The following is a 72,089-nucleotide window of genomic DNA, read 5'->3' on the forward strand; positions in this document are numbered from 1 at the left end:
GGAAGACTTTTTACTTTAAAGTGCAACCCGCGACGTAAAAAAGCTGGTGACCCCTGACTTAATGTAACCATCTCAGATAAAACTAAAAATCCATGATTTTAAAACCTGTGTTTTAAATAAACTATTAGGTATAAGAATAAATTAACACTTCATTTCTAAGCTTGTCTACCGAAATATCTCGCAGCTATATTTGTTTAGAAATAAAATTAATTTTAGTTTAATGCACAATAAAGAAAACTATGCTTAGAAAAATTTTGAAAGTTACTTTAATCAAACTTATCAACAGTATATAGTTAGTTGAAGTAGTTATAAGAGTATATATATTGAGTAAATTAAATATTATTTAACATAAAAACATTTTCGCACATATAAAGTTGTACGTAATTTTTTCTTAGCTTTTTACAGAAAAATATTAGAGCCTGGTTACTTTTTTTTTAATAAAGTCTTTTATAAACTAAAAACAATAAAGTATTACAAAATATAAATTTGAGGTTATCAAGTTTTCATGATAAAGACATAGATATTACGGAGTTTTATTACAAATATGCACTATATGGAATAATATTTAAGTAAAATCTACTGATAATTACTGAATAACGTTTTTCTAGAGTATTTACAGTTTTTCACCTTTCAAAGCTTAGCTCCATACACAGTTGAAATTGTAATCAAAACTTAACAAACTGAAATCTTGGATTATATTAATTTTTAACTTCAAAACAACACTTTGGTGAAGTTCTGAAATTTTCCTTTATGTCTAAAGACTTTAGTATAATTTAAAAGTTCTGTGTTTATCTGTTGTTTCTATCATAACAAAATGCTAATAGACTTTGATAAGATTCAAAAAAGCTATAAAACTTTGAGAGGCTTAAATGGTTATATATTAATTTTAATATTTTAGGAAAAATTAACACATATTCGAAAGTATGGTTTATGAATTTTTTTAATGGTATCTAAAGGGTAAGAATGAAAACTAAAAAAGCATAGTTACTGTAATGAATCTACTTGAAACTGTCATTGATGTTTTTTTTACAGTCTCTATAACATTTTTTTCATTTTAATTGTTTTACTATAAAACCTAGCAGGTTTATATTGGTTTAATAAGTAATAATTGGGCATCAACTATTGAATTAAAACATAAGCTTTTCGAGGTCTAATTTATTGTAATTAAAAAATTCAAACATAGACTTAAACTAACACAAATTTTAAACAATAAATTCAATAAATATAAGCTAAGTTTTTTTTGTGTGTTAAGAATATATAACTGTTTAGGTCTAAACGTTGAGACTAAAAAAGATACTTTTATATGATCTGTACGATGTTTTGAATTTTTTTTTATTATTTAAAGTATTTTTTATATATTGGTTTTCATACTTAAAAAATTTAATAAAATTAAGTAACAAAGAAGGACTGCGAACAAGTTTATACATTATGATGAATATAACTTTTACTACAAATACTGCATTTTATAAATTGTTAGAATTTGAGTTTAATCGACAGGTTTTAAAAAAGATATGTTTGTCATTTTTTAATTATTTTAACATACTGAACAATTTTCAAAGAATTTTCTAACAATTATAATAAAAAATACACAGCAAATAAAATTGTCCTTAGTCCTTTTCATTATAATAGCTAAAATCTTCCTAAAATCTATCTTGACTATCAATTATTTTTATGAATACTAACATAATACTACACAATTCAATACAATGAAGTTTCTAATTACGAAATATATCTATTAGTTGTATTCATAATGACGTCATAGTAAACAAGATATCCATTATCCCATGCGTAAAGACGTTTTTCGGTCGGATTGTAGGAAAGCATTGTGTTCCAACCGTACTTGTTATTAAATGGAATCTGTTTTTGTAGGAAAATACTAAATAATATTATTATTGTAGAACTTAGTTAAACAGATTAATAAAATAACACAAGCTAACTGAGTCTTTATTAAAATAACGTTATAATGTTGTAATTAATCTTTTATAAGTTTTGACTTTATATCTCTTTTATAGATTAATGTTCTTAATGTGTTATTAATCAATTAATTGTACAAAAATAATTGTTAAAAAACTTAGGTAAACTTCTGTCTGTTAGAATTTTAAAGTTTAATATTGTTTTTTTTTTATTCAACACATTAACTGTTTGTATTTTTTACATTGAAAAACACAATAACTTGGAAATCTATTCATGGTTGTAGAAGGTTTTAGGTCTACTTAAACTAACTTTTTTATGCTTGTATCTCTTCGTATGAGTGTCGTACGTAAATCCTAAAGCAGTATTTTTAACGTCATATTTTTTTAACGTGTACAAAATACCGCAAGCCATAAATGCATTTGAACACCATTGCTTCCTCCAGTTAGTTATCCACGTTTGTTTTATCTAGAGTAAAAAATTTAATAAAAGAAATACAAATATTCTTGTAAAATATAATTTTACCATAAATTTTACTACTTATATCAGTACAAAGAATTTTTTTTTACTTCAAGCGTATCAACATCAATTTTGCTTAATACAATATCTTGAGCGTTCTCATGTGTGGCATATATTGCCCACAACCCTTCTTCATCATACGACAAGTCTATATCTGTGTTGCCTAACCACTGAAAAAAATACAACAAAATAATATACTTTTCACTAGAATATTTAATCTAAAACAAAAAAACTTTTTACAAGAAAAATTATTTCTTAGGTTTTAATAAATACTTGTCTCTTGACTTTTCACTTATAATTTCATAACGATACTGTGCTTAAAAGTAAACACATTTAATTTAGAGAAGGGGTGCTCAAAATCTGTGCACACTAAGCTGCAAAATTAAGGTTCTGTGTACCTCAAGCTGTAACTTAGTGCGCTGCAAGTTGTAGGATAACGTGACCTTTATTTAATCTTTATCACAAACTCAAAAATATCTCGTGTATGTTTTAAACCTCCGAGCCTATAGAATTTTATTACTTATCATTTAAAATCCTGGAATATATAAGTTAATAAGTTTTAACAATTTCTAATTTATCTGGAAAGATTTACATGCTCGAGGACACAGTTTGCCGACCCCTGAGTTAAGTTTGTGTAAGTTATAAGAGAAACAACGAAGTTGTCAATTGTTACCAAAATGGTCAAAAAAAAATTAAAAAATAAAAAACAATGTTAAATTTAGCATTAACCTTTAACTATACCGCTTGAAAAAAAAAACTTTAACATGTCTTTCTGTGTACCCTAAACAAGCTTTTTTACACTAAACATTTCGAGCACGCTAGTATGCACGGGTGTTCACCGTGAACACCACTGGTTTGTAGGAGTTAGTTTTGTTTCTAACTAATTTTTTGAAACACTGAAATAGAATTATGAATACTAAACTGTTTAACTTTTTCAAATTAGAAAAATCATTTGTAAGTAATAGTTACTATAAAAGTATATAACATAGAAGAGTATTACAACATACCTATTAAAAGCAAAAAAAAAGTTATAAAAAAAAAGTTAAAAAAAAACTTTTTCAAAAATTTTAAGTTTATTTGTTTTGTACAGTTACCTACTGTGCTACTTTGCATGTTGAGCACAAGTTAGAAGTACAAAAGTATACGGAGAACGTAAAAAAAAAACGTAGAGGATTTAAACTTGGATTATACTTTGGCTTAAATGCTATTTAACAGACATATTTTTAATTTTTTGTATAAATTGTACAGTACATATATTGTTAAAAAAGTTAATTGTTATGTGGTAGTTGCTAAAATTTACAAAAAGAAAAAAAAAATTTACAACAATAAAAATATCATAACATAAATTAGTCGTAGATATTTTTTAACTTCTGAGAGAAAAAATTTGCATGACATCAAGTAATATGACTTTGACTTTAAAAACAATAAATATTCTTTTTAATTTACTTATATATTCTAACGTTTAAAGTAATCAATTAAATTTAATACCATATAGTTTATTTATAAGATGAACCTTATACGGCCTTATACAAAGTTACGCAGAAGCTGTCTAATACTCATTACAAACCTGATACGGAGCTTGATTACCATACAAAGCTGCTGTTATTGACTTTTCAACTAAAGTTTTCTTCTCTATCATATTATACTTAATGATTTTGTTTGAATTTTTTATATTGTAAAAGAGCGAGTTGTTTAAAACTACGTGTCCAGTACCTTTAACAATAGAATGTATGCTTAGAAATAATTATTTCAATTTTTTAACTTATTTTTAAACAGGGTATTTATTAAAAAACAACTTGTATTTTTAGAATTTTTTTTCGTTATCAACTTTTTTGAATTTTTTTTAGTATAAATTATTTTAACACTATCTTTGAATTTATAGAATTTATTAAAACACGTTAAAATATGTTTATTTTTAACTTTATGTTATATTTATATTTTTACATGTTTTTAAGATAAAAACATATTTGTTTAACTTAATTTTAAATTTGTTATAATACCAAACCTGCCCACTCATAAGGAAGCTGGTAGATTTTTTCTGATTTCTTTCTGATTAAATTTCTCATATTTGAATATTCTTTCAGTTGCAAGTTATTCTCAAAGTTTCCCATAACCCAGAACGGGCCCCAAGTTTCTCTTTTGCCTTTTGTTGTGAAGTCGCGCATCCAGGCCCCGTAGATATCGTTCCACCTTGTAACACTTTGAGGCTGACCAATTTCAATTATTATCCCGCACTCTATACATATATTTTGCATTCTGTAAGACTGCATGACAAGTATTATTGGTTTTACTTTATATTTATATGTTTTAAACACTTGATTTTCTGATCGTTAAACATGAAAATTGATAGTAACTGCATAAAAACATACAAAAATGTTTGTATTTTTAATGAACATTTTAAATCTAAATTAAAAACAATTTTAAATCATTTAAATAGAAAAATTAATGTTGGAAACCAAGAAAGCAAATAGAAATACACATGCAGACATTTTTAAGAATAACTTATTTAAAAAGTACTAGAAAAAAAGTCTTTCTCATTATAAAGTACGTCTTTTGATTTTAAAGAGGTACCATTTTAAATTTTACTCAATAACTTGATACCTGTAAATAATAACACTAATCACTTTTCTTTTCAGTTATTTTTTCATTTGTAAAAACTAGTGTGCTTTCATTAATTAGATTTTGGTATGGTAGCATATAACTTGAAAGATCTGTTTGTATACTAAATTCAAATTTTCCGTTTGATTTAGAGGCTTCTTCTACTAGTTTTTTAGCTATCTAAAAATTTATTAGAACAAAATGCACAAAAACATGACTATTGAAAAAAAACTCTAACCATTAAGAAATTTTAATTGCGACTAAACAAATATCTTAAAAACATTAAGTGTTTTTCAAAAAATTTATCAACTAAAATTTACTATTAAATTATCAATAATTACTAAGTACTTGTTTATAAGTATCTGTACTGGTGAAAAAGTATAGTTAACATTATTTTAATTTGTTGTAAATTAAAAGCTCATTAAAGAATTTATTATAATTTTGTTTCAGAAATTGAAACAAAAATATGCTTTATAAACTGAGTTCTTAAGTTTTGTATGTTTTTTTAAACAATGTTGTCGAATGAGTTATATTTATTTGATTTTACCTATACAAGTTTTGTTTTTGTCGGTTTTTTACACCTCGATAAGCATCTTTAAGTTTTTCAAATACTTTTGTTCATGTAAAGTTGTTTAACGCTTTAAATTCAAGTTTTTTAAATTTTGGAGTTATATTTTTTATAAACCATTTTAAAAAGATACACATTACAAATTCATAATTTACTTTTTGTTGACGCCCTTTCGACTTTTCCTCTATCATTATTAAAAACAAAACTGTCCAAAATAATTTAAAATTAGTGTTAAAAAACTAAATATATAACACAGATTAAGTAATAAGATATATACTTATATAAACAGTTATATATTAAATTATATAAACTACAGTAAAATTACAAGGCTATTCATAAAATTCATACACATTTTTAGTTATTTTGCACAGTTTTTTTTTTTTGATAATGACTAGGGAAAAGTCGAAACGGCGTCATTATGAAAAAAAAACTATGAATTTGTAATGTGCATCTCTTTGAAATGGTTTTTAAAAGCTCAAGTATCCCTTCCTGCAACATGTTTTTATATTTAAAACGTATACTAAAACATAATATTACTCTATTTTGAAAAATTCTGTCTTACGTTTTTATCAGACAACTGTACAACCAAGGTTTTGTGTCCTGATTTTGTCGGAGCGTTCATTCTGTAAACTTTTTCTATGTGCCTTTTGTTGAGTTCTACATCTAAAAGTTCAGAAACTTGCAAAACCTGAAAAAATGTATTAAGTCAATATCCTCCAGCGTAGTTAGTTTGTATAATTTTTACTAAAACTTTTTAAAAATATCTTAATATTATTACAAGCATATACAAGCACTTAAAAAGTATTTTTACACTCGAACTACTTTTGCCAACATAAAATTGAAAAATATTTTTTCAAGAATAATCTAATATAACTACTTTTATATATTATAGTTTATACAAAATAGGATTACCTCAAACTAAGGATGCAAAACTTCTCACAAGAAATTGTAAAAAATTAATTTAAAACAGTATTAGGTTTTATCATTTCAAATATTCTTTAAAGTTGTTGTTTTTGCTATAAAATAAACTGACCTACCCATTTCTTTTTATTTCATTGCACATATGCTCTTATTTATATATAGTTTTTTTTTATAGTAATGTTTTTAAAACATATTAAGGCCCAAAAAAGTTTATTTTTTATTTTCATACGGTCCTTTAAGAACTTTTTCAGTAAATCTGACCCTTTATTTATAAAAGTCTGCCGCATACTGTATTTGACTAACAAAATAATTTGAAAAAGTGCGATAAGGTATAGAACCTTTTTTATTTGCTTATTTTTGCAATTATTAAATCTGTTATGGCATTTGTGATCCATAAAAGCGGTTGTTTTACTTGATTTTGTACTTAAAAAACCTTAATTATAAAAATATTACGCTTTGAAAATCTTTAAATATTTAACTAAAACTATGTTGAGCTATAATTAAACGACTTAAACAGTGACTACTTGTATTTTGATATCAAAAATTTTATAAACCACTATCTTTTGTTTTTAGCTTTTTGTACTTAAAAACTATATCTTATTATTGTTAAGGTACTAAAATATCAACAACTCTAACCTTTTCATATACGTTTTCGTCTTTCTTTTCAGGGAGGTTTTTTATTCTAATAATACTTTTTCTAGTCTCTTCGACGAGCACTTTCATTTGCATGTATTTAAGCCTTATATCTTTGTTTAGCTCATCACACTCTTCAGTTAAGTTTTTGATAACAATGTTTAACTTTTGTCTTTTGTTTAGTAAACTAAAGGTTTTTTGATTAATACTTTTACTTGCCTTTAAAAAGCAGTTTAAACTTACTTCAATGATCGCAATTTTAGATCTGCTTTTCTTTTTTCCAGACTGTTTAGCTTGTCGAATAGGTAGAAACACAACAAAGCTAATAGTATAACAAGTATTACGTTTGCCCATCTTTCAACATTTTTCATATCGTATACTTTTTAACATACTTAGTTATGTTTCTTTTATAAACAAGTTTATTTGAAAAAACTTCTTTCTTCTTTTTTATTTTCTTGAAGTTTACTTACCTTATAAAAAAGTATAACTATTCAAACATTAAAAAAAAACATAATCAATAAAATTATCAGTAGTTAAAAAATTAAACGTTTTAGTTTGGTAATTTAAAAAAAGCTTTTTCCGACTTATAAACATATATACATCGAGTAAACTAATTTCACTGTATAAACGCCTTTCAGGTTTTACTACATCTGCTATAATAAACCTGTTCAATTATATACAAAAACTTGAATGCCCTAAGGCTTTTAAGTAATATACTGAAGCATTTGTGATTTATTTATATGAGAAAGTAAATATGATAAAGTAACAGTAATTTCATCGATTATCAAAATTTAAGAATAATATATATTTCATCGTCAGGATTCTAGAATAACTAGATTTACTAAATACAAAAAGTATGACCCAACTTAAGTTCAAGCCTTTTTGAACACTTTTACACTGTTTAAACGGGAACGGGTTACTTTTGCACGAGTGGACAATTTTGCACGGAGGGTCACTTGTGCACGAGAGTAAATAATATATAAAATAAAATGAAAATATTATTGTATAAAAAAAAGGTTACCGACCAAGGGTAAGGGTTAGTGGTAACAGTTATAATAAAATTAAGAAATAAAATAGAAAAATTACAAAATAAATAAAACTAGACAAAAAAAAATAAAAAATAAAAAATAAAAAAACTACTGACCGATGGTAAGGGTTAGGGATAACAGTGATATAAAAGAATATATTTACTTAATAAAAGTTATTAATTATAAAAAAAATTATGAAATATATTTTAAAAATTTAAAAAGTTACCGACTGAAGGTAAGGGTTAGGGTTAGTGGTGAGAGAATTTTTTGTTTAATTTGTGCAAAAGTGACCCTCCGTGCAAAAGTTTCCCCTTGTGCAAAATTGACGCTCGTGCAAAAGTGACACCCACCCGTTTAAACACGTACTAAGATAACAGATGCTATTTTTGTCATAAAACTCTGAATAAGTCATTTGTTATTTAAAATTGAAATACTACATTAATAAAGTATAATAATTTGAATGACAAATATGTTAGTTCTTTTGTTAGACCTTTTATGTTTTGACTATCCTCATAATTGTTATATAACATATGTCAATAAAAAAAATATGTTTATATCAAATACTTCAATTGTTGTTTTATATTCTTCTACTGTTACATTTCTAAACATATGTAAATAATATCTTTTTCGAAAAATATAAAACTCAAATAAACAATTCAGCTGTACTCATAACCAAAATCAGCTACATAAGTTGTTCTATAAAACTTTTTGTTAACATTTTCTAAAAGAAAATTCTGACGCTAGTTCTTTTGTTTATTCATTCTCCAAAATATTTATAACATCTGCCGAAACTAGTGATATTTCGAATCAACAAGACTAGGATCCTAGATCCGGTAAATAACTAGAAAGAGTATTTCAATGTCACATAAACCATATTATAAACTCTCTAAAAACTTTAAACGAAAAAAAAAAACGAGCTAATCAAAATTGTTAGTACTAAAGTTATAATTAAAAAAACATTTTCCTTTAAATTTCAAGTTATATTTCGTTAGTCCTGGACAAGACGCTAAAAGGTATCCATGGTGCCGAAAGGTCCTACGACCAAACTTTTTGAGCTTTTGTTGTCGTTCAATAAACTATATAGTTTGCTTACTAAAAGACGAACAAACAAATAAAGAAACAGAAAAAAAACTGTAGTAAAGTAAAATTGTGTAAAAATAAGCATTTTTTTTAGTGCTCACCATGGCAGCTGTGACTTTTTAAGCAGAGTTGTTGGAAGTTAACTCTTTCTAAGTTAAGAACTTAAGCGATTCCAATTTTTGTATTTTTACGAAGTTTTTTTAAATGGTAGACACATATGTTCTAACTACTTATAGAAAAGTTTACAACTGTTTACACTAGAGGGTAACAACGTACAGCTCGAAGGCCAGAACTTGCCAGCGAAGAAAATTAGGCTTTTTATAATAAGTAGTTTTATAATTATCTGCAACTATTTTCATAATTAGTAAATAGTCGTGCCTTTTTTATAGTTAATTTACTTCAGCTTAGTTTATGATACATTTTTTAAAAACTTTTGTAGTTAAATTTTTCAACAATACACGGCCTACTGATATTATTCCAACAACCTTAGTTTACACCAAAATAAATTTTCGTTTATAGGAAGTAGGCTGCAAACATTTTTTTTGATTTTTACTGCAATCAAAAAATAACATTTAAACTTTTTTTTTTATAATGAACTTTTTGGGTATTTAGTGAGTTAAAAAAGTTTTTTAAATAAAAACAAAAGTTTTCATTAGTTTAAAAAATATAAAATAAAGTGTAGTATAATCTAAAAATGGCTTTGATTGCATATTTTATTGATTGTACGAGTTCATCCTTATAGTTAGTATAAGAGCATTAAAATAGTGTATAACCTTAGAAGTTTCAAAGGAAAAACCAAGTTTATTATTTCAATAGTTTTTTTTTAAAGTATGTAGTGGAGGTTTTTTACTTAACATTTACAAACTACTAAATTTTATGATTTAATTTAAAACAAAAAAAAAATTTATCAGTTGCTTCTTAAACTAAATCTTTACTTTCCATATCTTAAAATGTTTAAAACAGTTCTAATTAAAATTATAAAAAATAAAGTTACTGAAAAACCAAAAAAAAAAGGGTCTAAGAATGTAAATCAATAAATCAAGGCACTAAAAAAAACGGGAACGGGTCAAAATTGCACGAAGACTAAATTGCACGATGGGTCAATTTTGCACGAGTAATAGTTTTGCACGGAGGGTCATTTTGGCATGAGAGTAAAAAAAAAGTTATAAGAAAAAATATAGGAAAATAAAAACTAAAAGATAAATGAGAAAAAAGCTAATGACTGAGGGTAAAGGTTAGGGGTAGGGTAATAGTGATAGTAAAAATAAAGTAAATAACAATTCATTACTAATAAAAATTACTAATAAAAAAAAATAAATAAAAGTTACTGACCGAGGGTAAAGGATAGTGGTAACAGTGATAGTAAAAAGAGGAAAAGTTAAACTCATAAAAAAATAACATTAAAATTAAAAAAAAAAAAAATTCAACCCGTAAATAAATGTCTTCGTGCAAAAATGACCCTTCGTGCAATATTGTCTGCTCGTGCAAAATTATCTTCGTGCAATTTAGTCCCTCGTGCAATTTTGTCCGCTCGTGCAAAATTGACACCTACCCCTAAAAAACACTTATAGATGCAACATATTTATATATAAAGATTTAAATAAGCAGTTTACTTTATATTAAAATGTCGTTTAAAAACATTTTGTAGCAATCATATAAGTATAATAAAATAAGAAAGTGTATTAAAATGTGCTGCTCATTTTATTTTTAGTACATATACTAATTAACTAAACCATTGCTTATTAACAACTTTACTTTTATTTTAAGAAGATATTTTCAAGAATAGAAAGCCTGCTAATTTATTTTTGTAAATGAGTCTCTCATTAGAAAAATTGCTTAACCCTGATTTAGACTTTAGTTTAGTATAGTTTACTTAATTTATCTCAACTATTATTTTGTAATGATTTCACAACAGAAAGTTCAAATTGAATGTTTCAAGAAAACCATACATTAAAATTAAAGAATATGTACATACTAAGTTTTTGCTGAAAACTAAGTTCTTTGTTTTTGGTTTACATTGCAGACCTTAAACTAAAATCAATAGAATTTTTTAGTGACTTGACTACTGTCTAATAACAGTAGATAAAACGATTATTACAATTACTCGTATTATGAAGATTTAAATAGGTATCAAAACTATTAATTAATTTTAGTAGATGTGTTAATTTTTTTCTTAAATGTATAATTTTTTTTGCAGTTAAGTGATAATGAACAAAATCCTTAAAAATTGTGCCAAGCGAATAAAAAAGATCTTTTTAAGTGTTTGTTTTAACATGCAATGTCAGGTGATACAATTTTTTTTCTCCTAAAGTAAAAATTAATGCTCAAAATAGAACTAGCACTACTCAGTTTTTACTGTTTGTTTTAATAAAAGTTTTTTAATGACAATGTTTTACGTAAAGTAGTGAGATCTTGTTTATACTTAAACTAAATTTCTTTAACCTAATTTTATAAGAAAAAATGTAAAAAGTATTGCTTTGTATTATTATTATAACCTCAAACTAATTATTTACAAAAGTTTTTCATTTAAAGATATCAAAATGTAGGTATTTTAATACTGCTTTGTAATTTTGTAGTATAAAAATAAAATACTTTCTTAAGATATAAACAAAACACCAATATTAACTCTTCTCTCAGCAACAATAAAAACTTTAAAACAACATGCAAGTAACTTACAACATATTTTATTTTTGCTTTCCCATTTAATAGTTAGCACATTATTGTCCTTAAAATTAGAAACAAAGTATTTATTTTCAGATGAAAAACTCAGGCAAGTCAATTGAAAAAAAGTTGGGAAACTGAAATATAAACAACTAAACAAAATACTGGAAAATTTTTAAGATTAGATATCCAATATCAATGCTGTAACTAAAATAAATCACCAGAAATCTAATTATAAAATATTTGCCACAAATTTTAACTACTAAGATTTAAAATAAGTTGTTTCACTAGCATAGTTGCCACTTAGTCAGAAAAATTGTTTCTTTTTCTTCAAGATAATCAGGACTTTTTTGTGCTTATTTAAAGGGTCACTGTCAGTAATATTTGGTTTTAAAGTAAAAAAATGCTTTTTAGTAAAAGTTCCTGTTTGATATAATTTTAAAAAGCTTTATAGTGTAAATTAATGTTAGTAATTAAAAGTTTGATGATTATCTGTCTACTGTTAGCTTCTTTTACAAGTAATTGTTTGACTAGTAATCATCAAATTTTATTTAATAAAATATTATTAGTTTTATTTTATTATTATGCTGTTAAAGCAAATAACTGTTTACTTTTTTACTTTGTTTTATTAAGTAGTCTTTTTAATGGTAAAAAATATCAGTCACTCAACCCTTTCTGGGCAAAAGCAAGAGTGTCCAACTGATGAAAAAGTGTTGCTAAAAAACTTGGAAACCTGGAGTTAGACAATTAAGGCTAAAAAAACTGGAAAAACCTGGAATTTTAAACAAAAACCACTAAAAAACCTGTAATTTAAAAAAAAAATATGTTAAGTAGAAATAATTTTTAATAATAAAACTTTTATAACAAAAAACAAAAAAAAAACTTTTTTTTGTTAATTTTTTATATAAAACTTTTATTTTTTAATTTTTTTAAAATCTGTTCTGACTGAATTTTCTAAATATATCAAGGAACATTTCCTAAAAATTTGAGGTAGTTATCTCAAAAAACGTAGGAGAAGATAAATTTTTAGTGAAATTCTCTATTTTTGCAGTTTTAGTTTGCGCCTCCCATAAGGAGCCTATTGTTGCCTCTGACTTTGACCGGCTATATCTCAAAAATTATTTTGAATTTTTAAAACCTTTAAAAAGCATCTTGTAGCTTGGTAAAAACTATATAAAATAAGATAAAAAACCAAAAAAGGGTGTTTACCCCCCCCTATACCCTTAATAGTTCTCTGCTTATATATACATATCAGGAAATAAGTAATTAAAATCCTACTCAACAGATTATCAAAACAAAAAAGTTTTTCACTCTAGGTTCTTTTGATATTTTCAGTTATTACCGTTTAAAAATTTTGTTATAAGAATTTGACTTGGTATACTTAAAAAATCATTTGCATGAAGTTGTTACATTTTTGACAAAAAACATTTATATTTTCAAGAATAAACAAAAGCATGGTATTTTTAATTTGTATTTTTGGTAATTCAATATTTATTATTGTTTTTTTTCAACTTGTTACTACAAATTTTTCTGAACCTTGCAAAAAACATTTCCTAAAAATTTGAGGTATATATCTCAAAAAAGGCAGATTTTTAGTAATTACTATTTGTTCAAAGTTTTAGCTCTCTCCTCCCATAAGGAACCATTTGTATTCTACGACTTTACCGGCTGTAACTCATAAATTAGTTTCAGTATTAAAGTTCTGTAGAAACCAACTTGTAGCATTATAAGTATTCACAAAATAAGATCAAGTTGTAAAAAATGGGGTTTAATCCTTCTCTTTTTCCTTATGCTCTTAATAACTAAGAAAAACTGATCAACTACAACAAAACAAGACATGTTTTGTATATATATTTTTGTTCTTTCAAAGGTTCTCTTGTGCACACTATAATAGATTATATGCATAAAAAACATCAGATTATATATAATATCACCAAAAGTGCAAAAATTTTTAAGGCTTTCATATGAACTGAGGTTAGTTTTATGTCTCAACAAGAGGCAACCTATTATTAGTGTGATATTTACTTTTAGATTTTTCAAAATATATAAAACTTGCTAGTTATTTATCTTTTTTTTTAAATTGATTAACTATTTTAAAAAGTCAAATTATTAGACATTATTTTGTATTAGAAAAACTGTAAAGTACTCAAAGATAACGTTAATTTTTAAACAGCTGCTAATTGTTATTTTTAAAATGCTTTTAATTGTTATTTTTATAGCAAAAGTATATAATGGAAACATACAGAATCAAGCCTTATTTGTTTTTTTTTTAAATTGTAAAAATCTTATAAATTATAGAGCTTGTTTTTTCTGGTATAATTGTTTTTAATATACTTTTTATTTAAAGACTAGCAATACTGTATGTAATATAAAAGTTATTGAAAGACTATTTCATTGTTCTATATTTGACTTAATTAAAATATGTTTTATTTTAGTTTTAACAATAAATTAATATTATATATATACTGTGTTTGTTAATTGTTGGTCATGTCTATCAATAGAAGTATTGGACCCCAAATTAGTTTTTGGGAAGGTGAAATGTTAGTTTATTCATGTATATTTTTTATTTTAACTTTTAAATCATAGTAGTTATTGGATTTATTCTGACATAGATCAATTAATATACTTAAGTTTTTTATAAAAAAAAGTAAATATTTTATTATAATTTTCTAAGTTAAGTTTTACTATTGTTACGATTAAAACATCTAGTGTTATAAATAGTTACCTTGGAAATTTGTAAAAAAATGTTGTTTACTTATAAACTTTTTAACATTTAGTTTACTACAGGGCCATTCAGGAGCACACAAATATTCAGATGGTACTGAAGAAAAATTCACATTCAAACGAGCACTTGAAAGGAACCAAGGCGGGAAAAATTTACTTGACAAACTATAGGGTAAGAGCTAATTATTTATGTAATTTGAAGATAATATATTTGTGAAGAGTTTATAACTGCTTTTACTTAATTAGTATACACTTATTAATACAACAGAAACAATTATTGCATTATTACAAATTTAAATACCTGACAAGTTTTTTTTTTCTATCAAATTTGTCTGGACAGAGAAATACTTCAGTAGATAAAACTTTAGCATCCTGAAACAGTTAGATAAATTTTCTAACTTCCTTTGCTTTTCTTTAACTTTTCTAGAATAATGACTTGATTATTAAAAATTGATATTATAATCAACTTTAAACCTAGAATTTTTGGCAACCCTACAAAGTTTATCAGTTTTAAACTTTTTTAATTAAAAGTATAATTAGTTTGTGATTCATACTTTTAAAAGTAATTTGACATACTATAAAAGCGTAATATGTTTTTAAAGCTATAGGATTACAAATATGTGTTTTTTGCATTATTATTATTAGTTTGTGCTTATTACCTTAAATATTTATTTTTAATTATCAGACCTTTAAGCTTTTTTTTTATTAATTCTGGTTTTGTGTTACTCTAATAATATTAAATTATTTAAACCCTGTTTATTGTTCAATATATTTAATAAATTTAAGACCAAAAGTTTATAATTTAGTCTTGAATAGTTTTTGTCTTTTTCTAAAAAACTTCAATTAACAATTTTATTGTCAATTTTCTTTGGAGTTAAAAAAATCACTAAAATGTTGTCTAGTTTTATTATATTAATCTAAAGATTTCAAATTTTTAGGAAATATTCCTTTTAACAAATTTCAAATTTTTATGTGTTGATTTTTTTAATATGCTTTGTCAAAGTTCATAAACTTCTTTCTCACTATTAATAAGTTTTAAACTCATATTAGGCAAAATTGGTTCATAAATAATGTCCAACATTTTTTTGACATATTAATATTAGACGTTATATGAAAACTATAATTATATAATATAAGATACTTTTCACAGATTAAAAAATATTGATAAACTTTTAAGATATCGTCAGTTGTGTAAAAGTTTCTAATACAAACGTATAAAGCAGGGTTTCTTTTTTTTTTTTTTCAAAAGGCCCTTTTTAAAGAAATTAAAAGAAGCTATGGCCCCCTCGAACAAGATTTTTCAAAATCTACCGTTAAAACTGCCTAAGACCTTTTTTTTCTGCCCTTTATCTACAACTCCAGAATATCCAGTGTAAGTTTTAGATTATGGCCTTGTGGCTCCCCCTTTTACAGCTAGTGGCCCCCTAAATTTCCAAAAATATTTCCGTAATATCTAGTATAAGTTTCAAAACTATCATTTTAAACGCCTAGCACCTTTTTTTAATCTTTATCATTAACTCCAGAATATCTAGTGTAAATTTCAATTTATGACTTCATGACCCCCTCCCCCATTTGCTGTTTATGGCCCCCTAAATTTTTGTAATGGTACCTAAGGGGGCTACTTGGTCCAGTTTGGGAAATTCTGGTATAGAGAAAAAAAAAATTGTCTATTCTGAGTGAGTTTTAAAAAATTCACTTAAAATCTATCTTTTTCTTTTTTTGGTCAATCAATCTCATTTTTTTTTGTAAATGTACCTTACACTAATAGAATAAATCCTTTTAAAAGAATTATATTAAAAAGACATTTAAATTTCAGAATTTTCTGATTAAGATATAAAAATTATTATTTTTTAAATATTTTTTCACTTTAAAAATCTTAAAATAGATATGTTTATTATTTAATAATGATTAAACTGAAATGAATTACAAAGATTGATTAAAAACTGTAAGAGACAATAGATTTTAATAAAGTTTTTTTTTTGTTGTTTTACTTTCATTCCTTACATAAGGAACCAATTTATCTCTCCAACTTTTCCACCCATAACTCAAATAATAATTTGAATTGTGGAAAGCGGTAACAATCAACTGCTAGCTAATTAAAGACCCTTAAATTAAGATCAACATGTAAAAAAAGTGGTTTACCCCCTATAGCTGTAACTTTATTTTTTTAGTTTATTTTCCCTAAATGTAACATTGTATATTTTAAACTTGCATACTTTTTTATACGTAGAATTTAGTTGTTTTTTGTTTGTGTAGTTTAAACTAAATGATAGTTTTTTAACTTAAATTACAAACATTTAAACAGTTAATTTTCCGAACAAAAAACACAAATGACATGATGCAAGAATTGAGCATGCCTTTCAAGCAGATTAAGGATTTTGAAATAAAGCAACCAGTTTTTGGAGCAAACTTTCTCACTGCTAAACTACTTGCAGAACCTAATGGTTTGTATTATTTTTGTAATTAAAAAAAAAAAGTTTCAACACAAACCTTTAAATTGTTATATTTAGATAGTGCAATGAAACTTTTTATTTGTGAATATAGTTTTATTTTATTAGCATTTCCTATTGTTATACATAGTACATTTAAGAACTGAAAGTATAAATAATTAAAAGTCAAATTTGAACAAAAAGGTTATAAATGATAAATACTAGAAAAAATAGTCAGTGCTTTTTGTACCAAGTTCTCCTCAAGTTATAAATGATAAATAGTTTTACATTTTATAACATTTTCTAAAAGTAAAACGAACTCTTATCTGATGGTGATTATAAGTTTTTTAACAAAAATATTATAAAATTTACTACTCTGATGTAATATATGATGTATATTGATTTTTTTAAGCCTTAGTTTTTACATTAATTTTGGATAAAAAATTGTTGTTCAATCTATTTTAAATTAAAAAAATAGTAAATGTATGGAAAAATAAAGCTATTATAACTTTTATTTAACCATGTTTTTTCATGTGTTACAATAAACAAATAACAGGTGGTTGGGAAGGATCAGTTGTGTTTGAAATAACATTTAAAGATGGAGGCGCAATAGAACTCGGTCAAAAACTTATTGATATTGCCAGCAAGCGTTAGTTTTGTTTAAAGCTTGCTGTTAATCACATATGAACTTTAAAAAACTAAAAATTCAGAGAGGTTTCGGTATGAAAATATTTCTTGGATAATTTTATAGAAGTTTTTGTTAATTGAGTTCAAAGTAAAACTTAACTTTATAAAACTGTTTTTTTAACAATTGCTATTTTTAAATAGTATTTTTTAATAATTTTTCAAAATAATTAATCTATTTTCAGCTTGGAAATAAATAAATATAAAGTTTAATACTGCTTTAGTTAACCAATTTGTGTGAATATCAATAAAGCTTTTGATTAAAACGTTTAAAATGAAGCAATAAATTCTATAAGCTACAGTTTATTATCTAACTTTAAGATAGTATTAAAAAATAGGATTTTCTTTTCTGATCTTAAGATGATTGAGTTATGGTCTACCTTTACATTAAAGTTATGTTTATAGAAGTATTTAAATGTTTTATTTTTAAATAAACGTTAACCATCAAGTTTTTAAACTCTTATTATTTTAAACTGCTATTTCTTCGGTAAAATTAAGTTGATTAACACTAATATTTTTTACATCAAAGTAAATTAATAAGGTTTAAAAATAAAATATTTTTGAGTAGTATAGTTAAATCTTTAATTTTTTTAGAGTTTATTAAAACTAAAATTTTTTATCTTAAATTTAGCTTTAGGTTACGTTTTTTAAGATAACTACCTCAAATTTTCAGGATATGTTCCTTGCAGTATTTAGAAAATTCTGTCGGAACAGAATTTGAAAAAATAAAAAAATAAAAAAATTATAACAAAAAAACAAAAAAAAACTGTTTTTTTTGTTTATTTTTTATATAAAATTTTTATTTTTTATTTTTAAAAAAATTCCTTCCGACAGAATTTTCTAAATATATCAAGGAACATTTCCTGAAAGTTTGAGGTAGTTATCTCAAAAAACGTAGGAGAAGATAGATTTTTAGTGAAATAGTCTATTTTTGCTGTTTTAGTTTGCGCCTCCCATAAGGATCCTATTGTTGGCTTTGACTTTGACCGGCTATATCTCAAAAACTATTTTGATTTTTTTAAATCTGTAAAAAGCATCTTGTAGCTTAGTAAAAACTATATAAAATAAGATCAAAAACCAAAAAAGGGTGTTTACCCCCCCCTATGCCCTTAATACTTATATAATCTAAGTGTACTATTGTATTTAAAGTGTTTAGAAACTTTACAACGAATCTTAATATATTTTCATTTAAGTTTTTATCAAATAAATATTTTTTACGAACAAAAACTTTTTTTTTTACAAAACTGTCTGTGCACGGTAAAATATTTTATGCATATTGTGAACACCATTGGTTTATTATATTTAAATATAATTTATTGGATTTTGAAATAAAATTTTAGTGAAGCATTTCTTTGGTTGTTTCAAATACTAGAAAAATATTCATATAAATAATTAAACAAATCTTCAAAAACCATGTTGCTAAATATGTTTTCATTGGACAATTACTGATATGTTTCAACCAATCACAGCGTTGCGTCCCATGTACATGCAATCCACCATCCACTTCGCGCAAACTTACCCGCCCCAACATCCGGGTGGCTACGTCGACCAGCATTACCACCATCAACCGCCACCAGGGCAACCACCCATGTACGCGGGTCACCATCCCCCTCCGCCCCCTGCTTACAACGGAGCTCCTCCCCCAAGTTTGTTTGAAAAATGTTATATTTGATTTTTTGAAAAGTTTAATTTTTTAATTAAAGTAAATAATATCAGAATAGAGTTGCATGTTTAGCATTAATTGGCTGAACGAGAATGGTATAATTTTAAAGACAATTAAATTTAGTTTTCTCTTTTTAGTTTTGTTTTTGAACTTATTGTTGTGTTTTTACTTAAATAAGGATTTAACGTTTAAAAAATATGAACCAAGTTAAATTCTTAAAATTTATCTGCTGATAATTGGTTGTATCACTATATTCAAAATAATTACTATACAAACCCGACTTTAAACAATTTTAATACATATAGTTAGAATAAGTTTTTTTTACTGAAAGCTGTAACTATTACTTTAATACTGCACTAGATAAATCATTTAGTAATTTACAACATTTAATTTATAACAATACCAATGAGACAATTTTTATTATTTACCACTGTGTTTCATGCATTATGTAATGGTCACAAATTAATAAACTCAGGGTTGCCAAAAAACCTAGAAACCTGGAATTTGCCAATTTAGGCTATAAAACCTGGAAAAACCAGGAATTTTTAACAATTTTTACATGTTCAGTAGTAAAATTTCGATTTGACACAAAAGTTCTATCATATAGATTTATCATTATCAATTTTTTTTTTATATTAAAAAACACATTTACAGTAGCTTTCGAGTATCTTTTCAATGTTTTTATACTATTCAACACAGTTTCCTACCTTAAACTTAACTTTAAATTTAAAGTAGACCCAAAACGTGTACTCTTAAAAACCTTGAGGAAATTTTGAAAAAACTGTAGAAAGTTTGCCAACCCTGTAAACTCTACAAAGCAAGATTGACAAGGCTATATATACTATTACTTAAGTAGTGATAAGTTTATTAATGAATACTAATTAGATTCTTATTATAACTGTATAATACATGCAAAACAAAACTAAAATATGACGAAAAGATTAAATCAAATAAATATGCCAAGTTAGTATTTCTTATTGAAGAATTATTATAGAACTATTATTTAAATTATAATAATAGTTAGAAAAAAAAAAAGAATAGGTAATAAAAGTAATAAAAATATTTAATAAGGCATACAATAAAAATATAAATCCGATAAAAATACAAGTACAAATACATCAAACTTATAAAAAGATAAAAATTGCAAAGAATAGACATGACAGTAAATGTTATGATTGTTATGAAAATAAATTTAGCAAAATGTCTGCATTTATCAATAAGTTCAGTTCTGTAGTTGAGGGATTATTTTTGTCAGCGAAGGCAATTTCTAATCTTTCTACATTACACAGAGTGCATATCCTACCTGGTTTAGGTTGATTAATTTTATTTATTTTCTCAAATTTTACATGGTTCTTGATCATATTTTCGTTGAACTTAACTGTCTGAATAAAAGAGCTTAAATTTTTAGATTCTTTCAAGTTTTTGTTTCTGAAGCTATGCATGTGTTCGTTACATCTTGTTTTAAAGTTTCTTGCGGTGTATTCAATATAGTACAGTTCTTTATCATTATAAGTGACAGTAGCTTTGTATAAGCCACTTTTGGTAAGGCACTTACCTTCCACTTGGCATAAAGTCTTTATTTACCATTGCAAGTTTTTTCATTTTTCTTCTGGTTTCTACTTTCTTCTAGGGTTTTAAGATTCGGTTGGGTGATTTCGGATTCGATGTTAGGCATTCATGAATAACTTATTTTAATTGTGTTCTTGTTGAGAATTTTATTGAAAGGTCCGTTTTTAGGGAAATGCTTGTCTGCTATTTAATTTTTTTTAACCTATGTTGGTCTTTAATGCGGAGCTAAAAGTGTGGTGATTATAGATTACTCGTTTGTTTTCTTTTTTTCTACCAGCTGTATTATCATTTTGTTTTGTGTATTCTAAGACATTATTAAAGCCACTGTTTTATAATGCTTTCTCTTATGGTTCCTTGTATTTATTAAACATGGTTTTGCTTATTGATAAAGCAGATAGTCTGTTTTGTATCATGATAACATATCATAAATATTAAACTCGAATTTAAAATTGTCTCATTGATATTGATTTGCTCCTTTTAATTGAGCTCTTTCCCGTTGAATTATAACTTATCGTAAAGTTGTTACTATGATAACAATATTCTTATTAAAATTTTAAGAACGCTATACACAAGTTACAAATAATTTTTGCTGTACAAACATCAGGGTTGCCACAAGGTCAGCAAAGTCAGGAGAAACTAAAAAATGACAAAAGTCAGGAAAAAATTAGGGTTTTTGAAAAAAAGTCAGAACATTTGACAAAATTTGAAAAACGTCAGTTTTTGTCAGTTCAAATTTACAAAATTCCTTATTTTCCAAAGCCTTCAAAAAAAATTAATTAAAAATCCTTTATACAACTCCAAAATTTTTCTATTAGCATATTGAACAACTACCCTACTTGAACCAACAGTTTTTGTATGCATTTTAGTATTGAGGATCTGTGGCAAGGAAACTTCCATGTGTTTATAAGTTATAAAATACAAGTATTTTGCTGATAGAGCTTTTTATTGCAAATACATCAATCATATACAGATGGTTCAAGTGATCTAATGGAAGTTAGATGATTGAATTCAGAAAAAAAACTGTTGTTTTAATCTGTATAAAAAAAGTGAAAGCTTAATATAGTTTCAAGTTTTGACTATGTATTTTAGAATAAGTTTTAAAAATATTTTGATTTCAAAAAGTCAGGTAAATTTAAATAAAAATGTCAAGAGAGTCAGGAAATTTTTCTCAGCTTGATATGTGGCAACCCTGAGACATGGTCAAATGCGTTTATTTATTTCATATTTGTTTAGACGAAAGCTACAAACTGTTGTGTTATTTTAATACATTGTACGTTTACAACAACAATTAAAAAATACTATTTTTAACAAAAATATTATACAATCATGTTTTATGTTTTGTAGGTCTTTTACAATGGTTTAAATAGTGTAAATAATAAAACCTTGTTTACTTATTTTATTTTACTATACTACCGTTCAATAAAAAACCTTATCTTTTTTTGATTAAAGTTTCTTTTATTTTTGATGAAAATATTAATTATTTGATGTTCTTAGTTTTATTCTAAGTTTTTTTATAAAACTAATTTACTGTCAATTAGTTGACTGACTGAATATATGGAAAATTACTATTGTGTTTGTATTTAGTCTTAAGTTTTCAAGTCACATCAGCATATTAAACGTAACTATAAAAGCTTAATACTACTTGTTTATGAATTATTTCTAAATTATTTCTGTAACGTCTATATAACTCTCAATAAGGTTTGAAGTAGATAGGTTAGTTTTTTTTTATTGGCTAGTGTACTTAAAAGTCAGTCTGTTTGCATATTTGCTAAGTCAGCAAAAAATTTGTATGCTTTTGTAAGTTTAATCATTAAAAAGTTTATTCTTAATATATTTAGGTAAAGTGGGTTAAGCATAAAAGAAAGGGTATAAATAAAAATAAAGCTTTAAAAAAATTTGCTGATTCAGCAAATATGCAAATCAGACTAACGTTATAGTATAAATGTAATTTCCGTTTTTATTTTGGTTAAATTAGTTTTATAAAGTTTTAGAATTCAAAAAAAAGTATATTTAATTGGGCACTTTCGACCTAATATTTGAAATGAAGAACTAGAAGTTTTGAAAAGTAACTTGATGATTCAAACTTCAAAAAAAAAACATGATTAAGCGACTAGAGCGGTAAAATGTTTATGAAGTTAAAAGGAACAAGTTTTAATTTACAATAAAAGAATGGGTCCAATAAATTTAAATACAAAACTTATAAACAAGTTTAAGAAGATATACGTAATAAGTCTTTAATTTTCATCTTGAAGCTTGAAATTTTTAACATTTTCAAAAAGTTAGTCAAACAGGAAATAACTGATAAAAGTAAATTTTATAATCAGAGGCATAAGTTTTGTAGATCATTTGATATATTTGAACACCAATATTCAACATACTGCTGGTTTTTCGTTTACCAACAAGTTAAGCTCATAGTTGTAAATTTGAATAATTTCAGACATGCAGCAAGGAAGTACATTGCCACCTCAGTACGATCCGACACAACAGCCACCCGCTTACAAATAAATGCATGTCGTTATTTTTTATTAAGAACTACAACTGATCTTTCCGTAATTCAAGCTGCAATCAATTTTTTTTTGTATTTTTTTGGCCGTTTTTACTCAAAACTTCTTTCTGTGATAAATAAAATCTATGTGATTGACAATAGCTTTCTTTGCATGATTAAACGTTTTAATAGTTGATTGTTATATTAGATACGTCATATAGTTTAGTTGTTTTTATAAGCTGCGGAAATTTTCTTTTAGTTATAAAATAAAAAGCAAAACCGAATACAAAATCAACTACTTAGCAATTATACAATTTACACGTATCTTTTCGTTAATGGTTCAAACTTTATTCAAAGTATTTTTCTTTTATTTTAAATATGTTTTAAGTTTGACTTAAATTAAATGTTATGAAAGAGATATTATAATCATTTAAGAATAGCAGCTGTTTTGTAACAGCTCAAAAAATTTTTTTTTACAAACTGGATTTAACACTTTAAACTTGTTTACAAAATCTAACAACAAAAATAGTTATTGCCTGTTATACACTCTTGCAGTTTTAAAACTTATCAAGTTTACTAAAATTAAAAAAAAAATGTTTTAACCAACTTTTATAACTGTACATTAGTTCTAGTCGACAAACTGTTGGTGTAATGAAGAGTAAAATTTTGCTTTAAAAACAAAAAGAAAAGTTTTTGTGCTACAGACTTACAATTAAGCTCATAAATCTATAATTATTAGAACTTTTTTGGTCTTATTTATATTAATTACTATGTTTAATTTAAAAATATGCTGCTCGCAAGAAACTTTTTTTGGGAAATTGATCCGCGACTTTAAAAATGCTTTTTACCCCTGATCCTAACCATAAATAATGGCAAAGTTTTAAAATTCTCCAGAGTTGAATATCTATCTACATAATGTCATACTGCTTATAATTATCTTTAAGCTTTTTTACTTAACTTTATCCCGTAACTAACGTTTTTCACTATTGAAAAAATGTTGGTATTGCTTTAAAAGTTTTCATAAACAAGTCTAAAACTTATCATGCTTTTTTCAGGACAGCTGTTTTAAAAAAGTAATTCATTTACAAAAAGTTAGTTTTAATTTATACTTATCCTTAATCAGAATTTTATTATATTAAATGTTTTTTACTCCTAATAAAAAATTAAAATGTTCCAAGTTTATTCAGGACAACCTATAGTAAAAAACATGCAATTTTATTAGGCTTATTGATAAGTATTTCAACATCTAAACCTTATAATCTACTTTACCATAAAAAATGCAGTTTTAGTCAAAAACCTTAAGTAGCTTAAATAACTATTTACGCATAATTTCTTAATATTTTAAGTTAAAACTTAAAAACTGAGAGTTGAGTTTGTAATTTGAACTTTATCTTACAAAAATTTTTGTAATGGGTAATATAGTTTTTGTATCAAGTAGTCTGAAATAAGTTTTAGCTGATAAAAAGAACAAATTTTTTTAGAAAACTTGAGGATCTCACTACTTTTAATTTTGGTTGATATAACACTTATAAAGTTATATGTGACCTGCACTTTATTTATTTAACGATAAAAGAAAAGCGCTAAAAATATTAGTCTAAGGACCTGGTGTAAGTAATAACCTTTTGGTTATTGAGTCTCACATGCTTTTACAAGCTAATAAAATATAATTTCTAAAGTTTGAAGTTTAAAACCTCAACAAACAAGACAAACGATAAAAAGAAAACTGAAGTTGAAATGCTGTAAAACTTGAAACAATCATTAAAAAAAGTTACTTTCTTTCAAATTAGGTATAGTTTAAGAAAATTCATTTAAGTTAATGTTATCCAGGTAACGTATGACATTAAGTTATTGCGTGATGTTTAAACTTTATTTGGCGTAGTTATCTGTCATGTTAAAAGCAATTTAAAAGAAACATTTTCGTTTGAAAATTAGTGCTGCTCTTTTTTCAAGTAACTATGGTAGTAAATGCATAACAAAGTCGTAGTTTTATTCTTATAAAAATTACTAAACTTAAAATGCATGTTTGACGCTTTTTAAGAAGTAAGAAAAACTTGTTTTTGTAAGACAAGGCGTAGATTATCGGTGCTTATATAATCAGGTTTTAAGTGAATTGTTAAAACTTATAAGTATAAACCAGGGTTCCCAAACCCATTTTAATAATATCCACCTTGGCAAAAAATTGAAAACAATCACCCCCTTTTACTAAATAACTTCACTCTGATTTTTAGTTACCAATTTACTTATTAGATACCTCACTTATTATTGCCCCCAGATAGCTAAAATCACCCCTTAAGTGTTAACCTTTTTACTTTTTTAAATTGAAAACTGTCAGTAATTTTTTTTTAGTGAGTTAAGATTAGCAACAATTTTTTTAATGATTAAAGACATTAAAACAAAACTGTTAGCTATTAAATTTTATTTTAATCCTTATATTACTACTATTTCTAATATACATCGTCATTGTTTTACAACCGGCCATATCTAAACATTTATTCCCACATTGTCAATGTCGACACTAAAACTGTTTACTTTTCTTAACTTTAGTCATTCTCATTATCATCCAATTCTTAACTTTTTTTACATTTGAAGAAATTCTTTTTTTTACTGTTTTCTTCTGTCTCGCACCATAACACTCTAAAAATTTGGAGCTTTTAGAGCCTGATGGCCGGCAATTTTCAGAGTCTGAAAAATTGTAATTTGTGTGAAGATCTGTATGATAGTTGATGTTTATAGGTAAAGTTACAAGCAGCAGTTTTGATTTAAAGTTTCAAATGATTCACTTAAACACTATTAAAGTTTTTTTTAAGTGTAAAGGTGTTAAATTATGAATTTTTTTAAAACTATTGTTTATTACTTATTTTAAGTTGTTAAGTCTTACTTTAAAATAATGTCTACTTTTAATTGTAAATGTGAGGATTTTTTAAACAAAAGTAGCAGCTTGTTCAATAAGCTCTTTTTTTTTAATTAGTTTTTGTTATTATTATTAATTAGTAATTAAAAAAAAATGTTTCTAAATACTTGTTGGTTTTTTAATTCTTTTGCTTTAAAACTATATTTTCTATATACATATATTTTTTTAAATTTCCTGAAATACATATTAGTCCATAAATTCATTGGCATTTTCAATAAATAATTTCATAAAGTTTTCTTTTTAAGACTGCACTAATTAAAAATAAATATCGATGTTCCAAAAAGATTTTGAAAATATTTTTTTTTAGAAATATACATTACTAAAATTATTTATTAATTTTTAAATAAATGTGCCGTTTAAGCAATAATATCTTTAGTTATTTAGTATAAAAACTGTTAGGTATAACTTAAATGTTACCTGATTTTTCCTTAATATTAGTAGTGCTTTCAAGCTTTTCTCCATTTGAACAAACATCTAAAATTTCATTTTTCTCTGTTACATTTTCATAGTAAACATTTTCTTCGTAGCTACCTTCTACGTTTTGATCAATATTCTCTTTTTCTTTTTTCTCACAGCTCTCTACCTCACTCCCAGCAATGCTCTCTTCTTTATCATCACAACTCTCTACCTCATTCTCACTAACATCCTTCTCATCACAAATCTCTACCTCAATCTCACCGATGTTCTCTTCTTCTTCATAACAGCTCTCTACTTCACTCTCACCGATGCTCTTTTCTTCATAACAACTCTCTTCTTTAATCTCAACGATGTTCTCTTCCTCTTCATCACAGCTATCTTCCTCAATCTCACCGATTTTCTCTTCATCACAGCTCTCTACCTGATTTTCACCGATGTTGTCTTCTTCTTCATCACAGCTCTCTTCCTCAATCTCACCGATGTTCTCTTCCTCTTCATCACAACTCTCTTTCTCAATCTCACCGATGTTTTCTTCCTCTTCTTCACAGCTCTCTACCTCAATCTCACCGATGTTTTCTTCCTCTTCATCACAGCTCTCTTCCTCACTCTCACCGATGTTCTCTTCTTCTTCATCACAACTCTCTTCCTCAATCTCACCGATGTTCTCTTCCTCTTCATCACAACTCTCTTTCTCAATCTCACCGATGTTTTCTTCCTCTTCATCACAGCTCTCTACCTCAATCTCACCGATGTTTTCTTCCTCTTCATCACAGCTCTCTACCTCAATCTCACCGATGTTCTCTTCTTCTTTATCACAACTCTCTTCCTCAGTCTCACCGATGTTTTCTTCCTCTTCATCACAGCTATCTACCTGATTTTCACCGATGTTGTCTTCTTCTTCATCACAGCTCTCTTCCTCAATCTCACCGATGTTCTCTTTCTCTTCATCACAACTCTCTTCCTCACTCTCACCGATGTTCTCTTCTTCTTCATCACAACTCTCTTCCTCAATCTCACCGATGTTCTCTTCCTCTTCATCACAACTCTCTTTCTCAATCTCACCGATGTTTTCTTCCTCTTCATCACAGCTCTCTACCTCAATCTCACCGATGTTCTCTTCTTCTTCATCACAACTCTCTTCCTCAATCTCACCGATGTTCTCTTCCTCTTCATCACAAATCTCTTCCTCAATCTCACCGATGTTCTCTTTTTCTTCATAACAACTTTCACTAATATTATTTTGTTCTTCATCACAACTTTCACTATTATTATCTTTTTCTTCAACACAACTCTCTACCTCAATCTCACCGATGTTCTCTTCTTCTTCATCACAACTCTCTTCCTCAATCTCACCGATGTTCTCTTCCTCTTCATCACAAATCTCTTCCTCAATCTCACCGATGTTCTCTTTTTCTTCATAACAACTTTCACTAATATTATTTTGTTCTTCATCACAACTTTCACTATTATTATCTTTTTCTTCAACACAACTCTCTACCTCATTCTCACCGATGATCTCTTCTTCTTCGTCACAACTCTCTACCTCATTCTCACCGAAGTTAATTTCATCACAACTCTCTACCTTACTTCCACTAATATTCTCTTCTTCTTCAACACAAATCTCTACCTCATTCTCACCGATGTTCTCTTCCTCTTCATTATAACTCTCTACCTCACTCTCATCGATGTTCTCTTCATCACAGCTCTCTACCTGACTTTCACCGATGTTGTCTTCATCTTCATCACAGCTTTCTTCTTCACTCTCACCGATGTTCTCTTCTTCTTCATCACAACTCTCTTCCTCAATCTCACCGATGTTTTCTTCCTCTTCATCACAGTTCTCTACCTGATTTTCACCGATGTTGTCTTCTTCATCACAACTCTCTACCTCATTCTGACCGATTTTCTCTTCATTACAACTCTCTACCTCATTCTCACCGATTTTCTCTTTCTCTTCATTACAGCTCTCTACCTCACTCTCACGGATTTTATCTTCCTCTTCATCACAACTTTTTAGTTCACTCTCACCAATATTCACTCGTTTACTTTCTTCACTATTACGAAATCTCTCTTCTTTTGTGTCCTCTTTATCTTCAATGTTCTTTAATTCCTTTATGCATACACACACAATAATAATACTCCAACGTAATATTTTTCGTATTACTATAATTAATACAGTAAACCTGCAAAATTTTAAGATTAATAAAAGGTTGAAGTCTAAAGTTTAGTTAATGAAATAAAGATCATTAAAGCACTTTAGATTTTTATACGCCCAGTGTTTGACAAACTATTAGTTAATATTTTTTCATAACATCGCTATTATACTAAAAAATAATGATTACCGGATCCTAAAATACTTATTCGTATCCCGCCGGTTCCTAATTTAAAAATGTGATCTGGATCTACCCGAATCCTAGTTTTAAAATAAGATTCGAATCCGGTAGATCACTTGAAGCTTTTTGGATTATACTCAATTATTTACCATAACTTTGATGAAATTTAAAGCTGTTCAGAAAATATTAAATTAAAAGTGGTTAGGACGTGAAATATACAAGGTAATATTAAGAGCAAACAGTTTAAAGTTAGAAACGAATGTAAGTTAGTATAATGCCAAAAAAGCTATAGATTAAAAGTAATAGTCTGAAGCTAAAAATATCTCAATACAAAATTTAATTGGACAATTCATTACCAAAACAATGTTTCACTCGCTTAAACTTAATCAAACGAGATCATCAGTTGAATAAAATCTGTAAAAACTTCTAAAATAACATGCAAGAAGACATTAGGCTATACTTTTAAAAAAACTAAATAAAAATATAAATAAAACCTATAGTGTAAAGTTATTATTATAGGAAAACCATAATGTTATTTGGTTATTTTACCTTAAATAAAAATATCTAGAAATATCTAATGAGTTATCACATGCTTATTTTTTGCCACTCGAAAGTTATTTGTGGGAAAACTCGAGGACAAATGTATCATTCAATTCTTCAACAGCGCATTCGTTGAATAAAACTTTGGGAGTACAAACATCGTGTTTTGCATTGCCGGGAATTGGAGGGTGATGCTAAATTGAAACTCTGTGCTAAAGTGTCACACCGTGCTATAGTGTCACTCAATGCTAAAGTGTCACCCCGTGCTAAAGTGACGCTGTGCTTTTCTGACACCTACCCTGATTACACTGGCCAGTATATTTCTAATTACTTTCAGGATATGCTAAGTAATTGGAAGTTTATCTTGGATCGTGTTCACGTTTTTTTGCAAGACAATGCATTCAGCATAAGGCTGGTAGTATCATTGTTAAAATTCTCATCAGTATCTTGTTTTATCCATACGCTTCAACTAGTCATTAAAGATTCATTTTTAGTAGACGATCGTATAAATTTGCTACTAGCTATTAGCAAATTCACGAAAACTAGTTTGTTACTTAAGCTATTCTTCTAAAGCGTGTGAAATTCTAAAAAAAACAGATAAATTAAAAGCTGCACTAATAAAACAAAAAGCTTTACTTCTTGTTCAAGATGTGGATACAATGTCGAACAAACTTAGCTTATGCTGAAGAGGCTAGAAAAGTTAAATTTAAGTGTTCAGCATTATGTGGCTAACTATAAATTCGGGTTAGACTATTAAAGCTCAAGAATGGCAACTGGTTAATCTCATTATTTTGCTCCTTGAACTTTTTTTCATTATAACAAAGAAGATGCAGGGTCACTGACGAAGTTTGTTATCAAATGTTTAAACTTTTATAAAAATTCAGAAGATATATCAAATTTTTGTAGAACTTTAGTCAAAAAGTAGAAGAGGCTTGCAAAAGAAGGTTCTATAACAATAACAACAACTTAGACCGGAATGACAACAAATAAGTGTTAGTCATAACAGCTGTTGATCCACGACATCAACTATACGCTTTCCCTTCTTATTGTAAATTAAAGTTAAAAAGCTGCTAAAATTAAATTCTAAGAAGCATAACTGTTGTGAGGCTGATCAAAGTGGTGATTCTCCTATTTGCCATCAGAAAAACCAGAGCAATCAGGAAATTTTGATCCGAAGAAGTTTTCAACTTATTATTTTAATTGTTTTACTAAAGTACACAAATACAAAGGATAGTACTAACTTAACTTGGAACTTTACTAAGTTTCAGATAGGCTTATTTTTAACAAACTTCAAATAAGTCATCAAATAATAACAAAATTTTATACTTAAAATATACTTTAAAGTACACTTAGATAATCAAATTTACTTATAAAAATCAACTCACGTGTGTTTTAAAACTACGTTTGTTATTGCGTATTGAATTGCTAAAATAAAGATCCAGTAGTCATTTCTTAGCTTGGTAATCTTTTGATTATAAATTGTCAAAACCTGCCCAGAAATAGTTTTTTCTTCGAGTACGACTTTTTTAGAGCTGACCAATAAAGTTAGATAATTCAAGATCCCATCTTTTGAGCTTGCTTCTTCATTCTCAATAAAATTATCGAGAAATCTTATAACTTTTTTATTAAAAGCTGCTGCATTTTTGTTTCTGCCGTTTAAATTATCTTCTTTCGCTTCAGTTTGTTTAATATTTCCTTCATCGAAGAAACATTTTTTGCCTACCAAGCACAAAATTAGCGTAGTTCCTACCAAGCACGTAATTAGTATTCTCATATCTAATCCGATTACTTAAGTTAAACTTAAAGTTTTAATATTATCAAACGATAAAAAAATTAATTAGACCAAGGCTTAAAACACGTCATAATTAATTAAGTTTAATGATTTTTTTTTTTGTTAAATAATTAAATATAGTATAAAAAAATAATTAAATATAATAAAATTTTATAAATTTTAAGTCTAATATTTTTTTTCTAGTTTATTGATTCAAAAATTCATTTATAAAAAAATCTTTTATTAAGTTAATAAGATTAATGAGATCCTCAGTTATTATAAAAATCTGAAAATCAAAATAAACATTTATGGAGACATTAGATCTTAGCTTAATTTCACGATCTATATTTATACACATACAAAAACTTCATTTCATATTAATAAATTTGTATTTTTGTTCTTGGTAACAAATAGATAACTTTGATTGTAACTCTTGAAATTAATCAAAAGTATACATTTAGTATTTAAAAGATAATAATAACAACAATTTGTACGGAACTTGCTTTATTTAACTGACGCACGTTTCTTTGTGTTAGAAAATTAACACAGCTCCACGGAATTAAAAAAAAATTACTGCAAAAAAAGATTGAGGATAAAGAAGATTTTTTTTCTTTCTCAGTCTTTATTTTTACAGAACTCCTTAAGTTGCTTAACTCGTTTAACATGTGGCTGTTCAATAAAGAAAAGTACTGCACGAATTGTTTTCATTATATACTCCAGCGAACTTGTTTCGCTAGGATCTTTATTAACAAACGATTAGCCTGGAACTTTGAGTATTATTTATTGATTTATTTTATTCATTTTAATATTCTTTTTATACTCAAAAACCTTTTGTTCTATTTTTTGAAAAATTTTTACAAGTAAAGTCTGAGCTAGTGAACTAAGCACTAAGCAGCTCTTATTCTTAAATTTATGATCTGCAAGTCATAAAAAAAAAAGTCAACATCCTACAAAATATAATTTACTGGACGATAAAAAAAGAAGCTCAAAATATTTGGTCCTAGGATCTGGTGCACGAAGAATCTTTCAGTTATCGGGTAGCACACCACGGATACCTTTTAAGGTCTTGTCCAGGATAGAATAATGAAACTTTATGAGCTAAATTTTTTTTTTCAATCAGCTAAACATCACAAACAACTTTTTTTACATACATCATGAATTTTTAACGATAAAATATTATCAATTTCTTTTGTAGTAAACAATATTTAAATAAACATAAAACTAAAAGTTATCATACTTATAACTGATTCAATATTAACAATGTCTTTATGTTAAAGTTGTTCAGTTTTTTTTACTTTTGAACATTTTGAGTTTTGGTTGGTTATGCATAAAAAGCTACTTTTAAACAAAAAAAAACATTATTAATGAAATCATAAATCTTAAAGAACTGTGAGTTGCTTAAAGTTTACTGCAGTCTACCAGAAATTTATTTTTTATTAAACTGGTCAAGGTATAAAATGGCAATACTAAGTTTTTATAGGAATATAATTCTTCATTTTTATAACTTTAATAAATGAAAACAACTATTGATTTATGAAACTACTACTTCTGAGAAAAAAGGTCTTAAAATAGGTGTGGACAACTCACTGGCCGGGTTAACATTAAATATTAAGAATTTAGAGTTGTGACAAACTGAATTAATTAAAAAAAACGCTTTAAATTACCAACAGTAGAAGTCATACACACAAATGACTTTAAATTTGTAAGATGTCTTTATTAAGACCCGAGACATTTTTTATTCAAAAAATGCATTTTTGTATTAAAGTTAATATTATTATCGTAGATATTGAATATATAACAAGACATAACATATATATATATATATATTGAAAAAGCAAGATTTCAATAAATTATTTAAAAGCCCTTCAAGTGGGCTCAGTAGAAGGTGTTAAAGTTTAAATAATATCTTTATATATATATAAACTTGTTTTGAAGCTGATGAGTGCATAGGCACGGAACTCAAGTCCTTTGAGTTTTACATCTTTAAATAAACCTTTTTATTAATAAAACCCTCAATGTGGGCTCAGTGTGAAAAAATTTGATTTGTTTAGTTAAATAACTTAACTATATATATATATATAGTTATATATGTATATATATACATAAGATGTAACGTTATAAGGCGTTAAATCCTGGAGATCCTGATAAGCTAAGCTTATCGGAATGTATATCACAGATGTTCTTGTGCTAAAACTTTATTTCAACTAACGGCGTTTCACTGCTCTCAAATAAATTTAAGAACAGATCTACGGAGTCTATAAAATGTTAACACACATTAGAAAAAAAGCAGAAAAAAGCATGTATAATTATGTATAGTATTTATCTAGGTGTAGACAATTTTATAATTTTATGCTTTTATCTCAAACTTTGTTTTTAAACCATAAAGTCCATTTATAGTTACTACCTAGATAAATACTATACATAATTATACATGCTTTTTTCTGCTTTTTTTCTAATGTGTGTTAACATTTTATAGACTCCGTAGATCTGTTCTTAAATTTATTTGAGAGCAGTGAAACGCCGTTAGTTGAAATAAAGTTTTAGCACAAGAACATCTGTGATATATATATACATATATATACAGTTTTTCTGTTAACTTTGTTATTGTGACACGCTTAAAGCGTAGAAACTATTGATAACAAATCGAAAACTTGTTGTTTTTTTTTGTATTGTTAACAAGACATAATATATGTTTATATAAGATATAACGGTAAAAGGCCAAACATGGAGTGGAGTATTGTTTCAAAGATCAAACATGCATCCAACGGAGTAAGTAGAACTTGCCCAACTTGCAATATAGAAAGAGCAGTAATTGCAGCAGAAGATAAAGACCTACTTCTGAATAAGCGGCAAGATTTATTGAATATTTGTCCCCACAACCGATGATTCTACTTTAAATAACTCTGTCTACTTATGTACTAATTTATTTCACAACACTCACATTACAATAACATACACTTGCAAGTTTAATACTTCATGTTTTTAAGCTGTATAAACTATTGACCAATTTGTTAAATTTATTATGACGTAACATTTCTGCACAACTCAATTTAATTTTCATTTTAAAAACTTGCCTATTCTTAGAGCTTTTTGAGGTTAGTGCCTACTTTTATTAAATTTGTATTTTTTGTAGACAATTTTATAATTTTATGTTTTTATCCCAAACTTTGTTTTTAAACCATAAAGTTCATTTATAGTTATTACCTACATAAACACTATACATAACTATACATGCTTTTTCTGCTTTTTTTCTAATGTGTATAAATATTTTATAGACTCCGTAGATCTGTTCTTAAATTTATTTGAGAGCAGTGAAACGCCGTTAGTTGAAGTAAAGTTGTAGCACAAGAACATCTGTGGTATATGTTTATATATATATATATATAATTTATTGAAATGGCGATTTTAAAAATTCTGGAACATATGTTTCATAAAGCTTTAATTTTTCATAAAGCTTTAATCATCAGCCAGTTAAATTCAAAATAAAAAGCACTGTAATAAACAAAGATACAATGATAAACAAAGATATCGAAAGCTCAGTTGAAAGTGTTTAAGTTTAAACATTAACCTTATTTTATATATATATATATAGCGACAGTCATAACTGATAACCAGACCAAGTTTTATGTAGGCTCGACTGGACTATCGTTCAAGAATCGCTACACAAAGCACAAGTAGAGCTTCAAACACGAAAAACATAAAAATACGACAACTTTATCGCAGTACATTTAGAAACTAAAAAATAACGAAGTTAATTTTAAAATTCAGTGGGAAATATTAACAAGAACGAAAAATAAATACAGTTTAAAAAACGGATGTAAATTGTGCAATGCGGAAAAAATCGAAATTTTAAAAGTTAAGAAATCTGAATCTCTAAACAAAAGAAACGAATTACAAACTGGCTGCATACATTATAGAAAGCAACTTATCTAAAAACTCTGTCAAAAATTTTGTCTAAAATCAACTATCTATTATTACGTAATAACTAATTTTGTATAATTTTATTGCTGTACTTACAAATTTGCTTTTCATTAAATAAAACTTGGCTGAGGACGCGTATTAAACGCAGAAACAGCTGTACCAAGCAAAAGTTTATTTTGTGTATGTTATTTCTATATATATATATATGATATTTATAATACAAAAAAACAACTAATTTTCGTATCGTTTACTAAGTCTCAACGTTTAACACGTGTCTTCGAAATAAAGTACATAGCACAATTTTTAACGAATCACACAAAAAAACACATTATGACGTTTCAAATAAAACTTAATAATTTCAGTTAGCTTATCTTAAAAACAACTTATGTACAAGTCAATTTATTTTTTGCTTTGTTTGATTTTAGTTTTATTTTATTGCTATTTTTTGTTATTAATTAATGGATTTTCTTCTTTTAAAATGCATGTTTTGATTGTGGAGACAGGGTTGATCTCTGTTTTCGCATTAAGAACTTTGACATTTGTCAATTAAAAAACAATTTCAAATATATATATGATGTATTAAAGACATGAAACTTTATGCTTTGGGTATTACTTTCTTTTTTTAGTATACAAACTTTCTAGCCCAAAAACTTTAAGTTTTTTTAACAATGGTGAGACTTTCTTTTCATTTTTTGAGCAATTAATTTATTGTTTTGGGTTATAAAACGTATTTTTTTAGTTAAGGTGTTTTAATCAATAACAAGTCTTAAAAATAGTCCTGAAAATGTCAAGTCATTTGACTGAGTAACTTCGTATCCAGCACTATTTTACTTATATTTGAACTTCAATAAGATTAGGTTAAGCTTTAGCTAAAGTTTTTTTTTAATTTTTACTTGAACTTAATTTAATTGCAATCATATATATTTTTTTAAGTTAGTTTTATTTTGGTTAGATAAAACTCAACCGTGCAAAAGTTACGACAAGCGTAAAAGTAGCACCCGGCCAAACTTGACTCCGTGCATACTTGACCCATCCTAACAAAAATACGGTGTTTCACGAAGTTCTATTTCTAGTTATCGATGCAAATCGATTTTTCCACATCTATTTCACCGACTAGAAAAGTTGCCTACCTCTTTAATAAACCATAATAGACAAACAGTCTTTTGAAGCCTTTGTTTATTTAATGATATGTGTATGAATCGCATGTTCAAAAGTTTAATGAATTCAACTAATGTGCTTTCACTTATACTTTAAATATAAAACAAAAGTAATCTGTTTAAAACAATAATAACCAAAAATTGGTCATAATATTCTTATTAGAAAAGTTTTGCTTACTTTGTTTTTCATGAAACTTTTTTAAGTTTATTAGAAACTAAAACAAATCTGAAATAATAAATAGAAATTAATAAACTTTTTTACAACCTTAAACATAAAAAAACGCTAAAAATGCAGTTTAGCAATTACGTTTCATTTATAGCATTAGTTTTTGAAGTGTTTTACACTTGTAGCCTTTTCAAAATCATTTTTTATTAACGCAGATATACTTTATTTATCATCGTTGATGTAAAGAAAAAACATTACTATTCTTTAGAATTAAAATACCTTTTTAACAGACAAATCTCTGCTAGTCCTATTGCTTCAAATTTCATAAATTGATAAGCTAGTAATTTTTTAAGTAGTTTTGCAGAAACTCTAAAAATAGTATAGCTTCTTAATAGCCTTTTGTAACACTTTAATTATAGTAATTCGTAATACACTGTTCAAATTTTTTAATAATTTTTTATATCACGGTTAAAACCGTTTTGGAAATCTTTGAAATCATTCGTAAAAAAACCCAAAATTACAAAGATAATATAAAGATCTACAGTGACAAAAGACTTACACAGCACTTAAAGTATGTAAATACTTTTTCAAAATACAAATTGTTAGTAAAGCTAAACATTAAATAACCGAATAAATAAGAATTTTAGAGCTTGCATGAAGCTTTTTATATCTTTTCAGCAAAAATTAAATGATTTAAATAGTTTTCATGTGTATTAATTTACCTTTTTTTTTTATTATACTAAGTTGTACCTTCATCTGATATAAATCAAAAACTAGTTTAAATAAGTATAGTGATAATAATATCTAAATGATATTAACGTATGTACCCAGTATAAACCAAAGGACAACGAAGGCTGTGCAATGGCATAAATATTCTCTACAAACAAGATCGACCATAATTATTATTATAAGAAAAGTGTATAACAAATGTCATGTGTCTTATAGTATTTTTTTTTAATTACGCTACTTTAAGTGTTACTTATGGTAACCATCGATCATTAAAATGCAAAAACAATTCAAATTTCATCAAACTATATTTGACCTAATATAAGAGATTTGCCTTAATAAATGTTGTGAAACGATTATAAGCTTTTTAAAAAATAACGGTTTAAAAAAAGTAATTAAACTTCTAAACTTACCTTAAAGTTTTTAACTAAAAATAGTTTTTATAAATTTATAAAATATAATTATATGCACTACGCACTGATTTTTTATAAAAAGAAAAAAATAAACACTTTGCCGTATATTTATACTTTGGTAAAACACCTTTAAATATTTCTTAATTCTATAGTATATTTAGAAAATTTCTTTATTTATTAAGAAATTCATTAAGTTTGTTTATTGTATGACAGTTGCTTAACTTACTTTTTAAGAATAATATTTTGAATAAGGTTCGGAATACTTACAAACTTGTTTTCTTTTTTAGCATGCCAATGTAAGAAAAAAGTTATAGATATTTATACTTTAACAGAAAATTAAGTATCTAAATAGTAAGCCGAGATAAATGTTTCAAGCAAACTTATGTTGAAAAATCTTCTTTTCTAGGAAATCAAAAAAAGAAAAAATTATTCTTTTTTAAGTTTGCAAGTATTAATTGCTTTCTGTTATTACAATTTTAGACTTGGAAAAGTATTAAAAATATAAAAAGTATATTTTAAAATAGAAGGAAATTTGTTGTTGTTATTATTGTTTTTGTATTTATTTCTCATTAAGTGCATAAATGTTAAAGTACTTATCTTTATATTTTCATTTGTAAAAGTTAAGTTCAGTTATGGTAGAATTAACTTCTTTGAAATCATTAAAAAATTATACAATAGTATATTTATCTAATCAAATGTGAAATTGTGTTTACTGTTTAAGTAAAATTACTAAATAGAAAAGAAAAATTACACTTTAAGCACAAAGTACTGATAAAATTTAGCGTAAAAATATTTCAGCGTATTACATTTTTACCTTCTTTAAAGAAGTTGTAACCTATCATTCAAGTATTCACAGTTTTGCTATTATTATTGATTATCTCCTTTTATTAGTTAATTTAAAGCTATGTATACATATATATAAATACTTTAGTTCTTATATTATTAGACAAGTTTTTAAGTACATTTTTCAACTCAAAAATAAATTAATTTTCTTTTCTTTCATTTCGTTTAATTGATTATTTTATCACTAAAGATTAAAATATTTAGATGATAAAACAATTATGAATATTCGCTCGTAAGAAATTTTTTAGGCATGTGGTGTACGACTCGATAACCGAAAAGTTTCTTTGTACACTATGTCCTTAAACCAAACTTCATCTATTGTTTATCGTTCAATAAACGATATTAAAAACCACATCTTCATAGTTTTAGAGAAAAATATACACAGTTTGGTCCGCACAAAAAAATAAAAACTTATTGGAAAATTAGCTTTGACAATACCAGGATTCTAATAAATTTAAAACTTCAAACATAAATTAAAATTTCAATTTTAATTGAAGCTATGCAAGTTGGCGCGATGTAACTTATAGAGTTTTTGTTTACGTTAAATTAGATATCTTATTTCATAGTTTAGTTGGTAAACTAATCAAAAAAAGTTCTTAAAGTAACAAAAAAATATGTATTTATAAAGCTTTTTTGGTTCTTATAATAATAAATCATTAAAATTTTATACATAACGATATATGTGGAGCTTTTAAATATATATAAATAAAAACTTCAGATTTAGTAGATTCTAATGAGGTAAATATTTTTGAATTCCAAAATCTTATCTACAAAGTTTTCGAACATGATTAGTTTTACGACACACACGTAGTAAAACTATAGAATTTTTCTAAAAATCTTAATTAATCTTCTACGATGTAAAACTTTATAATAAAATTATATGGAGAAAATCAATAAGGTTTAAAGAGGAATAATATGTTAGTAGAGTAAAAATTATTGACAGCGCTACACTGATGAACTTAAGAAACCTGTTTTATAAAGTCTTTAAAAATTTCCGATATCCTTTTTTTTTTGTGTTGATTAAAAATTTATTTTGATAAAATTTTAGGCCACACTTACTAACAGATTAACAAATATTGATATTTTAACGAATCAATAAATTCTTTTTACCAGCTAAGCGCGATTTAAGCTCACCGATATCTACTTAAGAACTAAAAGTTTTAACATTATAAATCTTAACTTTTTCTAAGATAAGTTTAATACTAAACGTTTAAATAATTGCTTTCTAAAGTATGCAAACATTCGATTTTAAATAAAAGGATGAGGATGAAATTCAATACATAAAAAATGATAATAAGAACAACTTTTACTATTCATTACCCTAATCTTCTATTCTGTTTTCCAGTATTTATTTTTATGCGTTTACAAATTTTAATTTATATTTAACTCCAAGAAACTATGCTAATTTACCTAACACAGAGAAACATATGTTAGCTCAGGGGTCGGCAGGTAGTTGGTGCTCGCGGGCCAAATTTCAAATTTTCAAAATCTTCGCGAGCCACAGTTTTAGTTTTAGTGATATTTGAATAATCTTTTGGCTTTAGTTTTGGTCACACCAGAGATAATTTTACTTTTATTCACTTTATTACTTCAAGTGACTTTTAGCTGCACATAGAATGCCTACTTGGTTTATAAACATCTATTGGTTATGAATTTACATTGTTATCATACTTAAGTCTTAGTAATATATGTAATTTCTTAAACAATTAATAAGTTAAATTTAATAAAATACTTTTATTATTTTACTTACAACCTAACTCTCTATAAATACTGAGCTTGAAAAATACTTATGAGTCACTTTTGTACATTTTTTATATTATGAACCACCTTTTCATTTTTTCAAAAATGTTAACTTTTGAAAATATTTTTTGCGTCTTAAATAGTTTGCATTCTTTATAAAATTCAGTAATTAGATAGTTAAATAAATTTAATACCTATTTATACTGTAGATAAGCTAAATCAAATTTTTTAACATAATTAATGCTGGAATACTTTAATAAAATACCTTATTAGTAATTAGTTAATCTTTTACCCGGTCGCAATTTAAAAGCAAACATTTCCGGTTGTCACTTTAAAAGTTTACTAAAAATTAATATAGCTAAAAACTTTCTGTTAATCAAGCAAAAATACATAAGTAAAATATCATTATTATAAAAAAGCACAATATGTAAATAGACAAAAAAATATAATTAGTAAACTACACTACAATCATAAAAACTTTTCTGAGAATTCGAAAATTTATTCAAGTTGTTTGAAATAAAAGTTTCGGATACACCTGAATTAAAATTTTTTTTAAACTAGCCTGTTTGTTTGACAACCCTGTTTAGAATAAAAATCAAAAAGTAAAGAAATACCGAAGTTTAATAACAGTGAACTAACTATATAAATGAAAAATAAATATTATTCATTTTGAATGAACAATTAAGTTTTTAATCATTTTTAACAAAGGTATAAAAATTTATTAAGCTATTAATGAACTTGAAAAAACTTACTTTCTATTGACCATTATAGCAATTCTTTATCTGCAATAAAAATATTGCATTTAAAAAGAACAAATGTGAATTATAAGACGAGCTATTAGAACTATGTTACGTTAGTTTGGAGTTAATGCGAGAAACAAAAAAAAATAAATCGCTTAAGTCAGTTTAACAACGCACATAACTATTTTTAGTAACTACAGACTGATCAGAAAAAAATTGTTAAGGCAAGTTATAAAGTAGCAAAAGTAATTACTAAAAAAAGATACCGTTTAGAGTTGAATACTTATTTAAATAATTTGTTTTGGGGTTAGTAAACTATTTTTGTTAATTTCTTCAATATGTAAAAGAAGTCGTGTTTAGGAAATTTCTGAAGACTTTAAAGCCGCATAAACCAAATTAGGGCTTAAATCAATTTTTTAAGATGTGAGAACTGATACAACGTATATTGCTCGTTTTAGAATTTTTATTACAGGTGGTTTTACTAATTTTAACATTTTAGAAGAATTTCTAGGTTTAGTTCCAATACAAAGCACAACAATAGGAAAAAAGATTTTAAAAGCAAAAGTGCAATGCACCAATATAAAGTTTTTTAAAATACAACTTTTGCTGCTATTTTAGTATATGATTAAGTTAAAAGTGAAAAAAAGACTGTGTTAAATAATGCAGAAAAATTTAAAAGATACTTACTGTTAAGCTACTTTAAATGTGTTTTTTAATAAAAAATATTTATATGGTAGATGTTTTGTGTCAAATCGAAATTTTATTACTTCACATATAAAAACTGTTTAAAATCCCAGGTTTTTTCGATAATTCAAGGCTTTTACAGATCTTTTAAGCATACATTGTCAAATTCCAAGCCTTTCCGGGATATTTTAGCAACACTTATACGTATACAATTAATATAAATAATAATTCAAATTATATCAGCTGCAAGACTTAAAATCTAAAATATATTTTAATTCAAATCAACACTGTGTACTGAACAAAGCATACAAAATAAATTTAATTTACCACTCTTTAAAGAAAATAGTCAGTCCGAGTGACCAAAACTAGCCTGATATATTAGCATACAAAAAGCTATCTAAACCAAAAACTGAAAAATTACTAAATTGGCCTGAGATTTGAAGTCTTCAAATAGTCATAGTCTAAGTGTGTTGCAACTTTTATTTGTTTATTTGATCAAATTTGAACTACTTTGATTAAAAATGTACAAACTTAATAAATTACCATTTATCAATCTAGTTTGTATTAAATAGGTAGTTCCAAAAAACAGCAACTGTTTATATTAGTATGCAACGCACAAAAACTAACTTATTTTGCCAACAAACATTGTTTGAAAAATCAAAAAGTATACCTAACAAAAACTTTTTTAATTTATGTCCTATATATATATTGTTTTAAATGTGTCTGTACACACTTAGATATTTTATGTAGAAAAAATAATGTTAGAAAACTATGCATAAACTAAATTTATCTCGTTAAGTATTAAATAAAAAGTGGTTTAAAATATGAGCATCTTTGTTCATTGGTGTGCATAGGAATTAATTTAAAATGCAAAGGAAACTTCTAAAAAATCAAAGGTGTCAAAACCAAAATAACGTTATTTCTTCTTATTATTATTGTTATTTTTAATTTTTTTGTGCACACTAGAATATAAAATTTAGTAATAAAACATCTGTAACAGAAGCTTAGGTATAAAACGTTTAAAAAAACTAAACTGTAAAAAAATGACATTTTAGTTAATTACTGTGCATTACTTTTGTACAAAACGGAAAACATTTGCATTTAGTTTTTACTAATGGGTATTTTATAACTATCTTACTAATTCAAAGCACTTTTTACAATCTTTTTCAGAAAAAATATTGCTGTTATAAGAAGAAAGTTGTTATGTAATTGAGAAAAAACCTGGTGGAATGCTAACCTGTCTTTTTCACATTTTTGTAATCAGTCAAGTCTTTTAATTGTTTAAAAATGTTATACAGGATCTTAAAACAAAATTAATCAAACAAATTTAACATAAAAAATATTTTTGCTCAGCGGGCCAATTTTACATGCTCGCGGGCCGCAAAATTTTCTTTCGCGGGCCGCATTCCATTCAAAAAACTAACGTGCTCGCGGGCCGCATTTGGCCCGCGGGCCGCAGTTTGCCGACCCCTGTGTTAGCTCATTAAAGAAAAGTACTGGGAAAATTGTAGTTATAAATGTATATTCCAACAAATTTGTTTCGTTAAGATCCGTATAAAAACTATCACAGCGTGGCCAGGCCACTGGTTTTTAGATTTTTTTTTAAATTTCTGAATTTCTTCAATATTTTTAAAAGTATATGTCTTTGGGCCTAATATTAAGTTTAAAAACTGTGTTAGTTAGTATAATAACATTGAAAAGATACTGAAAAGCTTCTTAAAACGTGCATTCTTAATTAAAAATATTGATGACACATTTTTTAATCTGTATGATAGATTTTTTGTGTCAAATTGAAAATTGACTGTTAAACACGTTAAAACTGTTTAAAATTTCAGGTTTTTTATTGATTTCTGTTCAAAATTTCAGGTTTATTCAGCCTAAATTGTCAAATTCCAGGTTTTTCCAGGTATGTGACCGCCCTGCTTTTAGCTAGTAAATTCTGAATATTGACAGAGTTTTAGTAATGATACATCTCAAACTCGACTTACTATCAATTAAACCTGGTACAGGAAAAATTATCAAATAGTTTGATAGTCTAAAATATCTACATACTTTCATTCTAACTAATTTCCACAATAAAAAAACACTTACTTCTTTATACTAAAACAATTGTAATACTTATCTTGACAAGTGAATAATTAGGAGTTATTAAAAAGAGATTAACAAAACTATCTCATACGTGATTACTTGAAATATTCTAGAGCTTAATTAACCAAAAAATATGAAAAAACTATAAATAATTTTATCAAGAAAAAGAGTACAAAACTTTTTTTTATTCTTAATTTTTTTAAATTGCATGAAGTTATAGTAAATAAATAAAATTGTTAGTTATAACATTTATTTTACAACAAAAATTTTCTACGTAGTATTAACTAAAATCAAATCAGTAGTATAATAAGTTGTATATATCCTTAAAAAGTGTCTCTTTTTTAACTAAAGGTTCAATATTTTTTGTTCATTAAAGGAATTTATAACAAATAAAGTGAAAAAAAAATTAAAACAAAATTCATAAAAAGGACAACTTAACTATTAAATTTTCAACAACCTAAATGATTTAAACTAAAATAGTTTTCTTTAAAAACTACTAAAGAACTCTTTACAACGCTGTAAATATTTATTTTTATAGTTAAACAACTACATTTTGATACTGAGGTCAACAAAGTGGGGCACTTTACAACCGAAGCCTTGCGCGGTTTTGACAAGATCCAGCTTGGTGACGTCAAACGCCTCCTTGTGCTTGTTGGCTGCGTACTGTCCGATGTAACTTTTGTACGCTTCTTGTGAGTTTTGATGCAGGGCATACATCTGTGAATAAAGTTGAGTAAACAAAAATAATTTTACAACGCATTTAAAATACTCTTATAAATTAATAAAAACTGAAGTACTGTAATACGAAAGAAGTTCAAAACTGTTCACATTTCTTAATTCGCTTAAAATTGTGAAGTATACATTTATTTACAATTTTTTTGTTTGTAAATAATTTTTTTTATTTTTTTCACATGTTATAAGTATATTAATTTGTGTTGAAAATTTATCTATTTTAACAGTTCTGTTATATTGTTTCTTAGCGCAACTTTTGAATTTTTATATTTCAAAGTATTCTTTTTTACTTTCAACCCCGAGTTGGTTTTATAAATGATATATTAATTAAAAATCTGGTTAATTAGAACATCATTACAAACTATTTACCATACTTTTTCTCTTTCAAAACATAAATAACTTTTTTTTTGAAACTTTTAGCCAGCAAAAAAATAATTTTTTGGAATATAATCTAAAAATACACAATTTCGATTCTTTAAAACTATTAAAGCAAAAAAAAAAGAAGCATTTGAACAATCTACGGAAGATGTAAAAAAAATATTATAAATTTTTACTACATTATTTAAGCTTAAAAGTCTAATTAATCCTATTTTTAGATATTCGATGACAATCAAAATTAGCTATAAAGAAAAAAACTTGATTTTTTCGATACAAAAATCTGATATAAGAACTTCGACAAACCTCGGCGGTCAAACTATTGATTTTTCCCTGCACGCTCGACTTCTGCATGGGGGTGATTTGCGAGGACTCGGTTTCCAGCAGGTCGAGGAAGGAAGACTCGTGCTGCCTGAGAAACAAGATGATCTGCCGGGTGCAACCAACAAGCTGGCCATTCACCTGGCACGCCGATTGCGGAGGATCGTAGTAGATGATGCAGTGAGCTTCGGGCATGGCGAAGCTCTTGGCAGAGTTCTCGCTAATCAGCAGGATTCCCGTCTCGCAATTGCAGAAATCTCTGAACACCTGAATTTTCGTTTAACAAGCTTGTTAGGAGTCTTTCGAGTAAATATTGTATGAACAACTATTAATTTTAAAATTTTTAATGACTTTGTTTCTGCTACTTAAATATTTTTGAACGATGGTAGTTTTTTAATAAACAGATTTTAAGATAAAAATTTTCTGCGCGTTTTCATTAATAAGTTTTACTTATTTGCTAAGTTAGGCTTTAATTTCTATAAATAAAATTAAAAGAAACAGCAAAATAAATGAGATTGATAAAAAGTTACCTGCAAGTTGTCTTGCCTTTTCTCGAAATAGTTGTGCACTGCATAACACTCTACATCGAGATGATTGAGCAAATCTTCATGGTATTTCACAGACATGGAAGTTGAAAAATAAACAATTACTTTTGATGATTTCGCTCTCGTCAGCATCGTGTGAAGGGTGGCGAGTCTTTGTTATTTAAAATTTATCAATTTAAATAGTATGTGGTAATAATAATGATTAATAAAAAATCATAACCAGTGATGAGAATGAACTTGCAGTAAAACAAAAATACATGGTTTCAGCTAAAGATATAAAATAAAAAATATAAATTAATAAAACTGGTATTTACAATTAGTTATTAAAATTAAAATATTTAAATTTTAAACTTTAAATTGCTTTAAAAAAACCTTTTTTCTGATGCACAGTACAAATAGTCCAAAGTGCAGTCAACCGTATCATCGTCTTCTTTCTCTTCTATATTGTCAAAGTAAAGCGGACCGGTCTTCAACACGATTTTGGTCAAATTCTCAGTTTTCTGATAGTCACTGGTGCACAGTACAGACTGCCTGGTTTTCGGAAGATACTGCATTGCTTTAATCAAATTATCCTCCAATCCCAAGTCAACAATCTCAGCAGCATTGCTTACCTGATAATATTTTTTATTTGTTTCTACTTTTCTGTAAACATTAATATTACTCGGACGGTTACTTTTCATAGTAAATGCTTCAAAACACATTTTCAAATATATTTACTAGATTTACCTTTATTTATTAAAGATCTCTTTACCAGATTTATATATCTAAAACTTAGTCATTTAAAATAATTCTATTCCAATTATAAACACACAGTATTTACATAATGTTTTTATTTTCAACTCAAAAAAAAAACTACTAAGTAACTACAAAAGGATGGAAATTTTTGTAAACTCAATAAACTTATAAAATCTATTCAAAATTTTTTTTATCATCCTAATAAGAAAAAGCGATGTTATCTGTCCTAAAAGTATAAATAACTTAAGAAAATTTTTAAAATAAATTATGTATTAAGTGTTTGATGTAATATATTGAACACTTTTTAAGTAATTGAAATACAAAAAAAAACATTTTATCATTAAGAGCAGTAAAACATATAACTTCATATAAAAAAAAACAATAATATAAACATTGCTTATTAGCGAAATAACAAGTAGTTAATTTTTCAATAGCCAACTTACGACAAGATACTGAAGATTTCTTTTTTGAAGATCAGCGGTAGTTTCAAGATGGTGCAAGAGCTTTCCGGGAGTGCATACTAGAATATTTGCTCCTTTCTCCAACTTCTTACGTTCATTTTTAACGTCCTTTTTAAACATTACTCCAATTAAACAAAATGAAAAATAACAAAAAACAGAAAATTTTAGTAAACTAAACTTTATTTAAAAAGAGCATATGTTATTTACTAATCACTCACATTTAGAAGTTTAATAAATAACTAATAGCTTGAAATTAATATCTTAATTAGATAAAATAAATTAAACTAAATAAAGTTTTTTTTTTGTAACATTTAGAAAAACTTATTTAGTACTTGGATTAAAGTTTTTTTTTTAGATATTTAAATTTCAATTTACAAAAGCATATCCTTAATACATTTTATTACAAAATAAATAAATTATTTATTATTTGTATTATTGTTGGAAGATTTTTTGTCGTAAATAAATACCATTTGCAACTAAATAGTTAAATAGTTTTATCTATTATTAATTCGAAGCTTTTCGTCTTACTTCCATAAAACTTTATCAAGAATGAAAGATAAGTTATTAATTAATTTTGCAATAAGTTTGTAACTTGTAATATTATGACGTAAACAATAGATACTTTTTTGGTTTGAAATGTTAATAACTGTAGATAATAAATATGCTAATTTAACAAAACTAAAACAAATTTATAACAAAAAACACTTAAAACAATAAATTATTATGTATAAATATATAGTGCTTTTTTTAAGTTTATGAACTTTATCTAGTTAAAATTCTAAAAAATCATAAAGATGCAAAAATTTAAGGAAAAGCAAGCAAAGTAGGAACCCTACATCTTATTGTGCACAATCCAAGCAGCATAATTTATTTATAATTTAATTTATATTAAAAAACCATATTACCTTTCCATTGACTGCCATCACGCATTTGTACTCCATTCCTTCCAAAAGCTCTCTAAAAACACACAAAAGTTCTTGAGCCTCTTCAGGGTTGGGCACCACGAAGACAGCGCCGAGGCCGTGCTTGGGAGACATTTGGAGCTGGTGAACGATTTGAACAGCTCTGACCAGCAGCAGCGTCTTCTCAACACCTTCAGTGCGAAGTAGCATGTCGCATCCTTTCAACAGAGGCTGCTGAACTTTCTGCTCGCTGCTGTTCAAGTACTTTGCCTGATGAAATATATTTTTTAGAACTATGTACTTTTGTGAAAACTATAAATAAGGCTGGAAATATTTACTGTTTTGTTTTTAAGGCTAAACTTTGAAAAATTTATGTTGAAAACTCTAAACTTTTATATTATACACTTAAAGAAAGCAAAACAGGTCGTTGAGTATTTTACACTGTAAACTTTTTTACATTTTTAATAATTACTATGCTACTTTTTTAAATTGCTATTAAATTATTTTTTCCAAATTCATTTAACATCTACAACTTGATAATGAAACTTGTATAGTCTTGAAAATGTTTGTGAATAAAATATAAAACAATAATGAGTATTTTCTATATACTTAGTAGAAATGGTATAATTACGTTTAAAAACATTCCTATAATATTACTATGCTAAAGATGTTGAAGTTTTTCTGACTACCCTTTGGTAAAAAAATATCATTTAAAATGTTATAATTTATAATTCTTTAATTTTACAGTGAATAATAACATTTTTATCTAACACATTTTAAGTTATAATAGTGGAATATCATTAGTACCAATAACTTAATAGGACTTGTAGTTTAGAATATCATTTGACTAAATACAAAAGACAGATAATTATAAAATAATTCTTAAAACAAACAAAAACTAAGTAAGCTCAAAAAAATACTAAATTGTAAATACGGATAAAATAATAATTTATATAGGAAATCATATAGGCAATAAATCAAAGCTAAATTCTTTCTTCTGTATACTGTTAAATAACCTGCATTTCTTCGATATTGTTGAGAATTTGAGAGTCTAACTTCAGTAATGAATACAAGTTGTTGGTATTGTTTGATGTTAACTTCTTCATTTTTACCTGGTTTATGTTATATAATTATAGACAATATTTTTTTAAGAACAAAATCTTAATAGCTAAACTAACTACTTATTAGAAAAAGCTATCACTATTGTTATTTGTTTTACTGAAAATTGCAAAAATAAACATCAATTTAGTTTATAAACTAAAGTTCTACTTTTCGTAATACATATTTGTACCATTCGAATAATTAAAGTAAATGTACTTTTAAAACATTATAAAAACTATTGCATTCTTAAATAAAACAAAATTGAACAATTACCTAAATTATAAAAAAAATTACCAAGAAAAAAATAATAATATATTTTATCTATAGATTACTATTTATTTAGTATAGTGTAAAAATTTGTAATACAATAAAATTCGTGATTAACTAATTCAGAAAAACTTAATTTATTTTAGTATTAAATGCTTTTTATTTGATGCAGCTTAGAGATACATGGCATTATTAAAAAAGCTGTTTTTAGTAGTGCAACAGCAACGCAAAAACTGATAACTTAACTATTAGTGTTAGCAAATTTTTAAAATCGAATAAAATATTTTTAAAATTATAAATACAGTTTGTCTAAGAATGTTTTCAGAACACAAAACTTAATTATTAGCTATAGAATTGTATGAAGTAACACTCTTTTTATATTTCAACAACTTAAATTACTTTTTACTTCAAAATTATAAAATTAAGTAAATAAATGCTAACTTGTAGCGAAGTTCCAGGTAAGACTTTTAAGTTTGAAGCTTTTTTAGGTTTTGTAACTGTAACATTTTGCATCAAAACTTTCTTCTCTTTTGGTGCTACTAATGTTTTCTTCTTAGTAGTCTTTTTTAAAGGTTTCTTTTGAACTTTTAAATTTTTTGAACTTGTCATTTTGGTAGTTTACTTATATAAATACTGTTTAAAATAATATTGAATTAAAAGAAAGAAATTTAATAATTATCAGCAAACTTTGAATATTGCAGCTCATATTTTTTTATGATTATGAGTATTAAAAATATTACAATATAAATGTATAACTTTTAAACAAAAGAACCTAAACTATTTATATAAAATCAATTGAATAAATTTTAACAGGTTTATTTATTAAATTAAACAATGTTCAAAGGTAAGTAAATTTAATTTCCGTATATACACTGAGAATTTCATGAAATTTTTTTATTAGATTTAAAACTATAACAACAAAAATATTTTTTGTATAAAAAAAACTTTATAAAAATTTGACACAGAATTGAGTTTGAAAACTTTTAAGGACTTAATTTTCAAAAACAAACTGTAAGTACAGACTTAAAAACAAATTATTTATATACAAAGTAAGTTAATAACAACATACACTGATTTAAAATAGTAAACTGTATATATACATACGTTTATAATTAGTAATTAACAACACATCACTTATATTTCTGTTAAAAAAAGTGTTGTTTTAAAACATTATGTGTTACAATAATACTTAAAAATATTCTTTTAAGCTAGCGATAAGAGATTTTTTTTGAACTTGTAATGATAGTTATACTTTTTAATAAAAAAATAATAATTTTTGGCTGGGGAGGTAACCTTACCATTTTTTTTTGAAGATTGTGAAAAATTGGATTGATATATCTATTTATTTTAAGTGTTTTTGAACTAAATTTTAAAGACTATTTGAAGGTTATAAAAACAAAATCAACTTTTAAAGAATATATTTAATTATTAGCTCAGTCATTACAAGTTGACTAAAACTAGATAAGTTTAGAACAGAACAGATTAGAAAACTGACATTAGGGTGTATATTCTGCTTTTTTAAGACTTTAATTTCCTTTAAAAAATTAAAACACTATTTTCTTTTATAAAAAGAGCTTCGTAAATCAAATATTTTGTGTTTTATACACGCATTATACTTTTTTTCCAGAAAGTTCTAATTTCAAAGTAGACATTTCTAAATTTTCATAAGTTAGAGAATATGTGAAATTAAATTGTACTTTAGTATAAAAAATTGCAATATTTTAGTTTATATCATTTTTCTTAATTTATAATCTAAATTACTTTGTTTTACAATAATCTTTTCTATCTATTAAATCATAGAAAACTATTGCACATTTATCAATCAAGTAATGCTTCAAAATATTAAAACTATAAAATAATCTAAGGTATCTTCAAATAAATATCTAAAAAAAAATATCAGACAAATCTAAAAACTAATTAACATAAAAAAAAGAGGTTAATTTACAAATAAAAACGATTTTAACATTATAAAAACATAAAAAAATAGAATTAAAAACCTTAATAAGAATATTTTTATTTTTGTTTCATAAAAAACTCTGGAGTAAGTTGGGCAAATAAATATATTTTGCAAAAAAACGTATTAAAAACTGTATCAGACAAAAATATTGCATAAAAACATCATTAAAAAGGCAATCAAAGCAAAGAACAGTGATCAATAATATTTTGTATATATTAAAAGTCAGTGATTAACACAAAAAGCTGATAAACATAATGAACAATAAGTTGATAAAGCGAAAAATAAAGTTGCTGATGAAGTATTATTGGCCAGGGTAGCCAAAGCTTGTACAGTCTAAACTCCAGTAACGAGTGCACTAGTAAATGCTCTCTACTTTTCTTCTGCCACTTTTCATCAGAAATTGCTTTTTTGACGCAGCCAGCCTGCTGATATGAACAACTCCTGCAATGGGGAAGTAACACGCCAGAATTCAGTTCTTTAGACTTGTTTATTGCAAACGGCGGTTGATGATCAGCAAAATAATCAGCTATGGGCATCTTAGAGCTTGTTAACTTGCAAAGTAAGCGATGAAAATTGTTTACAAGGCGAGAGTGTCTCCTACCACAAGAGTGGCATCCAAACTTGTACCCGATGTACTGGGTCAGCAATCTCTGCTTGTTAGTAATGGGAACGTCGTAGTTGTCTTGAGGAATGCTTTCAACTGCAAAAGCTCCCTGATGTAGTAAGCTGCTAGGTAATGTTTTTCTAAACGTTCTTGCTGTTAGTAGAAAATAAATTACTGAAACAATCACAGAATAAAAAACAGACTCTAAAGGAATAGTAGAGTTTTCATCACCAAAGCTTTTTCTAGACTCAACAACTACCAGTGATGATAATAGACTCATCCACACAACAGAAAAGAAGCCTATAAGGCTAGCATATTTTTGATTGCAGGATAATTTAAATAGTTTGAAAAATATCTGCAGCAAAGTGAGTAAAAAAATGAAACATAGAGCGCCATGAATGCTGGCTTCTACATTGTGTTTGATGTTAAGTTCTAATTGTCTTTTCTTTTCAGATTTGTCCCAGTTAAAAAACATTCTACTCAGGAAAGCTGGCATTGACATACTGCAAAAGTTTTTGTTTAAGTGTTGCTTCTAAAAAAAAAGTTAAATGTAAATCAAATACATTTCTAACAAATAAAATTATTTCTGAATTTTTTAAAGATAAAAGCTATGTTTGTACTAAAATACTTTAATAATAACCAAATTTAAAATATCTATTAGTAACATCACTTAGCTATGCTTAAAAAGCTGCAAAAACTCTGTAAAAAATTTATCTAAAATTATCAATGTAGAAAAAACTTTTTTTTTAAACATTAATTGAAAATATTTAAAATATAAGTATTTTGGCTTAAATAATCATGTTTCAATAAAACTTAATTACTAAATATACTACACATAATAGTTTATTAATATAAAAGAAAATTGTAGCTACAAGCTGCTCACAACTACTCTTTTAAAAAACTTTTATTTGAATTTGCAACTTCAAAAAAAGTTTAAACTAATTAATACAAAAAGAATATAGCTGCTAAATTATTTTTCTCATTAAAAGTGACTATTTAAAACAAAAAAAAATTGCAGTTAGGACTTTTTTTGAAGCTTTGTATACACACAAAAAATATTTTAAATAATATAAATAAAATACATAATTTCTCTGTATATGAAATAATTAAATATCTTAAACAAATTATACATTTTGTATAAAAATAGAATACATAAAAATTATTTCAACGTTTAGATTATGTAGCACTTTAAAGTCTAAATAGTACAAGTTTACTTTCTGCTATTTCCAGCAAATTCATAGAAGATTTAATTTATTATATGCTAATGAAATGTAACACTAAAAAAATCAAAATATCTTTTTTTAATCAACTAAATAGTATGTTTTAAAGCTTACGACTGGCACTGTTTTCAGTTTTTTAGTTCTATTTATTTAGATGACACAAGTTTGAATAAAAAAAAATTAAGAAACCAAATTCAAAATGACTCAAAATATTTTTTTTTTAATACATTGATATAAAGTAAACAAACTATGTGATTATATTTTTCTTTTTTTATAAAAAATATAACAAGAACTTGACAAAAAATAAAACTAAGAAAACTTTAATTATACTTTTATTATAAGTGTTACTCAAATTATTCTTTAGTTTAAAAAAAAAAATGCTGACTTCATTAAACTAAAAAATTATAAAAGTAAGATTGAAGTTTTGACACAAAAAATATGCAAAAACAAATAATAAATATAAAACCTTTGATTGAAAACAAAACAAATTTTCTTTAAAAAAACATGTGTGATATGAAATATAATTACCAGTTGTTTTAGAATAACTAAACTAAGTAGATAAGTAATTATACTTATAGCATTAAATCTATAAAATAATATAAACTTAAACAGATTTGTATATTTTAAATAAAACTAAGTAATTTTAAGTAAACATTATCACCATTAAATTCATAACAACAAATAAACGCACTTGTAGTATTTCCTTGTGATACAGTCTACTTTGTTAACAAGCTTCTCATGATAGCTTTATTACATCATTTGATTTATTTTAATTTTAGAAAAAAACAGCTATACCTACATCAAAAATAAATTTGATAACTAAAAAAAAGCTTTATACTACTAAATTAAATGATGAAGTAAGATTATATAACATTACTAAACGCGTTTAGCTTAACTTTAGAGAAACAATTAGTTTATTTTTTATAATTACTTATTCTTATATATCTATAAAAAATATTTCTTAAAAGATATAGTTATATTACATAAGAACTCATATTTTAGGATAGCATTTTTTAAATATAAATTTATCTGTCTGCTGAGTTTATTGAATAACATAAATTAAAAGTTTAAAAAATATGTTTTCTTTTTAAATATATCAAGCATCAAAAGGTTAATTCATTTAAATAACAATAACTTTTAACTAGAAAAAAATAAGTTATGTAAGGAAAAACTATTAAAAAATTTACCTTAAGAAGTATTTTAGGGATAAATAATCACATATTTCAATAAAATAATCATTATTTACAAAAACTACTACTTAGCCTCACTTATAAACTAATCAATGCATAGTATACAAAAATAGCTCTTAGATTTAAAATTGCCAATTATAGCTTTGTGACCAGATCAGTTAAGAAAAGTTTCATAAATTTTCTAAATACATTAGTTTTGTATTAAAAATAATATTTTTAATTTTTACTTTCAATATTTTCTTCTACAATAAAGTTATTCTATGTGACTTTTGCTAATATAATTTGTTTTAACTATAAAGCATGTTGTTTGTGAGGTTTTTAAATATGTTGTTTATTATTTCATTTTCTGTATAAAACAATTTAAAAAAAAAGTTAAAACTTAAAAAAATTAAATAGTTGCCACTCTTTGATTGAACATAAAACTATACTAGTAATTAGAAATCACCCTTAGTTTATGGGTAAAATATATAAAAAATATTATACAAAAATAAGCAGATAAATAATTTATAACTACTTTGTGCTTAAGGTATTGAATTTTTGGTATACTTACGATTCCCACCTGTGCACGACTCCCAGACAAAAGTAATATGTTTTTTTTCTACTTTTTATGAGAATTATCTTTTTATTTTTAATCTTTTATTTTAATATCACTATTACCCCTAACCCTTAGTTGGTAAGCAATTCTTGGATTAATTGAGTAGAAATTGTGTGGGTGAGGAATAATCGCAGGTTGGAACTGAGCAGTTCAGAATTTTTTACTATTATTTAGTTGCAGGGTGTGTGAGGAAACATAATATTAAAAGTAATATTTAAAATTACACATATTGATGAAATTACTCAAACTTTTATGTTAACTGGATGTCAATCATTAATAAAAATTATTGGCTGTAGCTTATTGCAACTAGTGTCATTTGAGATAAAAACTGGACTAAAACTTTAATCAATTTTATACAAAAAATTATTTTGATTCTAATTATTTGAAAAAATGTGAAAAATTTAACTAAAAAATAAAAATTGAAGTTTATTATTATCAATAAAAAGCAATAAAATATAATTAATTTTATAATATAAAAATGTTTTTATTTAAGATTGGCTAAATAACTAAATAACAAAGGGTTGCCACTCTATGAGACAAAAATCTAGTTTGTATGAACAAAAACTAGCCTTAGATACATCAAGCTAGTCTAAGTTTATACGAAAACTGAAATAAAACATTAATATAAGTCAAAATTATTTAAAAAACTAATAGTTGAGCTTAAATATCAAAAAGAACCAAAATTATAACATAATGACTTAATAAAAACACGATTTGTAGGAAAAAAGTTTAATTGTTAAAAAATACTTTTAAGATTTAAAAAAAATATCAGAACTAAATTCAGGGTTCACACTAAAATTTAAAAAAAAAAACAATAGGGAAATCCACAAAATATAGCAAATTTATAGGGAAATTAACAAAAATAAAAAGCAATGCATTTTAAGCGTTGCAACCATATTTTTAAGGTAAATGAAGTAAAATATGTCATTAACCGTTTATAAGCTCAGTCTTAAAACGAAAATTCTTTGTAAGTATAAGGGTTTTTGAGCCCTTATTTTTGTTAAATAAGTTAACTTAAGATAAATTGTGTTTAATATAAAAAGAATAAAAAATATCTGATAGGTGGCCCAAAGAATCACAGCATTGTACTGAGATTGTTAAGATTTTGATTTAAAGAATATGTATATTAAATTTATTTATGTGTTTTTCACCACGCAGTAGTGCTGTTTTTGCTTTAAAATTTCAATCATCAAACAAAAAAGAAATTTATAGGGATTTCTTGGGATTTTCACATATTTTTCAATTTTTTATAGGGATTTATAGGGGTTTTTTCGAATGTTGCAAATTTATAGGGATTTATAGGGAAGTTGTAACCCTGCAAATAAGGTCAGCCTGAGTTTTTCTGATAATCTTAAATTAGCCTAAGTTTTCCTGAGTGTGCAGTAATTTTGTCAAAAATATACATTATGCTATGTTTTACAAATTAAAAAACTAAAGTTAACAAAAATATTCAAATTTATCAATTATGCCTGAGTATCTTCAAAATTATAATCAAAAGTAATGCAGCCAGCCTGAGTTACCTTATGTTTTCTTAAAGAAATTAAACTAATCCTACTTACCCTTACTAGAATGATTAGCCAGAGTGAATTGTAACTTAGTGCCTTTGTTAAACATCACCTAAATAGGAGATCCCTGTTGATTATATATAATTCAAACCATTTGAAACAACTATATGAGTGTTTTCTTGTTTTTAAAATATTTTCAAGTAGCAGTCTTTTAAAGAATATTTTCTAGCTGTCTGATACTTCAATAGACAATAAATAATATTTTAAATAAACCTGCTATATTGCTCTACTATTGTATCATATCTTTATTAGTAATAAACGTGTCAAATCTAACTTTAGATAAGTTCAAAGTCAAACTTTTACTAAGAGAAAACTTAATAAAAAAAAGATAATAGGAAATTATCAAAGTAAATTATTTATTTAATTAATATTAAAACAAATGTATACACTACTAAATATCTGTATCTGATTGAAGGTAATATTTTTATTTCTTTAGAATTTTATCATGTAGTATATAAAAACTACCTAGTATAATAACACTTTAAAGTAGTTAATCTTTTTTATTTGCTTTTAAGGTTTCATTACTAATTTCTACTAAATTTAGAAAACTTATTTCTATTTTATTAAATTCTCAAACTCAGATTAAATAAATATAAATAATTTTACCTAGAACTTAATATATGTAACTTAATTACTAGTGAGTAAGGAAACAAAACTTTTATATCTACATTAAAATTATTTTAAGATAAGAGATATACAGATAGTTGTATCTTCACAAAGTATGACTTTTACACACAAAATCTTAAACCTTCACCAATAAAACTTCATATAACTATTAAAAATATTCAGTCATAAACCTTTCAACCTTTAAGCACTGAGGAGTAAATATATTTTTAATCTTTTTTGATACTAATAATTGAGCTAAAAAATGCTTTTTTTGTTTTTTTTTATAGTTCAGAAATACTTTTGAAATTAAGTTATCAAATTTTGAGAGCTTCATAAGTCTCTTATTAAATGGCCCAAACTAAAACAAAAAATAAATTTAGTAAAAATAAATCTTCTACAATTATAAATCAATAGTTATTAAACTTGGTCAGTTTTATCTTTATAAAAAAAACTTTCTATGGTAGGCATTTTCTCAACACTTTATAAGTTGTTCCTGAGAATTTTTCTAATACTGCAAAGAACATTTACTAAAAACTTTAAACCTTTAAAGAATAAATTATAATGAAAACAAATTTATAGTGAAAATTTAAATTCATAGAAAATTGACTATGAAAAAATTGTAGACCATATGTTTGAAACTTATTGCAAAAATACCTGTCTCAAAAAAATTGTAATTTCATTTCCTAAAAAATATTTATAGTTCATACTTCATACTTCATGGATTCATTCAAAAGCAATGTTAATTTTAGTAAAAAAAATGTTGTACCTCCTCTCTATGGACTTAATATAAAATTAAAACTTTAAGCTTTAACTTAAGCTTTTGATTAATAGTCTTACACCATAAACATCATGGAGCTGTAAATTTTTAACTCAAGCTTTCTTCTATAAAGCTCTAGTCTATAACTTATGACTCTTATGCTTAATCTTTTTAACTTAAGCTCCGTGTTTTTAAACCTATTATCAATTACCCTAATATGTCCAGTGCTATTAATCACCAACATCAATTCTTAACTTTGGCTCAATAAACAGGATCGTTAAATCCTAGCATTTTAAATCTTACCTACAATTAAGGGCATAGGAGTATGAAATTTTATTGTAAAAAATTTGTTAATGGCTGTAGTATAAAACAGGGTTACCACAGACTTTTAGCAAATTTTCTCCAGGTTTTCAAAGTTTCTTCCAGGTTTTTAAAAGTACATATTTTTGGGTCTATTTTTAGTTTAAACTTAAGTTTAAAGTAAAAAACTGTGTTGAATAGTATTAAAACATTGAAAAGATACTGTAGAGCGATTCAAATGTGTTTTTTAATAAAAAAAATTTTGATGATGACAAAAAAAATTCTATCTATATGGTAGATTTTTTTTGACAAATCAAAAATTCTACTTTACATGTAAAAAAAAACTTTTAATTCAAGGTTTTTCCAGGTTTTTAAGTGATTTTTGTTCAAGATTTCAGTTTTTTTTTTCAAAATTCTACAATTCCAGGTTTTTCCAGATTTTTTTGCCTTAATTGTCAAATTCCAGGTTTTTTCAGGTAAAGTGGCAACTCTAATAAATGCTTTAAGTATGAAAGGTACATATTAGCAAATTAAAAAAAAAACTTTTTAAATTTCAGCCTGATATTTTTGAAATTTCAAAACTATCTAATGTAATTTTCTGAACAATTAAAGAAACAACATAGCTTGATTTATCCTTTTCAGGAAACAGTTCTGGTTGAAAACAAGTTACTGCACATATAATTATGAAAATTTAGTAAGTACTAGTGACAGGGTTTCAAAGGGTTTTTTAGAAATTTCTAAGACAACTCTTTATTTTCAAATTGACCTGTCAGTAGTTATAGTTTCATTCAAGTGAAATCCACTTTTTTTTTGAATGTACTTTTTAGTTTTTATGCATTACTCTGATGTTTTGTAATAAATAACTAACTATAAATTATAAAGTACTTTTCCAATTGCACTCTATTTCCTTAAGATAAGAAGTTTATACACACTTTGTTATAATTACAGTTTAGAAGGCAATTTAAAACAAATGTCTTATTTTTAAAAAGTTTATGCCTATATAATATAAAAATTTGCATACATAATATAAAAAACATTTATAAACCATTGCTTCCTGTTTTATGATGATCCATACAGTAATTATGATGCCAAAATAAAAACTTAATATAACTAAAAATCTTATTTTACAAAAGTTATTGCACATTTCTAAAACTGTATATTTACTATTAACAGGGTTGCAAATCTTTTGGGAAAAAAATCCATTCAAGTGACCAAAAACTAGTCAGAGTTCACATGAAAATCTAAAAATAAAATGAGCAAAAACTGTAAAAAAAAATATTTTAAATCAAAGTAAATAATTTAAAACACCTAAATGTTATCAAAATGACATTATAAAAAAGCAATGTTCAAGAGTAAAAGATTCAAGTCAAAAAATATAGCCTTAGATTTTGGACAGGTGACTACTTGTTTTTTTATAAATATTTTTAAGGTTTTCTTAAGTACAAGTTTTCTTGTTTCATTTTAGTAGAAATTTAAACTTACAGTTAATAATGTATTTAAATCACTAAAAATATACTGTAATGCTACATTAGTTATACTTTCAAACAAATTAGATTCTAAATAATGCATACTTATTTTAGTGAATTTCTTTTCTAAACAAACTCATTTTTTTGTGTGTAAAATATTTCAAAATTTAAGACTTTTACGAAAAGTATAAAATTCTAGTTTTTTCTAGGTTTTTTTTCTACATTTTAAAACTTCAGGTTGTTCAAATATTAATACCACCATTTAAAGAAAAATGTCTATACTAGCCTGAGTTTTGCACAAAAAACTAAACAATTCTGTGTTATTCTGAGTAGATTGCAACCCTGTGTTAAAGACTTTTACAAAAATATTTGCAAATGTTTATGGTGATCTAGAAAACATTTTTAACCTGTTGATTAGTAAAATTTTAACTGTTTGGTGTGACTTCATAAATTCTTTAATAGATCAACTTAAAATTAAATAATGAAGTCTTTAAGTTTTTCAATTTCCCCAAAAAAAGTTTATCATTGCAAGGGATAGAGTTTGAGACTGATGTATTTTTACCATTAAAAAAAAATAGTATGTTTACAGGTTTTCATGATTATATGTGCAGTCACTTTGCCAAAAAAAAAAGTTTGGCTTTCAATCAGAACTCTCCTCTGAAAAAAATGTACAGAACAAGTAAAAGTATAGTTGTTAATTTAAATTCTCCTTTTCAGTAAATTGTTTCTTTTATATTTAATGGTAACATGCATAACTTTATAAATTAAAACACTAAACAAATCAAAAGAAATTTCTCATTTCTCAAAAAATGTATATGAAGAATTTTTTTTTAAATAAAGTGGTCTTTTTTACTGTGTCCTTCTATGGAGATCCTCTTGAACAAAATTTTTATTTTGGGTTATAAATAAGTTTAGGTGATCACTCTTGCTTGTTTTTTTATAATTTCTTAATATTTCTGTTTTGAATAACAAAACATTAACACAATTCACTATTTAGTTTAAACATAACTTATTTGAAACTAATTTTCTTTATGTTTTTAAATATGCAGCCATTACAATTAATTATATTTAAGTTAAATATTTTTTTTTTAAATAGTTTAAACTGTCATCCCTAACCCATGTTAATTAATATTCTACAATCATACCTATACCATATGTGTGATGTGGGTTAGGCATGTAGGCATTACTTACTATTAAAAGACTGTGTTCAGTTTATTATAAAAACCAAAAGTTGACATAAAAAACACTTAAATAGACTTCAATAGCATTTAAACATTCTCTGAGTTTAATGTTTCAAGATCAAAACACATGGCAGACACATACACAAAAATAATCAACAGGCATATTCTTTGATTACATTTATGATGTTGTCAGCTACTGAATCATTTTTAAATTATAAGATAAAAAGCTGAAAGATAGCACTTGCTTGCGACTTTTGCATGTGTTTATCGTTGGGAAGGAAGATTGAGTGCTGAATTTTTTTCACAATAAAATAAAAACTCCTTTGATAAAGTTTAAATATTAAAAAACATTATCATCTAAACTAAATCATAACTAACATATGAAAATATTTTTAAAAATTGCTAACACTTGTTTATAAAATAGTTATATTTTTATTTATTGAATTTTTAAATACACTTCTTTTTGACAATGAAATTATGTACAATTCTCATGTGGATACTAATAGAAGAATCAGTTTTTTTATGCTTCATTGATTTCATTTCATTAATATTCAACGTTGTAAATATACTGTTAAGTAGAAAAACTACTGTTTAAAAACTTTCTTTTTTTACAAAAAGCTGACTTTTCCCATACTTAAGTTAGTGTCAATATCAACAAGTCTTAGTACCTTAGTATCTTAGAATCAGTTAATAAATTCAGAAAATGTGCACTTAGAATATAGTCTATTGTTTAAAAATAATCCAGAAATGCTTAGTTAAGGAACTCTAGATTTTAATTAAATTCATATAAGTTTGAATTAGAAAAAAAGACATTTTTAATATTTTTTTAAATAAGTAAGAACTGCTCAAGTGCGAGATTACTGCATAAAGCTAATTTAAACAATCACATACATAAAAAGATATATAAAGATCTGATATTTTATAAGAATATTCTATGCCAAAATTAAAAGTTAAAGTAATTTAATTTTAGCAGGTTTGTCGTATCCGTTTGCAATCTTTTTGACTCACATAACTTAAAAATATATGAAGTTTTTGAATCAGATATAAGTTTTTCAAGTAATCAATATTCAGTTGGCATATTTATCTTTTACTTCTGACAACCATTAATTTTATGCATATTATAATATTAATAAGATAATTTAACACAAAACACAAACTAAACAAAAACGAAAATGCTTAAAAATATTATCTAAGGACCTGTTAAAGACCTTACTTTTCGTTAAATATCAAGTTTTGTTGGTTATAGGATACGTTGGCTTTAAATTTTAAAGTAGTACAAGGAATAAATAAGTAATCAAATTTGTTGAGACTGGCAAATAGATTGAGATTAAGAAAGTAGCAAACTGTTTATAGAAAAGCCTGTTTTGGTTACCAGGATTACATTAACTGCACTATACGTGATCATAAAGTTATTTTGTTTGATTTATTTTTGAAATAATACTTCCAAAGGACATCGCTCAGTCAAAACTACTTAAAAAAGTTATAGTACTCTTTAAATTAAAGTAGAATTCTATATTTTAAAGTGAAGAGTTCTAAAAAGTAAAAAATACATGTTAAAATTAGTTTTTACTTATGTATAAGACTATTTGTTAATTTTCTAAGTACCCTTTAAAAAAGACTTGTACTATACTTTTTAGTTAAAATAAAGATTTACTAACAACCATGTTTTATTTTCAGAATGTTATATACACACACCTTTAGAATAATGCTTTGACAGAAAAAAAATAATTCAAGACATTTATATAAATTATATTTATCGCAACAATTTATAATGTTTGGTTTTTTAAATTTATAGCAAAAACTAACATTTGTAAAACTTAATAAACTTTATTTACTTTCAAAAGACTTTATAAACAACAAACCTATATCAAATTTATTTCTTAGTTTTTCTTTTATAGCATTTTTAAAATATATGCATTGTTCACAAAAAAAAAATTTAGCTTTGATATTTTAAAAGCAGTTGTAAGATGACTATTTTTTTTTCTTTTCAACATAGTTAGTTTTGTTTGGCTAACGATAAACTTAAAAAAAATGTGTTTTTAATTTTTACTAAGCTGCAACAAAAAGTTGATAATTTTCTTTATCTTGATAATACCGTCATTTAATTACTTAGACAACTAGAATACATGGTAAAAAAGTGTCATTGAGTAAAATTAAGGTGAAAGTATACTTAAAGGTCTTTCTGACCAGCATATCTGCTAAGTCAGCAACTTTTTTAAACACTTTTTATATATTTTATTTATTAAAACTCTTATCTCTAACCCACCTAAATATGTTAGAAATTAATTAAAAATAAAGTTTTAATAATTAAAAATAACATGAAAAATGTTTTTGCTGACATAGCGAAAATGCAAATGAGACTGATCTCTAAGTATACTAGCCAAATTAAGGTATCTTCGTCAAAATGACAACCATTTCTGAAAGAAGTATTACAATTTTTTATTGAAAATTTTTACGTATCTACGTCAGAAAAATTTAATTTATAACAATTGTATCAAGTTTACGTTTATAAAAACTGTCTTTTAAAAAACTAAAGGTACTGATAACATGTAAGTTAATATCCTATGGTTTTCTTTTTTGGTTTGTCATCTATAATGAATAAGTATATGATTTTGTATGTCGGTTTTAGAACTTTTAGAAAATTCTTAGTATGTATAAAACATTTAACTAGTTTATAGGGAAAGATAGCAAGAGAATAAGTACTTATACTTTTTAATTGAACAAATATTACAGAATACTCAAAAATGCTGTAACATAAAAACTCTTTTTTTTTTTTAAGTATTATTTAACTGCTTAAAACTTTAATGTATCAGACTTTTGTTTGACATTTCTTAATCACATGATGTTTTCTAAAATAAATTAATAAAATTAAGAACTGATAATCAAACTAGTACATTTCTGTAAATCCGAGTGAAAATATTAATATTTTTTTTTTTCATACAGTTTAAGGTTTGAAAACCACACAGAATAGAACAGCCTAGTCTCATTTTTTCAGTTTATCTGGAACGAAATGGAAGGATTTACGATGATGCCGAACGGTTTCGTTAATATGCATTTAGTTTATATCAGTTTATATGTCTAATACAATCAGTTAACTTTTTTCAGAACCATACCATATACTTAAAGGTATTATAATCAAATATATGCTAAGTTTATAATAAATAAGGCACTATAAAAAGTTTTATATTTGTAAATAAAAAAAATAAATCACAAACAATTCAAATTAAGAAAGCTTTTTTTCTTTTTGTTATAGCTTATAAATTATTATGCTTGAAATTACTTTTATAAGGATATTATCTTGTTAATTACAAAAAAAAACTAAACATGATAATTGTCTCAGAGACTACTTGGTTGGAACGAATATGAAAGATACCATGGTTCTTAACGTCTACCTCATCTATTCAATAAATTAAACCGAGTTAGTAGAAACCTGTACTCTTATCTTTTCTTGAACTAATTTAAAAAACTATTTTTTGTGTACTTAAAACTATCTAATGTTGATTACTGTAGGCTAAAAACTTTTTTAAACGTAGGAATATATTTAGATTATTACAAATAAGTTGTATTCAATGAGTGGTAGGATAAAAATGCATGAAACATACAAAATATTTGTAAGTTATCAATTATAGAATGTTTACTATAAAAATAAATATCAAGATACTTTAAAGGTATTAATAGGATATATACCCCTAAGATTGGCGTAAATTAGTATTTTTTTATGTAAAGGTTAACAAATTAGTGTTATTAATTTACAAAAATTATCATACTTACAGCGCCTATGCAAAAAAAAATCTTTCCAAGTTGTCAGACCTACTTCCATTTAAGTTTAAAAAACCAACGAACTCATCTAATATAACGAACGACTCAACATTAAATTATAACGAAATTAAATCTAACCAACCAATCCTAGCACCAAGCGAAACAATTTACAAAAAAGAAAACCACGATAATTCTTCTTTTAGTGAGCAATCACAGTTGAGTTCAGCCCAAAAACTATGTTTTTCCAGTTAACTTCAGAGCTAAAAAAGTCTAGAGAGGAAAACTTTCTGGAAGAAAAATTATTTATATAATTATGATAATTATTCCAATCTCAGGTTAGTGCAATAGCAGCGAGTTAGTTGTAGGGTAAGCGAAGTCGCTAGCTAAGACCTGGAATGAAAGTAAAGTTTTAGAAAATTTACTTAAAGAAGCTACAAATAAAGTTGAGGCACCAGTTAGCTTCTAAAACTGTACTGGACTGAATCATAGATCAAGGTCTGAAGAACTTATCAACCAAAGTTATTCACCTATAAACTATAAAAAAGTGGAAAGATAATGTAAATCACACAACGTATATTCTACGGGACACGTTCATATTCTACATACATACAACAAGCCTTTCCTGCAAAAAGTATCACCAATTTCGTCGAATTCCAGTATTGAATCGGAAGATGTCAAAAGGTTTGTCGACTCGTTAGCTAAAGGCAACACGAATGTGTCAATTGCCGATTTGACCAACCTTGCTAAAAGCTTTAGGTTCCTCTCTAAAACACAGTTCATCGCAAGGTAGCATATCTACTATAAGCGAACCAGCAAGCACTAATACTCCTAGGTCGAACTTTTCAGTTGATTTACACACTTAGAAAGATGCTAAAACCGAAGATAGTTGTTTGAAATCTTTTCTAATGAATTTAAAGATGTCAATACTCATAACGAAAAAATTGTCAAGAAAACGTCGTACACTTTTAATTTTAGGTTATAAACTGATAATCACAAGTAGCAACCAATATTTTTTTAAAGCGAATCTGGATCAACTCAATCAACAACAAAAAATAAAACGAAGAAAAATTTTTTTGATCAATAGTCCACATAATGAATTTAAAGTGTATGTAAAATATAATCTAGCTTAATATAAATTCTTAACTTATAATTAAAAAAGATATAGTACTATTTTCTTCATTACTTTTTTCAAATACTGTAAAATTTCAGACACTATTTTGAGAACGAAAACAACAAAGACTGCAACAAAAGAAAAGTTTTAATTTTAAAAGTGTTAATTAGTTTTTTTTTTAAACAACAATTATAAATTTTATTAACATAAAACTTTAATTTTAAGATATATTTTAAAGTATAGTCTATTCTTAATTGTAATATTTCTTTCAAAAAATTTTGTTTATCAGTCAGTTTTAAACTGGTAAAAAAGACTTTAATTTCAAGTAAAAATACACTAAACAGGAATACCAGAAACAACTATGATGCTAAAGACCAAAACTTTATAAGTTAAAAAAACATAAATTAGAATTTATTATTATACTTTAATAAAAAAATTTATATAAAGCAGGTATAAAGCAAGTTAATGAGACTTCAAAAACTAAAAAAAGCGGCCTGGTTTCTTCAAAAAAAATTTTTGTTATGCAAATATGGTAAGCTTTGATGATGTAGTTATTAACATTTTAAACCTAAAAATAAAATACTCAGTGTCTTTATAGTATATAAATTATTATATGGATAACTTTAAATTTTTGTAAGTAACAATAAAAGTCTTTATGAAAAGTTGCATATTTTTCTGGCAATTAAATATTTTGAAAATTTTCAAAAATTTGTACCAAAATAATGTTTTTAAATGACTCAGGGTAAGTTTCCACCTCTTCTACTCTAATTTAAATAACAGTTTCACTTTTTATAAATTTTAGAAGTTAGATTTGATTAAATCTTTAATATAAAAAAGTTAAGCTTCATCTTCAGAATATTAATGGACTTTCAAACGTAAACGAAAATCAAATCGTAAATAATCCAATATATAAATGTTTCCTGTTTTTTCTGAAAATACCTGCCAGAAATTAATTAAGAAATTGTGTATTTTACTAGCGTTTATAACTCAATATGTTATTAAAAAAAGTAAAAAAAAGACTTTTGTTTTAATATTATGGCAACTTTAAATAAGTTGAATGTGTATTTAGTGAATCATTATTTTTTTTATTAGTTCTGTTTGTACAACGATACGAACTTTTATACAATAACACCTAAATAAATTTAAGTGGTAATCATTAAAACTAATATGTAATAGTAAATAAGGTTAAAACTAAAAACAATTATATAAAAAAATACATATTTTATATAAAAACAATCAATAACAAAAATATTTACTATAAACAATTAGCTTGAGCATTATAATCATGTACGTCTTCTTTGAAACAGTTAGTTTTTAAATTAGTTTACAAACTGTTTCAGTTCTTTTAAAGGAGATTTAGTATACTGGTTTTTGAAACTAGTATTTGAACGCATTATGTCTAGCTTGGATATTTCATTTGTGAATTATTTTGATGATGAAACGCAAATTTATCATGCATGGAGCTTTTTTGTTTGTTTTTATTATTATTTTGCTATACTTTACTCTACAATGTTAACAGCAGATAATACTAATCTCGTTGGATACTTATCCTCGTGCGTTTTAACGAAAACGTATAACTCGTCCGATTGAGAATATAGTAGATAAATCATGTAATTAGTTTTTTGGTCAACAAAAAAGTTTCTAATATAACTTATACAACAGTAAATTACTTAGTTTTTATTTATAATCATAAAACTAACTTTTTTGTGTTTATAGAGTTAAAATCTAATTCATTTTTCAAAATTTCTGTCTATAATAATTTTGTCTTTCTTTTAAAAGCGATTCATTTTATATAAAACAGAAACACTATAATTTTTACTCGTTTTGCTGCTACCATTGGAAACTTTTTTTGAGAGAGATTGCCGAGTGTTTTATGCACTTGTTGGTTCTAGCTTTACATTTATTTTGTGCATCATTAATAATTTTCATGCTGTGTCACAAAGAGAGATTTTTTATTAAAAGTTAAATTTCTTTCATTAATTATTTTACACGGTCTATACACAAAAGCAAGACAGCTATCAAACTTCCACACTACTATAAACGTATAATTGTATACAGAAAACCAACAGACATTTGCCTAAATTTCAATACACTATTCATTCACACATCATCAAAGATCTAAAAAACACTGAAAAGTACTCAGACATAAAAATGTTATCTCATTTACAATATTTTATCTGAATAGTTTGGTTTTGGTACTGGTTTTAATTAAAAAGTTTAAACATAACTGACTCATTTTCAAAAAAAAGTTTATTTATTAATTTCGTTTAAGGTAAAAATTTATACTATTTTAAATGTTTTTGTTTTAGCAATTTTGTCTTATAAATTACTTTAAGTTAGTTCAGTATAGCTCTATTCTATTTTTCAAACTTTTTCTAAACAGACTTTTATTCTTTATGACGTAACTATTTTTTGTTAGACTTTTCAAATTCATTATATATAACTAAAATTACTCTACAATATTCATAGTTTTTAGCAATGTTATTCTGAAGAGAGCTAAACGAAATTAATAAATAAACTTTTTTTTTGAAAATGAGTCAGTTATGTTTAAACTTTTTAATATTTTATCTGTAGGTAATTACTAAACACGACTCCAAAAATGTATGGTGTCCGTTTTAAAAATCACAGTATAATAATCAAACAAGCATATATAAGCAAATCAATCTGTTTTACTATTCCGATAATAAAAGCAAATGCTCGGAAATATTTGACGGAAATTTCATCCCTTAATACAGTTGTTGTGTAGATCAGTGCATATCGTACATAAAAACGAAACCACGACAAACTTTTTGAAGAATTGCAAACCATTGTGGAAATGACAAAAACACCACAATATTTCATCATCTATTTTATTGCACACACCATCAAAACTGACACATTGAAAAAACAATAAGAACTTTAAAAAGATGTAAGTAGAGCGAAATTTAATAGTCTGGAATCGATACAATCTAAGAAGAGAAACCTAAGCACTCAATATGGATCAATTGGTAAAAGCCATGATATTAATTAGTTAGTACACTCTTACTTAACTGTTGTTTAATTAAATTACGTTTAAAAATTTGTTATACCTTTAAAAATTTTAATTGGTTAAGTCACAATATATTGAATACATTTTATCAACACTTAATTTGTACGTATTTTTTTTACTTTTATCACTTGAAATGGATATTAAGTTTATATCGAGGAGCTTAAAAAAGAGTGATATCTGTTTATTTATACCAAGTCTCAAATAGTATTTAAAACATAATACAAACCTTTCATATAAACTTATGTTACCTCACAGCTTTTGGTAAGTTAGAAAAAAAGTGCATTACAATTTTATATCGTTTTGCATTTAAAACCTTTTTTTAGTTAATTTACATCAAAAGAATCCTTACCATATTGTTTCAATTAGAAAAGTAAAAAACTTGTTTTGGAAATCCCAATTATTTCAAAAAAATAACCAACTAAACTTAAAACATTATCAAAATATCTGATAGGCTCTGTTTCATAGGCACAAATAAATAATAAGGTTTATCTAAATACAAAGTACGTTCTTTTTTGTAAAAAAAATGTCGAAATAAGCCTAGCACAGAAAAATGTCGTTAATTTTAATAAGTGGAGTACTTTTCGAAGTTGAAGATACTTTAAAGTTTTCACATAAGATCATAATTTGAGTTTTTTTATATATATTTACTTAACAATATTTGATCTTAAATTGTTATATACATTAGCTTATTTAGATTTTAAAAATTATTATAATTTAAAATATTTGAATATATTTTCAAAAAAGAACAGTTCAAACTCTTTCAATTATGTAAGATATTATTTCAAATGCAAAAATTATAAACCAAGGCAAAAAAAGCGCGGAAAAGGGAAGGGCGCGAGCGACTAGTATATCTTCTAAACTGCATAAATGACGTCATAAAAGGCGCGTAGACGCGAAGGATAACGAAAGAAAGAGAAATTGCGGTCGGAAGGGGGCGATGTAGTGCAGTATTTCGGCTCAAAGCGAAATTTGGCGCAAATTGTCTTGAAGCGAGCAAACAGCGCGAAACTGTGTTTTTTTACAATTGACAGCCGTCCAATAGTAATTCAGCGTTTTTGTTTTGCCTCGTAATTTTTATCCCACGGTGATCGCTTTTTGGAAATATAAGCTGACTGAAAACAAAAAATCCCACGCAATTAAATATAAATTTGTATTTGATACTTCAATGACAATTTTAGCTAATTGTCGAAAACTTTTAAAACTATACATATACTATTTAAAAACTCAGCACTTGGATTTATTCATGATACACAGAAAAACGAGCTTAAAAACAGCTAGTAATGCAACATTGATGTTTTATGTTATACAGATTTCTTATATAGGAATGCCGTGAAGTCGGTTACCAAGCCGTTTAATATACATAAACCTAAAAAATTTACTTATCAACATATCATTGTGAAAATAAAAGAAGTAAAAATAAACATGTTAAGTAATATAAAATAAAAAAACTTGATGCTTAACTAAAAAAAAAGAATAATTGAAAGAAAATTTGAAATAGAAACTATTTATCTAACTTTAAAACGTCCAAAAACTTTAATTATACATTTTTCTAATGTGTAATAAAATAGCATTTTAAAAGGCAAAGCGTTTTATATAAAAAAACTCGTATTGCTCCATACACTTAAAACAAAACGACATTCAATAATGTTTTAAATTAACAAAATTACTTAGAAGACAGACAAGGTTGAGGGAACAAGAACGTTGATTATTTTCCTAAAAACCTATTTTTTTAAAACACATAAATTTCACAGGGTTGTCGACAAAAACATAAATCCCCGCGCGTCGCCCAAATGTCTAAATGACGTCACAGTAGTCTAAGTCGTCGTCCATGTCGGAGAGGTCGTCGTCATGGTAATCTCCATCGTCTTCCGAGCCCTCCAGTTGGTCGACGAGGCGCGGGAAGAGGGCGCGGAAGTCGCGGTCCAGCAAGTTGGCCCTGTTGCTCTCTTTGGCGTGGTCCTTGCTCAGGTCCAACGGTATTTCCCCGGACCCTGCAGCCATGGACGCAGAGGTGAAAGTGCTGTCCCTGCCCGTGGTCAGTCGGCTGTCAGTAAAGATCTTGTAAAAGATACAGCTGAGTACGGAACGGACGGAAAAGGCCGGTGACCTGTTATGATGTCATAATAATTTTGTTTTTGCAAGCTGGTTAGTTGTTAGAACTTAAAAACATTACTATTTAAAAACTCTACGATGGCTAGTGTTAAAAAAAATAATAATCTGGAATTAAACGCTAAAAACTAGTTGCAAAACATAACCATCAAAATAAACACAAAAAGCACACTGACCATGTTTCGAGCGAGAAGAGGCAATCGGAAGTGGAAGGTGAAGTTGATTGGAAGTCGGCGGGAGTGATGAGCACTATTTGAGGGGGTTGAAAGGGAAACGAGGTGGGAAAGAGCAGCTTGCCGTGGAAAAATCCCCCGCTCAACAGAGTGTCGTCCATTCCTTTGAACTGAAATAATTTTCGCTTAGTTTCGGCTATTGGGTGAGTTATGAAACAATTATTCACTATTTCGTTTTTTTAACTGGTTCGGAAGTACTCTTTTAAATAAAAATTACTTATAACTATAGTTGTAATAGAATTATAGTATTTTACTATTTTAAAACAATATTTAGCTAATTTTTGATTGATTTTAATCTAATACGCAGTTTAACGTAATTTGAAATTTTAGTTAAAATTATAATCTAAATTCAAGAAACATAAAACATGTTTGAATTTTTTCGTTTTGTTTTAATCAGGATTAGTGCGAAAAATTTTGAAATTTTACACTGACGTTTCAACTCTTGTTAGAAGGCGCCGAGATGGGCCTATTACTAGATGAAACAACGTATCCTAACAGTTTAGTTCTAACAGCGTAGCCTATAATAAGTAATATCTTTTTTTATGATTTCAAGATTTTTTACATGGTCTCTTGCAAATTCATTCTCAAAAAAACGTTACTTTGCTGACTTAAACTATCTATTTTTTTTATAAATAACAATGAAAACAAGATAACTACATGATTTACAATGGTGTATAAATAGCTGGAATGAAAAAGTACCCATTTTATTGTGAGTTTCAATATTATTAAAACTAAGGTTACAAAAACTAATTTTTTTTAGCATAATTTCAGATTTAATTCTTTTTTTTGATAAAATAATTCTCAAACTTATTTTTAAAACTCAGAAATTTTCAAGCATTTAAACAAATAAACTTAAAAAAAATTGTAAATATTGTTGAATAAACTGATTTAGCCTAACGCGTACGAACCCTGATTAATTTTGAATATAAAATATTAACACTATATAAAATAAAAAATTGAATATATTTTTAACTAGACATTTATTCTAATTACATTTAATAAGGTTATTTAAAGTTTGAAAACCGCTACATAAAAACTAAAAACTA

At 25.8% G+C, this 72,089-nt stretch overlaps 5 protein-coding genes across 5 annotated transcripts in view; 1 reads left to right on the forward strand and 4 right to left on the reverse strand.

The window, feature by feature from the left end:
• Positions 1-1,498: 1,498 nt before the first annotated feature.
• LOC145838643 (noelin-2-like) lies at positions 1,499-7,616 on the reverse strand. The gene is made up of 9 exons (XM_082946267.1): positions 7,394-7,616; positions 7,154-7,337; positions 6,159-6,284; positions 5,055-5,208; positions 4,436-4,666; positions 3,998-4,143; positions 2,481-2,600; positions 2,224-2,379; positions 1,499-1,857 (listed from the first exon to the last, which is right to left on the reverse strand). The coding sequence occupies exons 1-9, from the start codon at positions 7,519-7,521 to the stop codon at positions 1,720-1,722; spliced, it is 1,383 nt and encodes a 460-aa protein (XP_082802393.1). The 5' UTR covers positions 7,522-7,616; the 3' UTR covers positions 1,499-1,719.
• Positions 7,617-14,352: 6,736 nt separating this feature from the next.
• Positions 14,353-23,809, forward strand: LOC145838302 (WW domain-binding protein 2-like). The gene is made up of 6 exons (XM_082945872.1): positions 14,353-14,459; positions 14,707-14,815; positions 16,949-17,087; positions 17,629-17,721; positions 19,226-19,402; positions 23,426-23,809. Exons 1-6 carry the CDS (start codon positions 14,407-14,409, stop codon positions 23,491-23,493), a joined length of 639 nt encoding a protein of 212 aa, XP_082801998.1. The 5' UTR covers positions 14,353-14,406; the 3' UTR covers positions 23,494-23,809.
• Positions 23,810-44,182: 20,373 nt separating this feature from the next.
• LOC145838524 (ATP-dependent RNA helicase DDX18-like) lies at positions 44,183-49,990 on the reverse strand. Its single transcript, XM_082946133.1, has 8 exons — positions 49,804-49,990; positions 49,011-49,106; positions 47,998-48,264; positions 47,075-47,200; positions 46,269-46,507; positions 45,882-46,047; positions 45,337-45,618; positions 44,183-44,640 (listed from the first exon to the last, which is right to left on the reverse strand). The coding sequence occupies exons 1-8, from the start codon at positions 49,969-49,971 to the stop codon at positions 44,470-44,472; spliced, it is 1,515 nt and encodes a 504-aa protein (XP_082802259.1). The 5' UTR covers positions 49,972-49,990; the 3' UTR covers positions 44,183-44,469.
• Positions 49,991-51,406: 1,416 nt separating this feature from the next.
• Positions 51,407-53,940, reverse strand: LOC145838495 (uncharacterized). Its single transcript, XM_082946103.1, has 2 exons — positions 53,835-53,940; positions 51,407-52,426 (listed from the first exon to the last, which is right to left on the reverse strand). The coding sequence occupies exon 2, from the start codon at positions 52,423-52,425 to the stop codon at positions 51,535-51,537; it is 891 nt and encodes a 296-aa protein (XP_082802229.1). The 5' UTR covers position 52,426; positions 53,835-53,940; the 3' UTR covers positions 51,407-51,534.
• Positions 53,941-69,928: 15,988 nt separating this feature from the next.
• LOC145837778 (ubiquitin-conjugating enzyme E2 J2-like) overlaps positions 69,929-72,089 on the reverse strand; it is a 7,202-nt gene continuing 5,041 nt past the window's right edge. The window contains exons 3-4 of the mRNA XM_082945222.1: positions 70,987-71,153; positions 69,929-70,808 (exon numbers count right to left, since the gene is read on the reverse strand). Of these exons, the coding sequence (XP_082801348.1) occupies positions 70,496-70,808; positions 70,987-71,153 (480 nt within the window). The 3' untranslated portion in view covers positions 69,929-70,495. The remainder of the gene's footprint in view (positions 70,809-70,986; positions 71,154-72,089) is intronic.

This window comes from Thalia democratica, chromosome 6 (genome assembly GCF_965202585.1).
Source record: "Thalia democratica chromosome 6, ktThaDemo2.hap1.1, whole genome shotgun sequence".
In the NCBI taxonomy this organism is placed as follows: domain Eukaryota; kingdom Metazoa; phylum Chordata; class Thaliacea; order Salpida; family Salpidae; genus Thalia; species Thalia democratica.

Coding starts and splice junctions, on each gene's coding strand:
- LOC145838643 (XM_082946267.1), bottom strand. CDS start 7,521: ATGAAAAATGTTGAAAGATGGGCAAACGTAATACTTGTTATACTATTA. Junction 4,144..4,435: donor GCTTCCTTATGAGTGGGCAG/GTTTGGTATTAT, acceptor CTATTGTTAAAG/GTACTGGACACGTAGTTTTA. Junction 2,601..3,997: donor GTAATCAAGCTCCGTATCAG/GTTTGTAATGAG, acceptor TATTTTTTTCAG/TGGTTAGGCAACACAGATAT.
- LOC145838302 (XM_082945872.1), top strand. CDS start 14,407: ATGTCTATCAATAGAAGTATTGGACCCCAAATTAGTTTTTGGGAAGGT. Junction 14,816..16,948: donor TTTACTTGACAAACTATAGG/GTAAGAGCTAAT, acceptor ACATTTAAACAG/TTAATTTTCCGAACAAAAAA. Junction 17,088..17,628: donor ACTACTTGCAGAACCTAATG/GTTTGTATTATT, acceptor AACAAATAACAG/GTGGTTGGGAAGGATCAGTT.
- LOC145838524 (XM_082946133.1), bottom strand. CDS start 49,971: ATGACAAGTTCAAAAAATTTAAAAGTTCAAAAGAAACCTTTAAAAAAG. Junction 46,048..46,268: donor TACTGTGCATCAGAAAAAAG/GTTTTTTTAAAG, acceptor TAAATAACAAAG/ACTCGCCACCCTTCACACGA. Junction 44,641..45,336: donor TCAATAGTTTGACCGCCGAG/GTTTGTCGAAGT, acceptor CTTTATTCACAG/ATGTATGCCCTGCATCAAAA.
- LOC145838495 (XM_082946103.1), bottom strand. CDS start 52,425: ATGTCAATGCCAGCTTTCCTGAGTAGAATGTTTTTTAACTGGGACAAA.